This window comes from Lissotriton helveticus, chromosome 2_1, assembly GCF_964261635.1.
Source record: "Lissotriton helveticus chromosome 2_1, aLisHel1.1, whole genome shotgun sequence".
Taxonomy (NCBI): Eukaryota; Metazoa; Chordata; class Amphibia; order Caudata; family Salamandridae; genus Lissotriton; species Lissotriton helveticus.
The window spans coordinates 1847849119-1847921207 of record NC_136059.1 but is presented as its reverse complement, the minus strand read 5'-3'; the positions used below and the strand labels follow the sequence as shown (position 1 = coordinate 1847921207).

Here is a 72089-nt window from a genome sequence, read left to right as displayed (position 1 = left end):
GGTGGGGGCTGTATCGCTCCTCAGCGAGGCTTTCAGGAGACAGGAACTGAATCGGTGGTCCGGGCCCTTTTGAGGCCTGGAAACGGGGACTTTATAATTGAATAACGTGCACACTGAGAAACGTGGCAACATTACTTACATAGGCCTGATATTCGTAGTATTCACGAGGACTAGAAACTAACATACTAGAGGTGGACACAACTGTAATTGCGTCTTTAATCAGAAATGGGGAACAACATATGCATATTGATCATGCACACATAACATAGGATGGGTGGGGCGTAGGGACATAGAACATGGCAAAATTTACTTTTCCACATTCCCTCCTTGTCACTACGTTTCCATCAGGAAACATCAATATTCATGATACCGTCTATCATTTCATACAGTACCATTTGCTCGTCTCGAATTGTCTTGGAACGGGATTTAGAACGGGGCTTGGGACTGGGAATACAAGAGGTAGCACACATGCTGCAAATCGCAGGGCCACATTGTATACAGAGGCAGCAGCTAAATATGATCGCTACTGCAATACCTAGAAAGGACAGGACTTTCCATCCCCAGGCGGAAATTATATTCCAGAACCAACCGGACCATGTCCAGGTGCCTGGATCTTGGTGTAACAGATGGGCAATTTTATGGAGTCTGGTTATAGCTGAATAAACAGACGGCGCGTTATTTGGAATGAAAATGCAACAACTGGATCCGAGAATTCTACAGGCCCCGCCCCTATCGGCCAGTATGACGTCAAGGACGAGACGATTCTGTAAAACGACAATTCTCATAAAGGATTGCTCTTCAGTTAAGTTACCTAGAGCGGAGGCAGTCTCATCTACTACTGCTTCAAGGGTTCTTGTTAACCTACGGATTAGCTTACTATTCACAACTGTACCTAAATAAGGGAAAACACCTTTATCTATATCAATGAACTGCTCTGCGGCGGTTTCAGTATAATCGACAATCGGGAGATTTCTCTTGTGTCTAGTGTGTACTAAAAAAGAATTCCTATGATAGTCAGGTGGGGCTAGAAAAACAGGTGGCAGTAGGAAAGCAATGTAACAGGTTCCCTCCCAATCGAGGGGCAGACGGACATATGCAGTTTGACCACAAACAAAATAAGAATGACGTGAAGCTTTAAAAATAGATTTCCTACTGTCACTATACTGGATAACAGTAGTACATTCACTATGACCTATATGTACAGAACCATAACTACGGACACATAATTCGCCTTTGACTGGTAGTACTGAAATAGCAGGTGAGTCTGGAGTAGTATCAGACTGAACATTCAGAACCATGAAATTCGACGAATAATTTCCTAAACTATATACCTCATTTTCTAAATCTAAACCTATTCTGTGGGGGAAACCTTGCTTGTCAGGGAAACATGTACTGTTAAGAAAAGACATATCTGTTGAGGATGACGTTAGCGTGGACCATGCTCCACACGAACCATTGTGTGAGAATGGATAAGGAAAGAGTGGCAGAACTCCCTTCGATGTCTGGAAAGGGGGGAGTCGACCACACACCCAACAATTAGTGGCATTGCTGGTCTGGTGTGAATAATGTAACATACGGATAAATGTGTTATTACGCATGGCGAGGCGGTATGAATATTCGTGAGGAGGCAGATCACTAAACGTGTGTTCTACTGTAGCATGAGCAGACATATTTACATGAGGAACTGGGAAACACAGATAGAAAGCATAACTGGTGCAGGAAATCATTATGCTGATGAATAATACAAAACTCAGAAAAACGATACATCTAATTGAGCTTCGACTGACTCTCTCACTATGGGGGTCTATTTTATACATGTCAGAAACAGTCTAACCGTTTCACCTAGGGGAGGACTTATACAATCAAACTGGCTGACTTATTAGACCTGAGCTTTAACTTATACTCCTGTTGCGGAGTTTTCTCTAACAAGGGAGGGGTTGTAAGAATGTCTTGTGCGGGACTGTCCTTTAAAACAATGTTCCGGCAATCCTTCAAATCCTGGGAAATGTTCTTGGAAATGTCTTTGAAGACTGGTTTCGGTCCTTTGAAAAGTTTTACATGAGAAAGGTGAACCCACCCCTTCCTGCCTTCCAACTTGACGGCAGTTCGGGTGGTCAAGAGGACCTGACGTGGCTCCTTCCAACGTGGTTCCAGCGGACTTGATCTGTCAAAATTTCTGATCATCACCAAGGATCCTGGAACGATCTCGTGCGGTGCCACCTCGGTATTGTCTGGAAATGCGGCGGCAACCTGTGAACGACATGAGTTGAGGGCAGACATCAAGGAAGCTAGGTAATCTGTCAGCATATTACATGAAACATCGGTAATACTTCGGGGTCTAGGAGTACCCCACATATTAGGGGGGCGGCCGAAAACGACCTCATACGGGGACAGACCTGATCTGGAATGTGCGACCATACGCATGTAAAACAGAGCGACTGGCAAAGCTACTAACCAGTCCACACCCTTGTCTTTACAGATTTTTGCTATACGGATTTTCAGAGTCTGATTATGTCTTTCGACTAGTCCAGCTGCTTCTGGATGGCGTACACAATGGAACTTCCACTGGTACCCTAACAAAAGGGAAACGTGTCTCATGAGTTCTGATGAAAATGGCTGGCCGTTATCAGAATATACGACTCTAGGGAGTCCATATCTAGGGAAGAATTCACGAACCAACTGCTTGGCAGTGGTCGCGGCTGTGTAATCTGGGACTGGATATGCTTCTGTCCATCTGGACAAGGCACATACAACTACAAGGACATACTTGAAACCTCGACATCGCTCCATTTGAATATAATCCATCTGGAGGACCTCAAAAGGGTGGTCAGGGGGCTGGAAACCACCTTGTTCCACCGGGACACTTTTACCTGGATTAAACTGACAACATATCATACAGGTACGGACTTTCTGCTTAGCTGCAGCTCGTAAATGCTTGTTGAACCAAATGTTCTGGATACTGTCTAACATAGCTTTTTCTCCTAAATGCGCTGGACTATGTGCGGTATTGATGATGACTTGAACCATAGAATCGGGGAGAAACCATGTGGCTCTACCCTTCGTTAACCATCCTTGATCTGTCTGGACCCCTCCTTGTACAGACCATTTCTTGATTTCATCGGGAGTGGCATGTGACTGGATATCTATGACATCTTGTGTAGGGTCCTTAACTGTCATACATGTAGTCGGATCTGGAATATGTGTCTGATTAACTGGAATGTCTGGTGTCTGTGCTGTAAGCTTGGCTGTGCGGTCTGCTAAATCATTACCTTGGGAAATAATGTCAATAACTTTCGTATGTGCTTTGCACTTCATGATAGCAATAGATGTCGGTAAATGTATGGCATCTAACAGGGCTTGAATAAGGAGACCATGCTGAATCTTGGTTCCATGAGAAGTCATAAAACCTCTCTCCTGCCAGAGCACTCCGAAGTCGTGTACAACTCCGAATGCGTAACGTGAATCTGTGTAAACATTAACTTTCAGGTTCTTGGCATGTATACAGGCTTGTGTCAGAGCGACTAGCTCTGCTGCTTGAGCGGACAGAGTATCAATACGGTGTGTTTCAATAACTTCAGTGTCAGTAGTCACTGCATACGCGGCGACTAGTTCTCCTGTACTAGTTCTCATACATGAACCATCCACATAAAGTGTCAGGTCAGGATCTGGTAACGGAATATCTGTCAGGTCTTGTCTTGGCTTTGTTGTAATGTTAACTACTTCCACACAATCATGTGTGTCTGGATTTGAACTAACTGATGGTAACAGTGTAGCAGGATTCAGGACGTTGCAGCGTCTAATTTCTATGTGTGGCTGGAACAGTGTCAATTCATAACCTGTTAAACGTGCAATTGTCAAGTGCTGAGTTTGTGTTCGGTTTAAAAGAACTTCTACTGAATGTGGGACTTGTACTGTCAGGAAATGTCCTAAAACTATGGAATCACTTTGTCTAATAGCTAGTGCTGTGGCTGCAACTGACTTGAGGCATGCAGGCAACGCCTGGGCGACTGGATCTAATGTGCTCGAAAAATAAGCACAGGGCTTGTATTGACCTGCTTGATCTTGTGTAAGAACAGATAATGCTGTACCTTCGCGTTCTGTAACGAAAAGTGTAAAAGGCTTACTGTAGTTCGGTGTAGCTAGAACTGGAGCTTGACATAGGGCTTTCTTTAACTCGTTGAAACTAAGTGTATGTTCAGATGTCCAAGGGAGGACAGTCGATACGGCTGCCTCCTGTGTCGTTAACTGTATCAGTGGCTTGGCTAGGAATGCATACTGGGGAATCCATTGTCTACAATAAGAAGTAAGGCCGATAAAGGCACGTACCTCCTTCTGGGTTCTGGGCTGGGGAAGACTCGCTATTAACTGGATACGGTCGGGTGTCAACTGCCTACCCCTCTTGGACAGCAAGTGTCCTAAGTATACCACTTGCTGGACACAGAATTGAAGCTTCGAAGGTGACACCTTGTGCCCCATCTCGGCAAGAAAATACAGAACTGTAAGTGATGCACGCTCGCAGTCACGTTCAGAACGGGCTGTGATCAGTAGATCATCGACATACTGGAGCAGGGCAGTGTCAGTTGGCATGTGAATGTTGTCTAGTTGTCTCTTGAGTGCTTGACTGTAAATACTAGGGCTTTCTGTGAAACCTTGAGGAGCGCGTGTAAACATATAGCTCCTTCCATTTAAACAAAATCCGAAAAGAAACTGGCTGTCTGGATGAATTGGAACACTGAAAAATGCATTCTTGAGGTCAATAACAGTGAAAAACGTGGCTTCGGAATCAATGGCTGTTAACAGGGAAGAAATGTCTGGGACAACTGGATACTGAGGAATAATACATTTATTAAGCTCTCGTAAATCAATCACTAATCGATATACTGGGGGTGCATTTGGATCAGTACGTTTCATGACTGGAATGATCGGAGAATTACATATATTGGAGTCAGTTTCTACGACTACTCCTTGAGCCATGAGCTCGTCAATAATTTTGGATAGGGCTGCTACAGCCTCAGGTGGTAATCTGTACTGTCTGATTCGTGGTAACACTACACCTGGTTTGAGAGTCACACGATAGGGTGTGATTTGCATGTAACCTACATCAGTTGGACCTTGCGCCCATAAATGCTGCGGAACATTAGACAATCTGGAATCAAAATCTCGCAATACATAGTGACCCTTGAAGTCACGTAGGAACAGACGTATTCCCTCTGGGGAACAGCAAATAACTGCACCTAATTCTTTCAATGTCTTAATTCCTAATAGATTTTCTGGACATGACTTAGTAAGTAACAGATCAGTAGTACGGGACAATGGACCTACTTCTAGAGTAACCGGCTTTGAAATCTCATTAACTATGGGTTTTCCTGAAAATCCAAGGGAAACATTTCTTGAGCCTGAGAGCGGAGCCCCTGGAACTTCGGCATGACTAATTGTGGTCCTACTTGCCCCTGTATCGATCAAAAACTTTCTGTCTTTCCCTAATACTTGACTATGAACATAGGGACCTTCTTGGTCTACAGGTATCTCGATGAGAGGCAAGCCTACCTCCCTCTCTAGGCTGTTTCATGAATATGACTGGTACTCTGGATACTCGGACTGTGCATACTGGTACATCTGCGATGTAACGTGCTGTGTTGCAGCAATAGGCTGCGGTGCTGTAACTGTCTGTTGTGCATTCTGTGACTGAGGAGTCTGTGAAACTTGTTCTTGTCTTGGCGGACGTGGTCTTTCTTTAGTCTTACCAGTAGCTATATTGTGTTTCAGAACTGCACATTCGTTTATAAAATGACCTGGCTGTTTACAATAATTGCAGTTCCCTTTAACGGGAGCCGCAGGATGACTGGCTTGATTCGGACCCCTCTTCTGACTGTCTTGAGGAATAGATTGTGCAACTAGCACTTTCATTTTCGTGTCTTTCATACGTTTTCTTTCGTGTTCTTGCTCTTCTCTAATTCTATTCTGGTGATACTGAAGCATCTGGAGCATCTGGGACGGAGTATTTGCTTGCCAGGTGCTTTCGACTTTCAAAACTCGATTTTTAATTTGTGGACTCGAATTCTCGACTAATTTAGTAACAAAAAGGTGAGGGTATGACTCACTACTTGTCTTGAGACCACTGTTAATACTAAAACATTTTTCGAATCTAGAATAAAAATCACTAATATCCTCATCTTGTTTCTGTTTACAGGCTGAGATTGCATCCCAGTCTTCTTTTCTAGTTGTCAATAATCTGGGTAAAACTTGAATCAATAATTCTGGTAATTCTTTACATTTATCTCCAAGACCGGTACCTGGTACTCGTGCCTTGTCTTCAGCTTCTAGAGCTGCCCAATCGATCTTTTTCTCTCCCACCTCCCATTCTTTTTCCTTTAACTTTTCATACACCCCTGCGGGTAGCAGAACCTTTAACATTTTAATGACATCTGGGTAAGTGTATTCTCCCATACGGAGCATGTCTTTTAATTCTCTATGGAACCCCGCTGGATCTTTGTCATGACAGGGAATTAATTTCTTCATTTCAAGAAGTTCCATCTTTGATATCGGAGTGTATACAAACACTCGTTGCATTTCGCCACCCGCCCCTTGGACTGGGTGGACTTCTCGTAGCGGATTCTGTCTGTCTATGTAGAATGGTTTACTTTCTGGGGGTGAGACATGAACAAAATGCGGGTTCAAGAACGTTCTATACTTGTGGCGCTGTTCTAGAATGACACTAATTAAATCGGTACCTAGACCTCTCCATCTGTACTGGAGTAACTCATTCAGGATATCATGTAACGGGCCTGGATCAGAATGTTGCCCCTCATACAGGGTAATGAGGTGCTGGATCATATACATACCCACCAGTCGTTGCTCGGCTGGGGGCAGTTTCAGAAACATTTGTGCCACTATTTCGTCTGGAAAAGTGGTAGAATCAGTAATCCATCGGACTGCTGATCGGGCTAGTTCTTGTTCGTGCATGGTGCTTAATTCGCTATAACCGACTCGTGATTTCAGAATGTGATCGGTAGCTTGAAATACTTGTTCTAGAGAGCGAGGCTCTCGTTCTGGTGCTGGATGATGAAAAATAGACTTAGGTTCTGGACGTAAATGGCGATCTGGAAATCTGGATTTTCCTACATACGCTATTCTGACGGGATTCTCGTCTTCCTCTTCAGGATCAGAGATACTTTCTTTCTCGCTTACTTGTGCTGCTTTACGCTGTTCGTGTAACCTTATTATTTCTTTACGAATTTTCTTGTACATACTTTCCATGGCACTAATGGTCTTGTGCTTACCCTCGGCTATATTATCACTCCACCTTGTTAGGATTCTCATCTCGGCGGGATCTTTAGACGGGTAATCTTGTTCCCTTATTAGACAATTGATCAGGAACTTTAATATCATGAGCTGAATCTCGGCTTTCCTTTGAGACATAATCTCGCCAATACTTTCTGGATCATCCCCTGTACGGATGAAACGATATATTCTGTCTAGATCTTCTTTCATATTCGGTAAGGTGACTAGATACTCGGTCACCCTCCTTACGCGTACGGAATATAAAACCATGTTATACTCGCCTGGGACTGTGTCATAGACACATTCGGCAAGAGCTTGTCTGATTTCTGTAACAGACTTATTACTTTTAGGAGTACGCTGTGATGCTTGAGCATGTAATTCAAGTGCTGATAAACGCTTGTGTGGCGGCGGGGTTTGAGGAGGACCTCCTCCTGCGGCCCCTAGACTAGAATCGTCGACTGACATTCTTCGTGCTTGCAGGGTCGGTAATTGTAACGTGGGCTGAACTTGTATGGCAGGCTGACCCGGGGGTACCATAACAGGTACTCCGGTGTCTGGAGGAACGGGAAGTGCCTGATTTACAGGGACAGGCGGAGCGCGAACTGGATTTGCATATTCTGGGACTGTGTCGTCCAAATAGGACGAAATAAAAATATCAGCTGCGGTCGGTTTGTGACGTAGCTTGGTCGGAACTAATGGTGGCGGGAAATTACTGGGTGCCTCTAGGGTCGCTTTTGGCAAGCCTTCGGCAAGGAGAGGATACATACCCTTAATAAGGGCATGCCTCTGTCTGTCTGACTGTTCGGCTTTGACTTGTTCACCTATCTCGATTAATTCTCTTTCTTGAGCTCGTTCTTGGGATTCTCTACTTAACTCTGACTTTCTGACTTCCTTTTCCGTTCTTCTATGCGCTTCCTTACGCCATAACTCGATGGCATCTTTCTGTGACTGTCTGGCTTCCTTTTTCCATAATGCTTCTTCTACTCGCATGATACATTCGGCATCCCATGTACCCGAGACGGGCCATCTATACTTTTCTTCTAACTGTTTGGTATACTCTACCCATAAATCTAGATACAATATGGCGCTTATGCCATGTTTCTGATACATAAAGTGACCTGGACTGTCCCTAGGCGGAACAGGAACTGCTGCTTCTAGCAGACCCTTTCTAGTTTTTAACTGACGTAACTTGGAAAAGAGCGGCATTCTAAACTTGAATCGGAACACAATACAATACACGAAAAACAATAACAATTGGGAAAACAATTCAGGCATACTACGACATTGGAAATACATTAAACAACATTATGAATAACAGTTCGAACAGAATACTACCTGAAAATACTGAAAACAGAAACAGAACAGAATTCTCGAGAACGGAACAGACTAGAGTTACTGGATGCACTGCTATAACAGTACGGAACATACCGGTCCCATAAAGGAACACATCAAGACCCGTATCCACCTAGGTGAACACTTCGTTTGTGGGCTTGGGTACCACCAACCCACGGACCAGGAGTCAATTTAGACTGACCCTGTCTAGACACTACCCCAGCAATGGTACTCACCGGGCAGCACGGAACGGAAGGCCTCGGACGGGACTGGACTACGACGACGAACTTCGGACTTTGAACTTCAATTACGGGCGGACCTCCGGATACCTCGGACCTTGGACTCTCGGCTTGGGCTCTGGTCGGGACTCGCCGCGTTCCTCCACCGTCTCGTTCGGATGCTGGACCGCCTCCTCCGTCTCCTCCGTGGGCCTGAGGGATACTTGAGCAGAAATATCTGCCACTGCGCAGAAGAGTTCCGTCACGACTGCAGAGGGTCAGGGGGTCGGCGTGGCTTCACCGACGCGTGGGGAAAGGGCAAGTCCCTATTCGGGCGCCATTATGTGGTAAATAAATAAATAATACCCTATTTTTGGATGAATGAATGAATAACAGATAGCTCAATAAATAAGAGTCAAGATTCGAGGTAGTAGGAGTTTCTGCAGGTTTATTACAGCATAAGGACAGGATCAGGACAACCTGCATAGGAACAGGACAAAAGGGGCCCAGCAGGGAAAAAGAGGCCCAGCAGGGAAAAAGAGGCCCAGCAGGGAAAAAGAGGCCCAGCAGCTGCTGGGGCTAGGTCTGGGATGAGCGCGCTAACATTTAATAACATAACATTGACTTATATACATAGCGCAAACACATAGCATTACATTGCAGTAGGCGTAGCAGTGGGTGGAGTAGAAGGCGTGACGCGTAACAGTCGCGAGAGATAACAGTAAAAAGAGGTGTAACTGGGAGTTTACTAAGACATGTGATGCAAACGTAACAGAATATGTCATGAATGGGCGGACACATAGGAGGGGGCTACCTAAGGAGCCGGGACCTCTAACCTAATGGTGCGCGAAAACTGGCAATGACGTATTACTAAGAGAAGCTGGGGGCTACGAACTCTGTTCTAGGAGCAGAGACTAAAGTCTGGAGGGTCGGAGCGACATGTACCTAAACCCTATCTGGTATCTAATGTTTAGGGAACATGTTGATATAAACTAGAAGTCATGAGGGGAGAGGCTAACCTGATTTCTAAGACTGGACCATGCATTATTCTACGTGTAGTGCGTGATGAAGAATATTAAATGACCATTAAAATACAGTATTTCTCTAACATGGAGACGAGAAGGCTAGACAATGACGGAAACTATTGATGCAGTTCAGTAGCTTAGGAATGCAGAGGAGGAGGACTGAACTGATAGCAGGAACTATAACATACTTTTGGCAGACTCAGAGGCAGAGCCAGGCTGCACCGGGCACTGCGAGGCAGGAAGTAAGTGAAGGGTCGAGGATACAGGTGGGGGCTGTATCGCTCCTCAGCGAGGCTTTCAGGAGACAGGAACTGAATCGGTGGTCCGGGCCCTTTTGAGGCCTGGAAACGGGGACTTTATAATTGAATAACGTGCACACTGAGAAACGTGGCAACATTACTTACATAGGCCTGATATTCGTAGTATTCACGAGGACTAGAAACTAACATACTAGAGGTGGACACAACTGTAATTGCGTCTTTAATCAGAAATGGGGAACAACATATGCATATTGATCATGCACACATAACATAGGATGGGTGGGGCGTAGGGACATAGAACATGGCAAAATTTACTTTTCCACAAGACCCTGACTCGACCCTTGAAAAATTGAACCCCGGTTTGCTGGGCCTGGGAGAGTCAACAGAGTGCAGTTTGGTCACCCAGCAAAGAGGTTATCACCAGTTTAAGGAAACTGCTGCTTTCATTATAACCAGAGACCAGGGGACAAGGGCCAACTGGATTTTGGCACCATTTCCCTCAGATTTATAGGTACATGGACCCCTATGGTCAAATTCCCCCCTCTGTGTTCGGTGATCGATGGATAGCACCATGACAACTCATCACTGGATCAGCATCCTTTAACCTTTTATTAGTATCCAGTATCCCTTGCATCAAGATCACTTAATGTAATTGTCCAACCGGACCTCTTTGCTCCCTGTGGCTCACTCGCTGCTGGTGTTGTTCACCAAAAGTGGGTTGCTGTAGTAGTTTAGAACTGTATAAAAGTTTAACAAAGATTACCATTAGCGTGGCCCACTACAATGATGTATTGTTGTAGTGAAAAAGCAGTGAAATATTGTTGCTTTGAAAATTCATATCTCCTGAATCATTCGATGGATTTGTGTTCGTGAGATGTCTCTGTAAAAATACTATCTATTTTCATAAATTGGTGTTAGGCTTGAGTCTTGTTTCTTTCCTATTCATTGCTTTTGGTACTTCTTAATGCTTTGCCCTTGTTAATAAAGCCTGCCTGCTCAAGGCCGGAGGTATCCATGGTTGAGCTAAGGTTTTTCGAATGAATCTGACTAAACACCCCAGTACAGGTAGCAAGTTTATTACAAAGTGAGGTTGCACAACCACACTATGTAATAAACTGCTTTAATCACAGGCAACATATAGCTTTTGATACTAAGGTGGAACAATTGAATACTTCCACGTTATTGAGTCCATTGATAATTCTGTCACATTTGAAAACCCATCTACATTCTATTTTATTCAACAGAGTTTGATTATTTCACCCCTCATGGTTTTTTTACTGTTTCAATAACCTGCTAATGAAGGCCCCCCTTTGTGTGGCTGAGTTCTTCAATGCCTTTTTAGAAAGGCGTTAAAAACGTGGTATTTTATTAAGGCCTACCAGTAAGCTTGCTGCGGGGATATCACAAGCATTTGGATTAGGCGCCTTGACGCCCACTGGGCTAAGTAGCGCGATATAAATTGGGTTTCATTCATTCATTCATTCAGTGTGGCTTACAAGATGGGCCATGAGGTTTTCAATCTGGATGAGACTTCAATTTTGCACAATCTGAACTTTTGGAGTGGTCTGGCTGATATAAATCAGTTTGCAGGGACACCAGATAGTATAGATGACATTGTGTTTGCGACCTTTTAATGTATTCTTGTTTTGTACATTAATTGAGTGTGAAGCAGCACTCATCTGAGTTAGAATCCTTCGGTGTTTTCACAAATTAGTGACAGACTCACAATTGGATTATACCATTGATTGATGTATTGCGCTTTCCCAGTTATTTTCTGGATTTACATCACTGTACTGCTTCAGTAAGTAGCCCACTGGCATGCATACCTTTAAACGAGACATTCCTTTTTAGGGCTCGGCCTGATCCAGCGTATGCGCTGATCTCGGCCGAGATATTTATAAGCCGCTTTTGAAGTGCTTCCAAAAGCGGCGATCAGCTCACCCTCTCATGCACAAGCACGCGCGCAACGTGCACAGCACTTTTGTTCGTCACGCGCGTGAGTGCGCACAACTCACGTTGTTTTAATTTTTTTTTATTATTTCATTTTGCAGCCCGGCCGCGCTGCCAATGCTTGTTTTAAAAGCTATCCCCTCGTTGCTCCTTCCTGTCGGGTGGACATATGCCTCAGTTTCCACGCCACGTTATTCAGTAAGCTGTCACCTGTGCGCATTCCTCTCTGGCGATCAGTTGCGCATCACTGCGGGCATTTATTCCCCTTTTCGTTCACTACTCTCATGGGAATGCACGTTCCCGGCTAATCATTAGCCTTTTTCCTGTTCACGCTTATGGGCCCCCTCTCAGCATCCTCCCCCGCCCCTTGAGCTTACACAGCGCTATTCTGCCAGCCACACTGCCCGGCCAGACCTCTGCCTATCAGGTTCCCACTCTGGAGCCATTCCCCGGCCCTGCTCCAATTGCTAGTCACTCGGGACTCTTTATTGTCAACTACATGCCATCCCGGGCTATTGGGCAGGCATCAAGACAGCCCCCAAGAGGTTTTTTCACGTTCAGCCACTCTTCGGTCAATTCCCCCCCCCAGGACCGTTGTTCCCTGGGTCTCCCTGGGCACAGTTTCACATGGTCTCTCTGTTCCTGCCAGCTCCACCACTTACTGTGCAGGCCTAAGAGACTGTGTGATGTTTAACTTTCACCTTTATGGCAATTATTACATCCATAATTTCAGCCCCCGGGAGCGCTTATTTGGACCCCTTGCGATTGTGTTTGGCCTCATCCCTTCTCAATCCGACATACACTACCTGTCTTTTCTCTACATAACAGAACGTGTCAGGTTCACTTACCATCCATTACAAAAGTGCATTCCCTGAAAGAATTGCGCGTTAGTCCTCTGATTTACTAGACCTTACGATTGCTTGTTTGTTTTGATGTATTTGTGAAAACAGCTGTGCGGGCCGCAGAAAATGGTGCTTTTATGGTCTCAGATGGCGGCCCATCAACACTATGCTTCCCTGTTTTAACTCTTTCTAACTTTTCACTTTTGTTTGTAACACCCTTGCTCAGGTTTTCAGTCCGAGTTCATTGGTAAATGTAGAAACTGAACCCGCAACCTGCTGTATGAGGTGCTTTGTTCGGAACTCCAAAACAGGTTACACCCCAGCTGCAGTGCTGAATGTAGTGTGTTCACCATCTCAGTCCACTAATGGTTCTTAAAATCCACCTTCCCGTCCATTCTGTTAACTGTTGTTCTAATTTCAAGCCCCATGATCCATTCGGGTGGGTTTGATCACCAGAAGTGGCCTGTAGTGTGGCATGCTGAGCAGTATGGAGAGATGGCCGACTTTGTGCCAAGTTTTCTTCACAAAACAACACCTCATTAGTTATCCACCATATAAGCTAGCATCGAAAGTGAGAGCAGTTTGCTACTCGGAACTGCATTGTGGAACATCATGGGGAAGAACATCTGTGATGCCACAGTAACACTACAGAGAGGGTCAGTCTCTGGTGAAGAAACACTTATTTAGATCAGAGATCCCACCAGAGTGACTCCTTAAATACTAATAATAGCGGTGAATCTTATAATGAACAATCCCTTCCAAGATGTCTGATTTACACACAAAGTTTCTAACCAAATTATTATTCACTACCAGTTCTCATTTTATCAACCTCAGAAGGATGAAATGTTGAGTCAGGCTTAATGAGATTCTGACCTTTGGTCAACAGGTCAGACACAGAGTTTCCAACAGGTCCATTAACAAATTAAGCTATCTAACAGGTAGGGCCATACGTCCTGTCCAACCCTGAACTCAAAATAGGATATTCCGTCTGGCCATTCTACAGTCAGACAAACAAGGTATGGGTCTTTGCTTATGTCCAGTTTCTTTCAGGCATATGGATAGCCACCACCTGTCCTGTTAATAGACTCATAAAATGAGGTGGCTAGTTCATGCTGCCCATTTTATGCCCTAAACTGGTGTCTTGACAAAATTTTGAGAATGTCTTCTAGCATAGCCAGATTACTTGCTTTATATAAATCTTCAGTTATCTAGTGGTGGGAGGTTTAGCTTGATGTATTATATGAGCAGTAGATATCCATCCATACCCAGTTGGAGGGTGGAAATATCTGGCTGCAGATAGGGAGGCTTCCAGTGAAGCAGCAGTACTCACTGGAACTGTTGAAAGGGCACAGTGATTCCCAGTATGAGCTGTCCATCCAGATGTTATTTTGTATTTTTATAGTTAGAATATTTCTTACCCACACTATGAATGCTGAATACGATTACCAGAATCCAGGACTGGTCACACCAGATGTAGCACCTTGTGATACCTTTGACCGACTTTCCCTATTTTTAGTGTCTGGTATCCCCCCTGGCTTTCTTGTCTTCAGGGCCTGAATCAGTTGCTCCTTTTTAGGTCGAGCCTGGGCAGCTCATGCTCTGCTCTGTGAGGCATTCTGTATTGAGGTAGGGACTTAAAGCTACACCCACATTTTTCATTGGCTTGTGTCATAGCCCACTTTCAACTGTGGCTGTTTGTTGGTCAAAAGGCTTAGTAGTCCCTCCTTAGTACCGCCTTGTCTCATTTTGCAACCTCTCGTAGTGACACCCCCTGTTGCGTGTGTTGTTGCTCGGTAGGCTTTAATTACAGCCTCCGAGCACTATTTTCTCAAGTAGCTTTGTCCTGCCTGTTGTTGTAGGGAGGACACTCTCTCTCCTAACACTTTTTTTTATTTTTATAGCTTTATAGCGAACATTGGCAATGCAATAGGTCTTGCATTTGCGAGAGTTTAAGCTATTGCCATTGTAAATGACAATGCCTTTTATTTATCTGCTTTAAACACAGCACAATAATAAAAGGCATTGTCATTTACAATGCCAATAGCTCAAACTCTCATAAATGCGAGACACATTGCATTGCAAATGCTTGTTGCATTTTATTCCTGCCTACATGTACTTCTCATTTTTTGGTAGTACATGCCTTGCTGCTTTGCAAGAATCTCTGCAGTCCTGATGATGACCCATCATTACACGGTAGAAACATCAATTAAAATAAGTGTCAATGGAACCCTTGCAGATATGTTCATTGGTTGATACTGAGAGAGCGCCATTTACAGTGAAGTTTGTAGGGGTGCAGCATATGTACAAGTAGTTAGCACCCTTATATATAGAGAGGACTTTTAATCATGTTTAGATGCAATGTATGACAAGTACTCAAGTAAATTGGTATCAGAGAATGTGCAGAGCCAACGTTACAAGGTGCAAATTCATATTTGCTGCAATATAGAGCTGCTTTGAAATGAAATCTTTTACTATTGAGAAGAGTGTTTAAATTGATTTACTAATGTGCCTTCAGATTGATTTACTGAAATGTGATCATGCTTTATGTATTCAATAATTAGTCGAATATAGAGAAAATGCATTTGTCGTTAAGGTTGAAGGCCTAGAGAACACAGAGAATTGTTCACGTAAACTTGAGGCCTAAAACTCTAGCAGAGGCCTAGTTTATGGAAATGGCGCAGGCCTGTGTGAAAATGTTTGCTTAACATATAAACGGTAGAAATGCTTATGAAAGAGGCTTTAGAAAAATGTTGCAACATTATTAGAATGTGAGCCTATTTGCGTATATTCTTTTGCAGGTGCATCACCCAGTAGATTGTAGAGTAGAAGGGCCCATTGTGTACGAGAGCTAGAAATGCTAGACCCAGACATGGAGGAGTAGACCAGGAATTTGAAGATACAACTGGAAGCGACAGAGAGTCTGAGACCCAAGGACGTTTAACGGACAAGGATGGAAGAAGGCCAAGGTGGAAAAATTCATGTAATCGACACCTTGGAGAGGGCGTACCTGAAGGCGTGTCGTTCACATTTTGGGGTTTCGTATTAGGGACAGCACCCCGAGGGTGGAGGCAGAGCAGATGGGCTGAGGAGTCAGAGAGAGTGGTTGGTCTTGGTAAATAGCTTAGCTATGACTGAGGATTCTCTAGTCTTGGAGAGAAGTGAGTGAACTTCTTTGAAGTCACCACTGCTGACACCTTTGGTTAGGTTGGGCTATTGCTGAGTAGGGATGTAACTTAGAGTAGTGTAGGGACAGATTAACCTGGATATATGTCTTTTATTCCGATGAGTACTAGAACCCAGGTTATAGCTATTTTGTTTAGTCTGATGGTCCTGGAATTGATCTTGGTGTTGTTCATCAGTCGCCTGAGACTTTTCCGTAGGATTATGTTTGTATTAGTGCCTGTTTACCTTTTGAACCTATTGCTGAGGTGCTTGTACCTGCAGTTATTTTTGGTTATGTAATAAACTTTTCAAACTTAGTTTGGTCAGTGGTTCTTGGGGGAAGCAATTGGGATTTCTAAATTGTTTATTCTCGTATGACGGAATGCCTAATTCACTCTATGACAGGTAAAAAGGTCTAGTCGACCTGTGACGGGATTCTGGAGAATGACAAGCAGACTCTAGAGGTAAAATCCCGCTTTTCTAGTTGGTAGCAGAGTAGGATGATTTACCTTCTAGAGCGAGGGTAATCCAGAAGTAGGTTGAGATTTCCCCGAGGCCCATAGAACCAAGGATGAGTGTCCAGAGAATCGCGGATGGAGGACGGCGTTCCACGAAAACTGACGGAGAGTGACAGTGCGGCAGAAAGCAGCAGGTCGAAGGAGAGTGAGTATGAAAAGGGTCATGCGTTGCTAGATTGCGGTGTTATGTTGTATTGTGTGTTATATTGTCTTGCGGAGTTGAATGCCTGTAGTGTGAAAGAGGAACAGGTTGTGAGCGCGCGCAACCAGTGAAAATCTTGGGCACAAAGAGAGTCCAAGTGGTTCGGGTGTATCGAACACCCAAAGTAATTGTCGACCATTGTTAAGGGGGTCATGAGGTACCATTGATCGCCCGCAGGACCGAGATAGGGGGAACGAATGTGTGAGTGCGTGGGTAACAGACGCTGGTCGGAAGTTGCCGTGAGTTTGTAACCTATCAGTGAGGCGATTGTCCGGTCATTCGCGGACAGACATTTGCCAGTTCAGGTGACAATTACAGTTAGACTGTGGCCGTACAGTCAGGGAAGTGGTTGCTTGGTCGGAAGTAATAATTTTCAGTGTATGATTGGGACGCATGCGAGACCGCGAGAAGTACGGAGAAAGGAGGGGAACTGCTGCGAAACGGAGGCGAGTGACGTCAGAAAGAGCCGCGCTGAGATTGGTCAGTTGGTGTGGAGCCGCGCTGAGATAGGGCGGTTAGTGAGAAGCCGCGCTGAGATTGGTGGATTGTCATCAGGAAGTAAACAAGCGCTGTGGAACAAGGAAACGTTTTGGGCTTTCATCATGAAATGTTTTAAGGTGTTGCGGAAATGTTTTAAAGGCGAAAACAAGATAGAACCTCGGGGTGGGGAAGAGGCTCCACCCGAGGATACTCCAGCTCATTACATGGCTACGAATGTTGGGTTGCATACCATATTGTGGCTTGATACCTGGTGTAAGATGACAGATGGAAATGAAGAATTGACCTTCCCTAAATACGGGACGTTTAGACTAGAAGTGTTATATCAGCTGAAAGCGATTATGGCTGCGTTGCGACCTTTGCCCAGACCCACACAATTTGAAGCGCTAAATGCATGGATCAGGGCAGCCCATGACAGGGGCAGAGATAGGCGACAAGAAAGAGTGAAACGATCAGTTAAGGCGGTCCAAGATGCGAGATGGGATGCCATGGAAAAGAGATGGAGGGTACAAACTATAGAAGGGGATAGATTGTACCCGTTGCTAGATGCACAGAGGTGAAATACAGAAGACGAGGATGAGGACAGCGAGACAGACGATGGCCTGATAGAGAGGATGTTGGCAGAGAGACCACCTCCATACAATCCCGAGTTGGGGGGAACGCCAATGTCAGCCCAGATTGGGGAACATTCTGATGGGGATGGTGGGGTCAAAATGGTGAGTGATAAGAACACCTCAGAGGATATATTTTATCCAGTGAAGGGAGAAAAAGCACCTCCACCCTCCCCAGTGACGAGAGTAGTGGGGCGATTTACAGTGCAGAAGGTTCGGGTGGAAGAGGGTGTCCACTCACAGAAATTGCCAGATGCGCTTACGGTGCCTGTTACCATAGGTCCCATAGTATCAGTGTACAACCCAGAGCAGAAACAAGTTGAGAATCCGTTGCAAAGGGGGAGTGAGAGTTGCACCAGTGAAGACAGGAGTAACGGGACAGAAGAAGGGTGGAGGCAGTTGCCAATGCCAGTAGACAGAAGCACTCCTTTGGTGGCATCGGCAGACTCCTCGGAAAGACAGATGGGTTGGAGGGGACCAATGGATCTAAGGGGACCAAGGCCGAGGTCGATGAGAGAATTAAGGCCAGACTTGAGAACGTGGGAAACGGTTGTGGACACTCAGAGTGATAGATCCAGGAATGTTTTTGGGTCTGACAACCAGGAAGATAGGATGGAGTCCCACTGTGCGCCTAGTGAAAGCAGGCAGGAGTGGGAACGAGAAGGGGTGGGGAATAGGGGGGCGTCCCATCACACCTCTAGCGGTAGTAGGCAGGAGTGGGTTCGAGAAGGCTGGGAGAACAGAAGGGTTCCCTCTAACACACCTGAGGAAAACAGACGAGAAATTCAGGACAGTGGCGGGAGGGGCTCTAATGGAAATACTAGCCAAGGTACATTGAGGGCTGCGATAAAGGCAAGAAGAATAGATGTGCTGAGGCTGAAAACAGAAGTGGAGGAAATAGTGGAAGGTACATTGCCACTAGAGAGAATTGAACTATACGAACCAGATGAGCTACTGTTTGTAGCGAAGGATGTTACACGAAGGGCTAGGGCTGCTCATGAGAAACTCTCGGAATTGGCAAATAAATACAGCGTAGACTTGACAAAAACAAAAGCTTTGCAGAGTGGCCACCGGTTACAGTATTCAGATCAAGATCTAGAGGAAAAGAGGGTGATCGGATTAAAAACTCACATCAGGGAGCTATAAATCATGTGCCTACACAGGAAGCGCAGCGGACGAGCGCAGCGGGCGCGACGAATGCGCGCCGAAGGCGCGCATAAGGCAAGCTCGTCTGCGCTCGTCCGCGAGCGTCCGGGACCAGGGGCCAGGGACCCTGCGAGCCACTACATCTATACTTCTGCTGAATTACAGGTATTGCGCCCAACCGCTATTACGTGCCCACCTGTCCCCCATCACGCCGCCAAACGCATTTCTCTTTTGGGCATTGGCAACCCTGCCTCCCTCATGAACGCCCCTGCTCCCGAGTACTCTATGCGCACGACCTCACCCTGCTCCACCTACACGTTCAGGTGTATCTATCTCAACACCCGCTCCATGATTAAGCACCAATCTGATATATTTCTGCTACTCATGGACAAACAACCTGACATGTTGCTACTGACGGAGACCTGGCTTACTCCGGATTCACTACCAGATATTTTAGCTGCCCTTCCTGCAGACTACTATATTCTATCAGCTCTCCGCCCAGGCGGAAAAACTGGGGGAGGAGCAGCAATAATCGTCAATAAAAAATTCCAACTCAGACAGCTCCCCTCTCTGCCTTTACCTAATACTGAAAACATAGTCGCCAAAATTGACACCCCCAATGGCTCACTTATATTGGTCCTATTATATCGCCCTCCTCAAACCATGGCTACATTCCCCTCTGCTCTAGCTCAACTACTGGCACCATTGGCCACTAACCATCCTAAACTACTCCTGGTTGGAGATCTAAACTTCTGGTTCGACAACCTATCGTTGGACCCCCAAGCGGCAGAGATGAGCGAACTTTTCTGCGATCTTAACCTGACGCAACACATACACACCGAGACCCACCAGAAGGGCCACAGCCTCGACCAAATCTGGTCTCTGAACCTACCCCTATCTGTACTAGACATAAAACCCTGCTGTTGGTCTGATCACCACAGCATTACTTTCTCTTTCCAGCTAGATAAGACAACCCATTTTAAACTACAAACCAGCAACACCATTAGGAAATGGTCCTCCATAGACATGCCAGCCTTCCTAAATTTCTTGGGTAACTCCCCCCCTCTCGATAGCAACAATGTGGACGAGGCCGACAGCCGGCTCAACGATTGGCTCACCGAAGCGATTAACATCTATGCTCCCCTTACGCATCTTAGCTGCTCAAGGAGCCCGGACGCACACAAATGGTTTACACCCGAACTAAAAACACTGAAACTTGAAGTGAGGCAAAAGGAAAGAACCTGGCGTTCCCAGTACTGCCCACTGGCCAAAGCCGCATATTGCTCAGCCAGGAAGACATATCAAAAAACCCTACAGAACCTGAAAACAACCTACTATTCATCTAAAGTCCTTAACTCCACCAACAAATCTAAAGAAATCTTCAGGATTGTGAACGACCTTTGCAACGACGACAGAACTTCCCCCCCGGTAGTTCCCTCACAAGCACTATGCAATTCCCTGAATGACTTCTTCCGTGACAAAATCTTAACGATCAAGCAAAACATCTTCACATCTCCATCACCCGCCCCAGTGGACGACATCTATTTCAATCCCTCAACTCTACATTCCTACCCCCTTATCGACTCGAAAACCTTCTTAACCTTATTGTCTAGAGTCAAATCAGGATCCCCTATGGACATCTGCCCGCCCCATATCATGAAAGAAATTGGTCGAGCTATGCCCGACAGCATGCTATCCTTACTCAACGACTCTCTTATGTCAGGGACAGTACCTAGCAGCTTCAAACAGGCCTTACTGATTCCCCTTACCAAGAAGCCCGGCATCGACCCGCTCGACCTTGCGAACTACCGGCCCATATCACTGCTGCCTTTTCTGTCGAAAATGCTGGAGGCACATGTCACCAACTGCCTCTCTAACTTCGTGGAGGAAACAGAATACCTCCAACCCAACCAGGCGGGCTTCCGACCTGGTCACTCCACTGAAGCGGTAATATTAGCAGTCCAAAACACCCTGAGGTCCAACGCCGATAACAACCTTCATCAAGCCTTAGTACTCCTCGACTTATCCGCGGCATTCGACACGGTTGACTATTCCATTCTGGTCAACCGTGTCGAACAGGCGGGCCTCAGAGACTCTGCCTTAGCCTGGTTAAAATCGTTCATCTCCGAACGTACCCAATCGGTTCGCTTAGGCTCCTTTTCTGCCGCCAAGGTCAAGTCTTTCTGTGGGGTGCCCCAGGGCTCCTCACTATCCCCCTTGTTGTTCAACCTATACATGCGGCCCCTCCTCTTTGCCCTAAGTAAGCATAAAGTCACTGCATACAACTATGCAGATGACTTACAGCTTGTCTTTGTCCTCAACTCTCCTGACGCGGTGGAGGACTTCCAGGCCACCATGACCCTAATTCAGAGCTGGATGTCCTCAAACCACCTCAGACTAAACCCAGGGAAAACTGAGTTGATCCTGCCCGGCAAGAGCGAAATTAGTTGGAGCCCTAACTTCTGGCCATCGGACATGGGCCTCCCCCCTAAAAAATCTTCCACTGTGAAAAGCCTAGGGATAACCATCAACGAGGACCTCTCGCTAAAATCCCAAATTGGCACCGTGGTCTCCTCTGGATTTTTCCAATTAAGGAAAATCAGGAAAATCGCCCATTTCCTTACTCCCTCCGCCTTAATCCAGGTGGTCATGGCCCTGGTACTCTCCCATATTGACTTTTCCAACAGTTTATACCTAGGCCTACCCGCAGGACAACTCAAGAGACTTCAGTACCTGCAGAATCAGGCCGCCAGGCTGATCTGCAAAGTACCCAAATGGGAACCTATCAAACCAGGCCTCGAGAGTTTGCACTGGCTCCCCGTGGCTCAAAGAACCGAATTTAAAGCCGGATGCATTATCTTTAAGGCTCTGCAAGGCAAAGGACCTCTATTTATCAGACAGCTGATCGGTAGATACGTCCCCCCACGGAACCTAAGATCTGCCCACAAAGATCTTCTAGAAGTTCCTCGTTTCAAGAAAAAACGACAAGGCGGCAGCTGTTTTCACTTCCTTGCAGCCACCCTATGGAACTCCTTACCTCTTGCCCTCAGACAGAGTAGAGACCTTCTTGCCTTCAGAAAGGCTTTTAAAACACATCTTTTCATACAAGCTTACCCGAAATAACTCCTCCGCCAGACTCTCCTCCTGTTATGTTTTTTATCTTACCAGCGCCAAGAAGCCCTCGGGCGTACGCGCGCTTTATAAATTGCCAATAACATAACATAACATAACATTGTGGGAATACGAACGTGGTCCCCTCTGGAGAAATGGGAGGAAAGGTGGTCAAAGAGGAAGAGTGTTAGAAGGAGCGTTTTGGAGACATCTCCGGGAGGAGGGTTGATGCATGCAGAGGCATACCCCTTGCGGGAGGTGGCTCATGGAGGCTATGTACACGTACCCTGGAGTAGGGGAGATCTGGCTGCCTTTACGAACACATTCCCAAAGTTGAGAGAGAGTCCAGTGGAATGGTACAAACAGGTGGAGAGGTTTGTTAAAATCTCGAAGGTGCTGTGGATCGATTTGAACACACTGTTTGACATTGTGGTCCCAAGTGACTTGTGGATAGCGTGCAAGGTTAGTGTTGAATGGCCCACCGCGGAGCCAGAACGAGATTCTGCCACGAACGGGCCGTCACCCAGGGTGATGGCAAAGTATGAGCAGGCGATCACGTGGCTGAAGACTAAGGTACCACCACAGGACATAGACTGGGTAAAAATAGATCGGACTAGACAGGAACCAAAAGAGACAGTGCATGAATACTACAAGAGGTTATTGCTGATCTTTAAGCAGTACAGTGGGTTAGATGTGATGGACCCAAAGGATATGGGACAGTTTGTATCCAAATTTGTCCTAGGACTAAGGCCTGATATTTGCCTTATGATACAGCAACATCTGATCTGTTGGCAAAATAAACCCCTAGATGAGATTTTGAGGTATGCGAGGTACTGCAGTGACGAGATAGATTCGAAGACAAAGAAGCTTAAGGACAAACTGATGTTAGTACAGATGCAAGCGGGAGGACAGGGTCAGTCAGGCAATGGCACCATGGGGAGGAGATCAGGGGGGCAAAAGAGGGACGGAGAGGAAGGTCGGAGACCTAGGATAGATATAGAGGCCCTGAAAAAGACGACCAGGTGCCATCAATGTCACGAGGTGGGGCATTGGAGACGTGAGTGTCCCCATAACCCTGACAATCAGGTACAGGAGGAGGAGGAGGAGGAGGAAGTACAAGCCCCTCCGGTACGGAAGGTGACAGTGACCAAATCCCAGACGACGAAAGGGGGGACGTCAGCCCCTAGGGCTCCAGTTCCCCAGGCACCGAAGATTTCAACAGGTAGCAAGGTATATAAGCAGATGCCTTTCATAGTGGAAGGGGACGAGTGTTACCAATTTGATCCAGTGACAGGATGGTATGTGGATGGGGAGGAGGGCTGTACTCTAGGAGCTGTACTGGAGGTAGATCAGAGAGGACCTTTTGTAGAGGCAGATGTAGATGGTCATCCCACCACATTTTTGGTTGACACTGGTGCCTCTCGGTCCACTGTGCGGTCTGCGGTGGTCCCCAACTTACCCCTTTCAGGACAGACCATCCAAGTTGTAGGAGTTGCAAACAGAAGAATGACAAACCCCCTGACTGAGCCAGTCCCTGTTAAGATTGGAAGTTTTAGTGACCGACACCAGTTCGTGGTGTGTGATTCCAGTCCTGTGTGCCTGTTAGGAAGAGATCTTTTGTGCAAACTTAATTGCACCATCTATTGTACCCCAAAGGCAGTGGAATTACAGACTAACGATGATGACGCTGATTTTAAGGTTGCAAATATGCATACGTGCATTGAGTTGTACCCTGCTATAACTGTGGAGGAACTCCCTTGGGACTTGAGAGACTCGGTCTCCCTAGAAGTCTGGGACTTCACAGGAGAAGAGATTGGACTGATCAAGGGGGTAGAGCCCGTTAGAATTCAGGTGAGACAGAATGTTGAATTCCCTCGAACTCCCCAGTACAAGCTGACCCCAGAAACTCTTGAAGGTATAAAACCTGTGATTGAGTCCATGATCAGGCAGGGAATTCTGAAGGAGGTTATGGGAAGTCCCTGTAACTCTCCGATAATGGGGTTGCAGAAGCCAAGTGGGAAGTTCAGGATTGTGCAGGATTTACGAAAAATTAACAACATAGTTGTTCTATGCTGTCCAGTGGTACCGAATCCATCAGTGATACTGTTTCAGATACCGTTCCAAGCTGAATGGTTTTCTGTGATTGATTTGTGTCAGGCTTTCTTTTCTATCCCATTGCACGAAGAAAGCCAATTTCTTTTCGCATTTAAAATAGAGAGTTGCGTTTTAACATGGTGCCGTATCCCACAAGGGTATACAGAGAGCCCATCGATCTTTAATCAATTGCTGAAAAGGAATCTTGAGAGTCTAGTACTACCGCAGAACTCCGTTCTTGTGCAGTACATAGACGACCTCCTTGTTGCGTCAGACACCGAAGATGCTTGTAGGATTGATACCATTGCCTTGTTGAACCATCTGGGGAAGAATGGACACAAGGTATCTCCCGGTAAATTACAGTACTGCCTGCAAGAAGTGCAGTATCTGGGTTACAGAATAGAGAAGGGAAAGAGAAAGGTGTCACCGGACAGGATTGAGACTATCATGAGAATGAGCGTGCCCTCGACTCAAAGAGAGGTCAGGATGTTCTTAGGCATGGTTGGCTACTGCCGACAGTGGATTGTTAACTTTTCCCTGAAAGCGAAACCACTGCAGAAACTGACGCACAAGGACGTGAGTGATCCGGTACCATGGGACACAGATTGTATGATGGCCTTTCTCGAGCTGCGAGAGGACCTGTGTCGCGCTCCAGCTCTGGGAATGCCCGATTACACCAAATCATTTGCATTGTTCTGCTGCGAGAGGGAGGGGTGTGCATTGGCAGTCTTAGTGCAAGATCATGGAGGAGTCTGTAGACCAGTTGCATACTTCTCGGCTACCTTAGATCCAGTAGCCGCAGCATTGCCCAGATGTCTCAAATCCGTTGCTGCAACGGGTGTCAGCATTGAAAGGTGTGAAAGTATTGTGATGGGATATCCACTGACAGTGCATGTACCTCATTCTGTGGAATTGTTGAGGACCAGGACCAACACGCAGCACTTGACCAACAACAGGCTCACACGCTATGAGCAGGTTATACTTGCTGCGGAGAATGTGACCCTCAGGAGGTGCTCTGTCTTGAATCCTGCTACTTTGTTACCATTACCGAATGATATAGAAGATGATTGGGAAGATCATGATTGTCTTGATGTAACTGAACTATGCACCAAGCCTAGACCGGATATTGTTGATGTGCCATTAACAGACCCTGATGAAATTTATTTTGTGGATGGCTCATGTGTAAGAGACAATACTGGCCAGTTGAGAGCAGCCTTTGCTGTCTGCACTATTTCTGGAGTAATTGAAGCAGCCTGCCTGGAAGGAGTACACTCTGCACAGGTGGCTGAGATAATTGCATTGACACGCGCCTGTTTAGCAGCCAACGGCATTAAGATCACTATATTCACGGACAGCCAGTACGGATTTGGGGTGGTTTATGACTTTGGCCAGTTGTGGTCCCAGAGGGGTTACATGACATCATCGGGCTCCCCAATCAGAAATGGTGAATTTATCAGGTTATTGCTGGAGGCCTTGCAAAGACCTGCAGAAATAGCTGTGGTAAAATGCACAGCACACACAAAGGGAACGGATTTTGTGACACAAGGGAACCGTTATGCTGATAAAGTTGCACGCTATTGTGCAGAGCAGGGATACTCCTTTACGGAACAAACAATTGAGGGACCAAGGGAAAGAACCGAACTAAGCATGATGCTTGAGGTGGCAGACACATGGGAAGAGCTGAGAGACATGCAAGGACAGACATCTGATTATGAAAAAAGAGTGTGGGAATCGGCTGGCTGTGTGAAAGGAGATTTGGACATGTGGGTTTCAGCTGATGGAAGAGCTGTGTTACCGAATGAGTTGGTGAGTGCAATGGCACGACAGATACATGGTCCTGTGCATCTGGGAAGGGATGCAATGGTGCGTGTGTTCAGACAAACGTGGTACAACCCAAAATTTAGACAGGCCGCAGAAGCAGTATGTCAGAGATGTGTGACATGTCAACAGTTGAATGTTGGGAAAAGAACACCTGTTACATTGAGTCACATTGGGAGGTCCGGCGGACCTTTCTATAGGATACAGATAGATTTCATCGAGATGCCGAGGTGCAATCGCCTCAGGTACGTCTTGGTGATCGTGTGTGTGTTTTCTAGATGGGTTGAGGCATATCCCACTCGTAGGTGCGATACACTCACAGTAGCAAAACTGTTGTTGAGGGAGCTAGTGCCACGATTCGGGGTTCCGACCTCTTTGGAATCTGACAGAGGAAAACACTTTAATAGCGAAGTTGTGAAGATGCTTTGCTCTGCCCTGAACATTGACCAGAGACTGCATTGTAGCTATAGACCAGAGGCTTCTGGCATAGTGGAGCAAATCAATGGGACCTTGAAACCTCGAATGGCAAAAGTGTGCTCATCCACGTCCCTGAAGTGGCCCGATGCCTTGCCATTGGTACTAATGAGCATGCGTAGTACCCCAGACAGAAGGACAGGGCTCTCGCCCCATGAAGTGCTGATGGGGATGGCTATGAGACTGCCATCTATTCCTACAACTGCCTTGATGAATATCACAGATGATGTGATTCTTGACTATTGCAGAGGACTTTCTGATGTCATGCGTTCTGTGTCTCTTCAGGTGCAGGCTGCTGAAATTCCGGCTTCTAGCGACCTTTGTCACGACCTGTGCCCTGGTGACTGGGTCCTGGTGCGGAAGCACGTCAGGAAGAGCTGCCTGGACGTACGTTGGAGAGGACCTTTCCAAGTGATCCTAGTCACTACTACTGCTGTGAAGTGCGGTGGATTTCCAAATTGGGTCCATGCTTCTCACACCCGACGAGTCCCTGCACCCAAGGAGAGGACAGCTCCGCTCGTAGATGAAAATAATAACGAAGAAGAAGATTCATCAGAGGGAGCAAGTCAAGCTGTGGGGGTGCCTGTAGAACTTGGGGACTCCCCTGATCAAGCAGGAAACGGCCAAGACGAAAGTGACACGGAATCTGCCTCAGAGGGAGGAAGTGGCGGAGAAGGCGATCTGAGCGCAGAAGAGGTCGACAGTGGAGACGAACAGGGGGTGCGAACGAGAACAAGAAGGGCAAGAAGTGCAGGGGATCATTGGCCCAAGAGACGGAGGCGAATGAATGTGAGATTGGCTTCCGAAAAAGATCTTGCTCCTGTGTCCGAAGAATCAGATCCGGAAGAAGGAGAACAAGGAGCCGAGCAAGGGGGTCCGAGGAGGTCAAGGAGGGTGAGAGTACCTTCCCAAAGATACGCCACTCCAGAGTGGACCTACCCTTTTACAAATGCCAGGAGTACTGAGGTCCGGGAGGGTGAGGTCAGTAGCAGTGACCAGTACGATCCCAAATGTTAATCTGGAAGTGATACTGTTGGTTCCTGGACTTGAAATCGAAGGTAAACTGACACTCACCATTCCCAATCCCCTCTCCTAAGCAAGATATGTGATTTACTCCTGGATAGACTGATTTTTCCTACTTTTGTACCCGACATGCCAGCATATGATGAAGTTGTGCTCCGCATGGAACTTTTAGATTATGTGTTGCAAGCAATTGGATCAAGTATAATCATAGACTATTGAGAACTTTGAACTTTGAATTTGCTTTGAAAAACTTTCTGAAAAGACTTTGTGAATAACTGTTGAACTTAACCTAGAGCCGAGTGAAAGAAGAACAAATTTAGGGACTTTCCATAGAGGACGGAGAAGGGTTAAGGTTGTCTGTCGTTGAAACAAAGAAGAACTAAAACTGGACTTTCCGCTTTTCAAGGTGGTTCGAGAGACTCAAATAGCACAGGAAGAGACTTTTGGGTGCTTTCCGAGAACAAACTACTTTGTACTGAGACCATGGCGTCTGGAAACCCGAATCGTAGAGCCAAATTCATAGTAGGCACTCTTTTAGGAGGAGTGATACTCCTTATAGCTATAGTAGTTTTAGTTTCTTATTTTGCACCACACGAACAGGTAGAGAAGGCAGTGGGGACATCGACACCTACCACTCCTAGCCAGAAGGAAGAGAGAGAGCGAAGAGAGAAAGCCATACTAGCCGCAGAAAGCCGTAGGCTACACACTGATCTGTCTAAAGGAAATTTTGGGCAGAATGCTTATGCAAAGCTGTTGTATGAATACATTGAGGCGATGGATGCGAAGGACTGTTATGTGTGCATGCAATTACCAGCTTCAGTAGATGAGGGTAGTAGATACCATCACCTTCCATTGACATATGGAATATCCTGTAGTTTGCTGATTAGTATCCTATATGGACGAAATCACTTTGAATATTTCTTTTCGAATTATGATGCTGTGTTACCAGAAGTCCCGAATTACAAGCATTTGAACAAGTGGGGCTGTTATAAGTCCGAGGACAGACTTGGGTATTTTTTCATTCCCACTCGAGAGCTAGACACCCCGTATGCACATCGACACAACTTGACATGTTTGTTATCAGATACAGAAAAGAAGTTCATTGAACAGGTAGAAGATAGGTACACGAAACAGAAAAAGTTGCGAGATTCAGGGCAAGGAAAGGTAGATTGGACCGAAGAAGAGAAGCAGCATAAGTCAAGAGGGAGTTATGGACCAATAGCTCTAGATGAAATACAGAAATTGAAGTTGTGTCTACACAGACCACAGACGTATTATGAGAATGTGTATGTGGGTCAGACTACGTGCGACCACACCTTCACCTTAGAATACTATACAAAGGACTTCTTGAAGAGCGTGGTTCAGGTGATTCCTACTGTGTATTTTGTCTGCGGAAAGAATGCGTATGTGAGATTGCCAGAGAAGTGGTATGGAACTTGTTACCTAGCAATCATCTTTCCCAAGATTTATCATACGGAAGATTTTGCACTCTTAGAGGGAGGACCTCAAAGGAGGGTTAAGCGAGGGGAAAGTGCGGGAGCAATTGTGGGAGATGTGTTTGGAGCAGCGATACCTACGTTGGGTGTCATTTTGAATGACATAAAGATACGGCGGCTGGCAACTGTTGTGGATGAATTGCCAATGAATACTGCCAAGTCATTGGTGTTGGTTGAGGGTGAGATGTTGTCGATCAGGACAATGGTTTTACAGAACCGTCTTGCTCTTGACGTCATACTAGCAAAAGAGGGCGGGGTCTGTAAACGTTTGAAGGTCCAAGAATGTTGCACTTATATACCAGACAACTCTAAGGATCTGGAGAAATATATAAGCAACATTACTGCAATCCATTATGAAATAGAGGACTTGACGCAAGAGAATGCGTGGGAGACGGTTGGCAAGGGATTTGGGAAGGTTGGAAGCTGGTTTGCCAACTTGGGAAAGAGCTTTCTTGGATTTGTACTGAAGCCCCTTATCATAGCAGTGGCATGTGTGATTGGATTGTGGGGTTTGGTAAGATTGTATAAGTGGTACAGGTCCAATAGGTTGGCGAGATCAATGAGAGCGCAAGAAATGCGAATGGAAAGGCTGCAGGATAGTCAATACCGCAGCCTGAGAGCATTGGAATCGTTCAAACGAGGGAAAATGGCCACAAGCTCAGTTTAGTTGATTCTTACCCTAAGGAAGATGTGTAGGTGGTGATGACACGGGTCATCAAAGGGGGGAACTGAGAGAGCGCCATTTACAGTGAAGTTTGTAGGGGTGCAGCATATGTACAAGTAGTTAGCACGCGTATATATAGAGGACTTTTAATCATGTTTAGATGCAATGTATGACAAGTACTCAAGTAAATTGGTATCAGAGAATGTGCAGAGCCAACGTTACAAGGTGCAAATTCATATTTGCTGCAATATAGAGCTGCTTTGAAATGAAATCTTTTACTATTGAGAAGAGTGTTTAAATTGATTTACTAATGTGCCTTCAGATTGATTTACTGAAATGTGATCATGCTTTATGTATTCAATAATTAGTCGAATATAGAGAAAATGCATTTGTCGTTAAGGTTGAAGGCCTAGAGAACACAGAGAATTGTTCATGTAAACTTGAGGCCTAAAACTCTAGCAGAGGCCTAGTTTATGGAAATGGCGCAGGCCTGTGTGAAAATGTTTGCTTAACATATAAACGGTAGAAATGCTTATGAAAGAGGCTTTAGAAAAATGTTGCAACATTATTAAAATGTGAGCCTATTTGCGTATATTCTTTTGCAGGCGCATCACCCAGTAGATTGTAGAGTAGAAGGGCCCATTGTGTACGAGAGCTAGAAATGCTAGACCCAGACATGGAGGAGTAGACCAGGAATTTGAAGATACAACTGGAAGCGACTGAGAGTCTGAGACCCAAGGACGTTTAACGGACAAGGATGGAAGAAGGCCAAGGTGGAAAAATTCATGTAATCGACACCTTGGAGAGGGCGTACCTGAAGGCGTGTCGTTCACATTTTGGGGTTTCGTATTAGGGACAGCACCCCGAGGGTGGAGGCAGAGCAGATGGGCTGAGGAGTCAGAGAGAGTGGTTGGTCTTGGTAAATAGCTTAGCTATGACTGAGGATTCTCTAGTCTTGGAGAGAAGTGAGTGAACTTCTTTGAAGTCACCACTGCTGACACCTTTGGTTAGGTTGGGCTATTGCTGAGTAGGGATGTCACTTAGAGTAGTGTAGGGACAGATTAACCTGGATTTATGTCTTTTATTCCGATGAGTACTAGAACCCAGGTTATAGCTATTTTGTTTAGTCTGATGGTCCTGGAATTGATCTTGGTGTTGTTCATCAGTCGCCTGAGACTTTTCCGTAGGATTATGTTTGTATTAGTGCCTGTTTACCTTTTGAACCTATTGCTGAGGTGCTTGTACCTGCAGTTATTTTTGGTTATGTAATAAACTTTTCAAACTTAGTTTGGTCAGTGGTTCTTGGGGGAAGCAATTGGGATTTCTAAATTGTTTATTCTCGTATGACGGAATGCCTAATTCACTCTATGGCAGGTAAAAAGGTCTAGTCGACCTGTGACGGGATTCTGGAGAATGACAAGCAGACTCTAGAGGTAAAATCCCGCTTTTCCAATACATGGAGTATCATCAATTGCCTTCTCAGTCTTTTAGTTCCTTTGTGGGACCGTTTTTTAGTACACGCAACATTTTCTTATCTGTCATTTATGAATACCCGTGAGCAGCAAGCACCTTTTAAGCAGCAGTAAAATGAAGGACACTCACAAAATGTGCATCTCTTTTCATTATTTGAATATTTTGATTGTATAATAAATTGTTTAATGTTTCATCACGTGGAGCTCTTGTTTCAGGTTTGTTGATTGACCCTGGTTCCAGGTGTCTTCATACTGTGGGCAGCCGTGTTACCTAAATACACAACTATGAAGTAAAGAAGAGTGTTTTAGAAGAGATAGATTTGCAACCCTCTTCTTTGTGGTTGTGTATGCCTGCTAGGTGTAGGTGTTTGTCTCGGCCTAGATGAAAAGTATTAACTATCACGTGGGAGGTTCAGACAAATGCACCAATGGCGTTAGAAATTTTTTGAAGGTGCGCTTCCTTTTGAAGTGTAGCAGAAAAGTGTTTGTTGGATGTAGTCAAACTTGTGAATACATACAATTCTCTAAGCTGACCTATGTATGATGATCTTTGCAGGAAAAACACAGCTAATCCCTCAAATAGTTACTGGTGCTACCCCATAATCCCTAATGTAGTAATACAACTGAGAACTCTCAACATGGAAAATTGGCACTATCTGACCAAGAATATGCTCACTCTGACTAGAGCACTATATAGACCTGAAAAGAATGTGATGGATGGCAAAGTAACTTAATCCTAAACCAATTTCATAACTTGCTTATCTCGCATTGGGTAACTCAGCTGCTCTCCTAGTTTCTAGTTACTTTCCCCTTATTATGGCAGTCAGTATTAGGTAATAATCACTGAAAATACTTTCTAAAAAATGGTTGGAACTGTAATTACTGCTCTCAAATTATTAGCCTGTTTAGTCAGCATATTCGAATTGAATTCTTGTGGGACAACTTTGGAAATATCCAAATAATTGATGGCCATTAATATATTCAGCTAATTCAGCTCTCAAATAAATAATATTTAAATGTTAAAAAATACTTTAAAAATATTTATCTTTCATTGTAATTATTAATACAGTACATTGGACATAGACAGCTTATAGAATTATAAGTTTATAGAATTATAAGCAAACATATTTATATTAAAATGCCATCATTTAAATTTGGTAGGCATTTTATATTGGTCCAATGTCTGAGAGAAACCTCTTGTGGAACAAGAGATCAGAACACAAGATTCAATGAACAGGCAACATAACATAAGATATTGTCCATCCCCATGTTTATGTTAGTAAAAAGAAAGTAAGTTCTTAAATTGCACAGGAAAATTAAATATTGCACAGCTCAAATTGGTATATAGTTACTGGGTAGTAATCTTATCTACATATATCAGCAAAGCACTACAGTCCCTTCAGCCTCCTCTTGCTGTTCATAGAGTTCTTCCAATATGTAAGGTCCCTGATATGAAGAATGAGCATAGTTATTAATTGACTGGCGAATGCCTAGATGAGCAGTTCAACAGTTTGTTATGCTGTGAGTACACACAGACAAAATCAATAGTCCTGAATGGCAAATTTACGTCTGCATGTTGTCTCTCGGCCTTTTCATGGCTAGCCCCATTTTATCAGCTCTGCAAAGATGCGACATTTGTGGTGATGGAGGGTGGAATCTGCCAACCCACTCCTGCAACAGAGACTTTGATGATGCCGGACCATGAAGGCAGGTTCGCTCTTCACATGGCTGAAAGGTGGGGATTATCGAAGCAGATCTGCATGACAGGGGCTCATCTTTGGCAGGTGTTGTCTTCTAAATTGGATGTAGACGAGTGCTTGGCTTGAGCAGTTGCCGCACTCAGGCTGGAACTCTAGTGGCTGTTGATCTTCAGCAGTTACAGCCTCCCAGGATGGAACAGGGCTTCCCCATCAGTAGAAACAATGGATCATCCTGCATGGCAGACCCAATGCCAGACTGTTAGCACCTGACATGGATTCTGCACAACATGATGTTGCTCTATAGTTGAATGTCCTGGTGTAGTTCACCACAGGAAGTACTCAGTGACACAGGGAGAGCTTTCTTGGATCACGGTTGACTAGTCCTTCGCTTCCTCTGGCAGTCAGCTTTTTCAGCGTCTTTCTCACACCGGGAACGTTCTGGGCTTCAACTTCTTGACATTATATCCTCCTAGGTTGTTGAGATTGACTTCCGCGTGCAGAACAGCAGTGTCAGAAGGTTGAACAGGGAGGCAAACCTAATTCAAGTCCAGGCTATGCAAGGGATGCCATGGAGTACCCCAGAACCATTCAAGTAAACCGTCTTTCTCTGAAGGCCTTTGCCAGTAATGGCAGGACTGTAAAAGAGAAGGTTGAATGTCAATTATAAAGGGGAAGGGGGGTGTTAGGAGTAGCACTTATGGTAAGTCACCCAATCATTATCATGCGGATGTTAGGGCCATTCTCCCTATCTGGAATTCCACAGTAGGGAATAGGAAGGGTTGGGCTACCCCTGAATCTCGTAGATCTTCACCCTAATATGTAGGATGATGAAGATTCAGGTTTCATCTGAGCAATGCCCACTGCCTCTTTTTTTGCCTCGGTAGGAAATCCCGATGAAATAAAATGAGGTTATTCTTAAAGGAGTGAGTTTTGAGACTGATTAACAGGGAAGATTACTTTTTCCCAGGACAGGAAGAATTTCATGAGGAGGCTAAAGAAGGGAAGGATCTGGATGTGTTATTCAATCTCCACCATATGTTAAACTCATGAAAAATGTCTTCTCTACTTGTGAAGAAATGGGACTATAACTAATTGAACTAAATGTCATTGAAATATAAGGAATACTCACAGTAAATGAGTGAAAGACATATATGTATAAAAGACATAAAACAAAGACAACTTTGACAAATATGTTATTCGGTGACTTAATGCAATTGTTGGAGGAAATAAGACCTGTGAATAAAAAAATACTTTTTGTTAACTCAATTTTTTGTAACCTACAGATCAATAATTTTACAGTCCCACCATCATACTCATTTTTCAGACAGGCAATGTGGATCCACTGTCTAAGGTTTCAGAAATGGTCTGAGGTGGTTCTCCTTCAACTAGTCCTACCATCTACGGAATGTCATTGCTTAGGAAGAACTAATATTCAGCTCTTGGCTAAACCAGACCTCAATTAATTTCTAGGGCTTGCCCTTTCTCCATCCTCACTCACTTTATTCTCTGGGTCTCCACTCTCCAGCCACAGGAATACAGTCAAAAACTAATATTTTCAGTAAAAAATATTTATCTCGGGGCGTGGCAACCATCATGGCCTCGTGGACGTGATCCACTGAGACTCCACTGTATTTTTCAACAGAACCAAGGTAACTGATACCAATTAGCCATGAACAGCCCCATTTTGGCATGTTTGGGCAGTGAGGAGAGACAGGGACACTCCAGGGTCCACCTCCAAATCATAGAAGTGGTCGAATGAGCGGGAGTACTGTAACCCACTGGGAGAGGCAGTGATCTGTGTGACTGCCTGAACCAAGAGCCTTTGGACCACATTATGACTGCACTGTATTGAGCTGCTATCAAGCCTGCCACTGCAGCCACACAAGCCAATCACCTAGGTGCAGAGGTGATGTCCCTTTAAGGTAGGGGTTGTGCTCCGGCGGCTCCGAGACAGAGCTCGAGCCTGACTTTAAAATGGCAGCCATCTGCTAAGGTGGGCCTGCTGCAGGGAGTACCGGGCCCTTCACTACACCACACCTGCAGAGGAGAGATGTGTGGTATGGTAGAATGCGTTGGCTAAAATTCTGATCACCATCACGCGGAGATGGTGCATTGACAGGACTCCAGACTATCAAGTGAGAGTTTTCCAGCAATTATATGTAGGCTCCATGTCCCAGGCCCTGCTGCATCTTATGGTGCTGTGAGTGTGCTGAAATGCAGGGGGACCTCCTCCCCTAAGCTGGGCTCTCTACCCCATGTCGGATCCTTACATCTTAGGCTTGCTTCCTGGAAGACAGCAACACAAGATGTGGGGGCTGGCTTGCTTCCAGAACTGAGGGTTTTTCAATGAACATCTGAAGAGGACCAATATCTGGATTCGGAGTCTGGAGGAAGTGGTTGAGGGTCCAGACCTAGAGGCCTTCATGGCAGGATATTTTCCAAGCTTCTGGGAGAGAACCACACTGAAGTCAAACTGGATCGAATAAATAGAGTTGGCCTATTGGTGCCTGGAGGGGGGAGACGTCCCTGCAATATATTGCCAAAACTTTATTTCTTTAAAGTGAAGGACTGAATTCCACAAGCTGCCTGGAAAGCAGATACAGTCTCAATCCGGGGTGCGACTCGCTCATTATTTCAGGACATTGCCCCAGCCACAATGGCATGCTGATTACAATTTAAGCCCATCACAGATAAACTCCGCCTAAGCCGCATCAAGTACAGATGAGCCTACCCCTTTGAACTCGCTTTTGACTTCCAGAACAAGTCTCCCCATTTTGTTGATCTGGATGAAGTTGCAGACCTATTGGGGTTATCGGTTCCCGAATGCCCAGGGCCTGATGGTGTACTCGGCCAATGGCAATTGCAGCACTATATGAGGCAACAGGGGAAACGTAGGGCCTAGGCATGGTATACAAATGCTAGATTTCAATTCCTTGCCGGGAGAACTTTGTGAGGACAGAACATCTTGGATGGCTCCCCCCCTTTTTCTCCAAAGCTCTTCTTGCTTTTATTTCCCAACCTCTTCTCCTCTTGAATTCCCATAGAAGACCAGGTTAACACCAGAACCTGGACTTCTATGCGAATTCACAAGGGCATATTATCAAGCCCATTATCGCCACTTTAGTGGTTGTTTCCTGCTGATAAAAGCGGCGATAATGTATCGCCCTTTCTTGATAATATGGCCCTCAATGACTTGACCCTACCCTAGGTGAGAGCCAACTAAAACAAGGTCTTGGAGAGTCCCATTAGTAAGGATGATTTTCAATCAGCAATTGACGCTGTTAAGCTCCATAAACCACCTGGTCCAGATAGGTATACAGCTCAATTTGATAGGACTTTTAACTCAGATGTGTTTTTTTAAATTTGTCTACCCTATTTAACTACATAACTAATATCTTCTGAGTGACACGCACGATGGGCGAAGACCTGATCTTGATCATCTTGAAACCGGGGAAAGATCCTCATTATAGTGCCTCCTACAACCCATCACATTACCGAATCTTGATACCAAACTATACACAAATGTATTGACTACTAGATTAGAAGACATCAAACCAAACCTTTTCCATCCAGACCAGTCCAGTTTCATCAAAGGCCGCCAAACATCTGACACCCAAAAAACTTTTGATCAGGTGGACTGGTCCATCCTCTTCCACACGTATGTATGAGGTTACAACGCATACTTTTACAACACATACCTTTACAACACATTTTTTACAACACAACATCCATTACAACGCATTCCATTACAACGCATGCCATTACAACACATTTTTAAAAACTACCTTTACAACGCATTCCATTACAACGCATACTACCTTTACAATGCATATCATTACAACGCATAACATTACATTGCATGTATGGTAAGTATTGGATAGTGTAGGGGTAAAAATTACGATTCTAACTCCAGGGGGGTGCAACAGTAGGGTAAGTGTTGGATAGTGTAGGGGTAAAAATTACTATTCTAACTCCAGGGGGGTGCAACAGTAGGGCAAGTGTTGGATAGTATAAGGGTACTATGCGTTGTAATGTTAAGCGTTGTAATGGTATGCGTTGTAATGACATGCGTTGTAGTGGTATGCGTTGTAGTGTCATGCGTTGTAATGGTTGCGTTGTAATGGCATGCGATATAATGGATGTTGCGCTGTAAATGTTTCGTTGTAATGGTAGTGCGTTGTAAAAGTTGCGTTGTAAAGGTTGTTTCCCCTTCCACACACTTCAAGGATTTGGCTTCAGAGAAAAATGTATAGCCATGATTCAGAACTGCTACACTATCTCACAATTGCAGCTATTGGTAAATGGGGCTGGCTCTGACTGATTTTGCTTGGATTGAAGCACGAGGCAAGGGTGCCCACTATCCCCACTTTTATTTTCCCTTAGTATGAAACCCTGGCAGCTAGAGTGAGAGCTATAGAATCGATCTGAAGCCTTACATTTGGTTCTATGGAGCAAAACATTTCCATGTTCGCAGATGACGATCTGCTATTCATTATATCTCGTCAATCGTCCCTGAGTGCCCTACAAGCTGAACTACAAAAATTTGAAAAGGTGGCAGGCTTTCGGATTAATGTACACACATTTTTCCTCCTGAACTTGACTCTCTCTGCAAGTGAGATGGAGGCAATCGCTGGATCCACTTCTTCTCACTGGGTAAAAAAGATCTCACTTACCTGGCAATCAAGACCACCCCAAGAGTGCTGATCATTGTCAGGCAAACTATTCAATAGTATTGTGTCAATTAAAGCAGACTTTAAATGCTGGCCATCCTTATACTTATCATGGTTCAGTCGCATTAATGTGATAAATCACTGTCTTATCGTAAACAAAGAGATACACAATACACAATTAAAACATTGGGTACTCCAACCAGAGATGAAGCTAGCAGTCTTAGGGAACTCCAAACAATAGAAAAGTTTGTAAGAAAGGCAGGTGGACCACAGGGCTGTGCTTAATTTCTATACTCACTACTGATGACTACTACCCACACAACCATGGCTCGCCATATGACCGTCTGGGAATGACTCCTTGGAAATACGATTACCGATGAGTAATGACATAAGATATGGAGTGATATCCCTAGATTCAACCACTTTATGGGAATGAAGGATGCACACAACAAATTGCTTCAAATGACACCAATACCCTACCAAACTCGAAAAGATCTACCAGTCCTTATCGGATTTGTGTTGGAGGGGATGTGGGCTACGTGGGGACTTTATACACATTTGTTGGGATTGTCCTGTCATTCAGCCCTTCTGGTCCCAAATGTTAAATCAGTTTAAGGACATTCTAGGATATCCAATACTGATAATTCCTGGCTTTGCCCTACTGGGGCTACAGGATGAGACCCTCTGATATCAGACCTCTGGAGATCGTTTGATCTTGTGGTTACGCATTGGAGCAGCAAAGACAGCATTGACTGCATCCTGGAAGAGGACTGAAGCTCCCTTGATGTCCCAGTGGCATGCATGGCTTTGGCAAGTCATAACCATAGACTTGATGGCAGATGTACTTTCCAAAAACAAATAGAATTTGAAATGTACGTGGGGCCCCTTAGCGAAGTTTCTCTGGACTGGCCTTCCACTACATGTCCCACCCAGTACTAGAGGTCTCCACCTTTTCCAGACCTCAAGCCTGGAGGGGACATCGACCTCCTTATACAGACTTAGTCCTCTGCTCCAATGACCTTCCCACTCTTAGAGGACTATGGGGCATATTATCAAGAATGACATTACAAATTATTGCCTGTTTATCGGCAGAAAACTGTTGCTAAAGTGGCGATAATGGGCTTGATAATATGCCCTTGAGAATTCCAATAGAAGTCCATGTTCTGGTGTGAACATGGCCTTCTATTGGAATTCTCCAAGCATTTTATCAAGCCCATTATCGCCGATTTAGCTGCGATTTTCTGCCGCTAAACCTGCGATATTTTAACGGCGTTCTTGATATTATGCCCCTATATTCCTCTCACGTCACCCAGTGCTCCAGCACACACACTTATGTTAGTTCTTGTTGGGTTATTTGGAGGGAGGGGGAAGTAAGTTGGGCAATGAATCTAATAGACTCAACTGCAGACTATGACAGTTTTGGTTCACCTATGACGCTTTTTTTTATTAGTGAGAGACTACAATCTTGATGAAACTGTGTGTTATACTAGCATTCTCGAATTATTATTTAGGTGTCCACCAATTGAATTGCTGTTAGTGTACTGGTACAAGCCTTGTTAAAGCTCAATAAAGAAAGGTTGAGGATAAGAATGTATTGGGTATCCATCATCTACCATTCTAAACCAGGGGCCATCTAAAATACACATCCCACTGCATCCCCCTGGCCCAAGTACACAAACTTTCACCACACTCACAGGGCCAGATGTAGCAACTTTCTATTTTGTAAGTCTGCAATAGCGATTTTATGCAACTTGCAATTAGAGAGTCGCAAAATAAAATGTACCAATGTGTCAGACGCATTAGTGATTCCAAAATGGGTCGCATGGGACCTGCTCCGTCAATATTCATGAGGCAGGTTGCAATTTGCGACCCATTGGAAATAGGCAAAAATACAGGGATGGTCGCCTGCGGGGGACAGCAGACCACCTTGTCTGTGTTTGATTTTTAAATAAAGCAACTTTTTTTTTCAAATGCATCCTGTTTTCCTTAAAGGAAAAAGGGAAAAGTTTAACAGATGTTTTCTTTACATTTTTTAAGGGCAGGCAGTGGTCCATTGGACCACTGCCTGCTCTGAAAAATGTTTGGCACCCCCATTTACCAAGGGGAAGGGGTGCCTGGAGGACCCCTTCCCATTTGCAAATGGCTTATCACCAACTGCGGATGTTTTGCAAACGCATTCCCAGTTTGCAAAACATTCCTATATACCACTGCGACTGGCTATTAGGAAGGGACACCCTTAGCACATGTCTTCCTAATCGCGACTCGCAAACCCTCTTTTGCGAGTCGGTAGTAGGTTACTGACTCACAAAGTAGGGTTGGTACATGCCAAAAAGCATTTTAAAGATCGCAAATGAGCCGATGGGCCTTTTGCGACCAGTAAAAGGCTTCCGAAATCTGGCCCAACATCCGTAGCTGTATACATTTTTTACTACGTGGCAATCAGCGTGTAAAGCAAGCCTTAGTCTCTAGTGTATTTAGCATGTCTTTGAAAAATGCACTGGGGGTAGCACGGCCAATAAAAAGACATTCTCGGCTGCTGGTGATTGATGTCAGTTTACAGCTGCACTGATCTGCCATTGTTAAGTGATATAGATAAGCTGTGCTAATGATTACCCAGGCAGACGAGGAATAGATTGCCAATGCTCTGTTATTGGAATCATTAGGTCTGTAGATGGAGCTGGCCTTTGTTTTCCAGTGCGCACACAAAGCGAGAGGTGCTTAGCTTCCCCCTACGTTTGAACTGCTGTCAGAATCCACAGAAAAGCGTACTGATTTCTCTTTGAACAGCCTGGCTTTTAAAACATCTGTTTTAAGTGTCTCAGGCAGATGAAACCCGAAAGAACACATAGCAAAGATTCACATCTATGATAGCAAGACCTTTGACAGAGCTGCACCACCAAACATGCAACGCTGTTATACAGTATAAGCAATACATGTTCTTTGTAATGGAAATGTTGTATTCTTCCAAAAGGTTCTTCTCATCACACAGAAAAGCACAATCTGCCTGTCATCTTCCTTGAATTCTGTGACCGGTGCAACACTTGTAGGTTGTTATTACCTCGTGCGGGCGAAAGGTGGCGCTGCAGCACTTTCTAATGAGCCATGCTAAACAGACGAAAAATGACAGTAATGGAAACTTTGGATTATATGCATAAAATCACGTCCGCATTTGAATATTGCTAATAAATAAATGCATTTATAATAATATTAATAAATAAATGTCGTCATGCCTTGTTACGCACCAGTATGCCAAGTGTGCAATACGGTATTCAATTTGAGGCACTGGATAATAGCATGCTTGCCAAATACCCCCACTTACCGTCTTACCAGTTAATACTTGTCACAGAGTGATGCTAATTATTGAGTTTAAGGTTATGATTGCATGTGCGGTGCGCATAGTTGATTGTTGTAGTTTTTATTGCAATGGTGTTGGTCGACTGCAAGGACTGTCATTTACGCTCGTCATTATCCGAGAAACGTCACATTTGTACAGTTATTTCATTCAGTGACGACTTCAGAATGTTCTTAATAAAGTGATTCACAACTGGCAGCGTCTAGCTGTAGTATTTTGAATTCATAGGTCGAGGTATGTGGTGGTTCCTACTGCTCAAAGTTTGCATGACAGAAAGGTACTCCCTAGGTACAAAGGGGGTGTTTTTGTCACTTGGGCATTTTTACATTTCCTAACGTGGTCAGTGTTGCCAGATTTTTAGACCTGGCCCAAATATAAGCCCAAAATAAGCCCAATCAGACCAGTTCCAGCCCAGATTAGCAAGTCTGAAATGATGCACAAATTATCATCAGAAACAATTTTAAGGACAAATATACATTGTATTCAATATACAGATGGTGGGAAGGTGTTAACTGGGCACCTGCCTTAAAGCTACTCAATTTTAAGACCAGTCCTTACTGTGACTTTGTCAAGTGAAACAGGCACCGCTCACAATACAATAGTGGAAAACAAAGAATAAGAAAGGCAAAAATAGTGTTCTGTGCAATTTACTGCTCCCTCTAAATTGTATTTTAATAAAGTCTGTAAAACTCAGTGTCTTCATTATTCATTACATTACAGATTAAAAATCTACATTGAAAAATGGTCACTCACTTCTCTTGATGAGCAGCAATTCTGTAAATCTTGCAGACGCTCGTTTCAAGGGTGAGGCAAGTCCCTGTAAACACTACTGCTGCAGCTAATACTGCTATTAATAACGTCTGATTATATCTGATGTGCACCTTTCCATCAGGCATAGGTGACAGTAAGGACATTGACGCCCACAGCACCCCCAGGGACACCCCTGCTGGCATGTGATGCAGACATGGGGAGTGATGTGTGCCTCTTGACTGGGTCATGCAGACCATGTGAGTGAAGCGTGTTTGTCCACAGGGTCGTGCAACTCTGGCGAGGGTTGTGTGTTTCTCCACTGAGTTATGCAGTTCAGGTGAGCGATGCATGTATATTCACTGTGTCACGCCTGATGAGCATGCACTCGTGAGTTGGAGCTTGCATCCCGTGTCCACAGCTCATCTGCGTGGTCCCTTCTAGATAGCTTTGGGTGCAGCTATCTGTAATCCAACATACGGACGTTACCCCTGTATTATAATTAAGCCTGGGGTTTGCAGCGCACGCACTAAGAACCCGCTGACCTTTACCCGCACTCCTGATCCTTTGAAAGCTCTTTATTTTAGTGTCTTTCGTGGGTGTTCAGGGAAGATCTTTTGTTTCCGTTTGGTGTTTGAAGAATACACACACATATGTTGGTATCACTTGAACCCCAGCAGCGAGGCACATGAACAGCACGTGAGGGATGCAGGGCGCCGCCCTACGGGGGCACACTCAGAGGGGCGATACGCATAGGCCGCTGACATCCATTGTCATGATGTGTTCCCCTCTCTCGCTGAATGTACCAGATGCTTTAATCTGTGCTCACTTGGAGCCACTTTGAGTTCAATATAAGTTTATTAGTCATAATATATAAGGTATCAATACAAAATACAGCAAAAGAATGATGTGGGAAACGGGGAGGGAAGGGGAAGCATAGGAAGAAAAATCAGAATAAACTTTATAATTGAGGAAACAACAACAAAATTATCATGGGCATTAATGAGTAAAAAGAAAAGGGCCTAATGGGTAAATAAAAAGCAAATGCAAACGAGGATATGCAGAAAAAGAAAAAAAATGACAAGGGCATCAAGGGGGATTGGAGACTTCCTGCTGAATAGGTCGTGGACAGAATGAACGAGTTGTACAGTTATCAAAATACATCGTAACAGGAAGCCAAAGATCTGCACGTTTGGCTGCCAACTGGGCAGGAAAAACAAAAGCAGTGTCAAGCCTGTGATTATGACAAACATTATACCACCATGCTTTGAAAGAGATGGTAGAGGAAGTCTTCCAATTAATAGTAATCTGTTGGAACGCAACAGCAAGTAGCAAATCAACAATATGAGCATGGAGATCAGTCCCACCCCAACAAGGGGAAAGACTTCCCAAAAAGAGATGGGTAGGAGACAGGGGAATACAAATATGGAAAATTACATTAATTTGAGCCCAGTCCTGTAACCAAAAATCATGTACATGCTTGCAAAGAAATAACATATGAAACAGAGTAGCATTAGGTAAGGAGCAAGACCAACAAACATCTGGAGTGGTAGAGAAGCGCTTGATACGGGCAAAAGGAGTGTGGAGCAGTCGATTGTAGATGAAAAACATGGATTGCGTCAAGGACGCCGCTCTTGATGTTTTACGAACCTTTGTCCAAATCTTATCCCAAAAGGAAACTGGCCATGATGTGGAAAGATCATGTTCCCACTGTTCCTCCGCCTTAGACTTAGTCCTGGCAAGTGTGTGTGCATGAAGGTGTCTGTAAAGAATAGAAGCTTTAGGAAAAGCTCGTAGGGTGGAATGAAGTTGGAGAGTAAGGTTAGGAGAGATAGGAGAAGGTGACGCCTGCAGGAGTCTTGTGTAAACCTCCATAACCGCTGTTTTGAGTAGGATGTATTTGGGAGCAAGGGAGGAAGGCAAATCAAAGATGGAACATAGGGTATGGAAAGGCAGAAAGGGAGAGTGTGAGAAGAGTTGCGAAATCCAGAGCAGTTCTTTGGATCTCCAAGATCTCCAGTAAAAGGGTTTACGACGGATTAAAAGATATTTGTTATGCCAAATAGTATAGGAGAGAAAATCAGCAACAGTCGTAGGGGGGAAGGATTAGAGGATAGGAGGAGTTTGACAGTAAATTTATGAATGGGAGTGGGAATCATGGAGGGTTTGCTGGAAAAAGAGATATATTCAGCGAATGAAAAAGGGGAGAGAAAGAGGCGCTCAACCTTAGTCCACAGAGGGCATGGGGAAACAGGGTCTTGTAACCAAAAGGAGGCTTGACGTAACAAGAAGGCCTTCTGATAGGCAGGGAAGTCAGGAAAATTAACTCCACCTTCAGAAGTGGGGCGAATGAGTATGGTAAGGGACATTCTGGGCTTTTTGTTATGCCATAAGAAGGAGGATAATACTGAGTTGATTTTTTTTAAAAAATTTGGCTGGGATAGGGACAGGGATATTAGAGATTGTGTATAAAATAATGGGGGATAACATCATCTTGATGGTGTCCAAACGACCCCACCAAGACAGGTAAAGAGGGTGCCACCTAGCTGTAAGATCAGATATTTTCTGAATGCATTTAGTCAGGCATAGGGAGACGGTGTCAAGGATGGAAGGGGTGATGTGCAGACCTAAATACTTAATATGGGAGGGACTCCAGGCAAAATTAGAGGCACTGAAATCAGGTTTAAAAGTGAATTTTGTCAGGGGTAAAATCTCACACTTATCGTTGTTGAGCTTATAACCAGAAATTGAGGAATAGTTCTGCAGTTCCTCTAGGAATGCAGGGATGGAGACGGTGGGATTCGAGATGAAAAGTAAAATATCATCGGCGTATGCAGAAAGTTTAATGGAAGACTCCGCGGTCTGAAAGCCGTGAATATTGGGGTTCTGGCGAAGCTTGGACAGGAAAGGTTCCAAAGCGAGATTGAAAAGGAAAGGTGAAAGGGGGCAACCTTGTCGAACTCCTCTACCAAGGTCAAAGTAGGGAGAGATTTGACCATTTGCATAAACTGCTGCCCGTGGGTGAGAATATAACAGGAAAACTAGGGAAATAAATTTAGGGCCAAAGCCAAACCATCCAAGAGTATGAAAAAGATAGGGCCACTCAACCCTATCGAACGCCTTCTCGGCATCCAGGGCTATCGCTGCATGGCGATGTTGGAGATGGGAAGATTTTGATAATATGTTAAATAAAAGTCTGGTGTTGTCGGTGATATAACGATCTTTAACAAAACCTGATTACTCTTCGCCTAAGAGATCAGGAAGTAGATGATCTAACCTGATCGCCAATGACTTTGCGAAGAGTTTATAGTCAATATTGACAAGGGAAATGGGCCTGTAATTCTTGCAATACTGCACATCTTTTCCGGGCTTGGGTATTAAACAAATGTGTGCGTTGGAAAAGGACTCTGAGGAGGCACCTAATTCAACAAAGGTATTGAACTTGGAGCCACTTTCATGTGGCACCTGGCCAGCATCACACGGGGCACACACACAACGGCGCTAATAGGAGGCAGATATAACATGTCTGTCTGTAGTGCAGAAGGCACAGAGCCAACGCTGGTGTCAGCAGCGACGGGTGTGTGGCATATACCAGAGAGGGTAGGAGTGCACTGGGCATTACCGTCACGGAACATAGCATGTGGCCACGAGCTGAAGGCATGGTGCCAACGGTGTCAGCACTGTGCTTCAGTGTATGACTTCTGCTAAACTGATTCATAGGCCTAGATCTTCACATGAGGGCGTGCAGGAGCAGCGCCAGGCAGGTGCAGGTTCCAGCAGTGTTGTGGTGTCTGGCCTGTGCCATCCATAGCATCAACACACTCCATGCTAAGTGGAGAGCATGTGAATCTACACGCTCAGTGGCTGTGAGACTTTTGTGGCAGCAGTGTTGGGGCGAAGGGCCTGTTCAAAGCACAGCATCCGTGTGTGAGACACTCTCTGTGCGTGCCCAATTTGTATGGGGGACGTTGTAGGTGTCGGCGGCACAACGGAGCTCGTGAAAGTCAGACCCCAGATGGTAAATGCTGATGTTTACAGACACAGACATCAGAACCGCCATTACCAAGACAGGTGTCATCAACGCGTAGTGCAAGGTGCGCATCAAATGACACAGTTGTGCACATGCTTGTTGCTCACTGCGTTGAGAAGTTAAAGTTTGTCAATTGTCACAAGAACCGAGAGAGGAATAGAGAGGCTAGGAAGAAATCTGGCTGAACTTTAGAGTCTTAGAAGATGGCCCTCAGAGTGATCAATCGCGCTATGAAATATCACAATTTAAATAACCAGAGAAGGAAAAAAAAATGTCATTATCTGTGCAAATGTGAATAGAAAAAAATGGCCATTATTTATGTAGGCAACTCAAAACTACAAAGCGGCTTTGCTCTGTGTGAACATTTCTAGGAGAAGTTTTCAAGGGGTGGGCAAGGGGTTAGTTTCTAGTTCCTCCTGTAATGCACTGTTTGCTACTTCATGTATTTTGTTTGCTCACAATTGTCACTTTTACCTCATGTAACTTAATGTCTGCTTTTGTAATTTATTCACTTGTAATTTTCTCCTCATGTATCATTATTGTTCCTATTGTGAAGCGCTCTGACGCCTTCGGGTAAAGTCTGCGCTATATAAAAACGCATAAATAAAATACAATAAAATAAATAAGTATGGGCCTGCTGGGGGCTGGGCCGCTGGGCCTGGCGTGGCCCGGGGCCGAGGCTGGTGTCGGCTTCAGTTCGCCTACCTTTGCTGAGTCAGTGCGTCACCGTGTCTTCAGTCTTGTGCTCTTCAAGGGCTGGGGCTGGGCCTGGGCGCTGCCGCAAGTTGACTGTGGTGTGTGGCCTGGGTGGGCGGCAGCGGCAGGCAGCAGCAGTGTGACACACGAGTGTCACGAATCACGAGTCCTCTCCTCCTCCTGACCTCCGCTCCTCTCCAGCAAGCAGCCCGGGCCATCACGTCAGTCACACAGTCCGCCGCGGCAAAAGAGAGCGTGCTCACGCAGCCCCCGCATATATTGGAAGTGCGCAGGGGCTGACCAACAACTGCTGCCCAGGGCCGTCATTGGTAGCGTTTTCACGTGCTGCACGAATGACAGCCCTGGGGCACCCCCACATTGGCAGGCCACAATCACTGATGGTTGCCAGACCTCTATGGCTGCCCAGTGCCTTCTGCTCTAGGGGTGGGTGGGCGGGGTCATCATGTGCCTGCGCAGAGGCAGGCCCATCAATCATCGGACCTCCAGCCCCCAGGCTCCTCCAATCAGACAGTGTAGTGAGTTAGTGACTGTGCTCGCTCGAACTTGAAGCGCTCAGATTTGAGAGGTGTGATTGTGGACGCCCGCCCCAGCCAGGAAAATCCGCACACAGGCTAAAAACCAGCCCAAAAAGTAGCCCCCCGCCAGGCATGGGTTTTTCCCGCACAATTGGGAAAAATGTCGCCCAATTGTGAGGAAAATAGCACAATCTGGCAACATTGAACGTGGTGCAAGCTAGGGAAACGGTTTTAGGGAAATGTGGGCTGTCGTCATAACTCCTGAGGCCACATTCTCGCGATAAGCAGCATCCATTAGATGCAGCGTGCTTTCGAAGCCGGAACAACAAGCACATTATAAACGGTGCTGCAGAGCATGTGTAGAGAAGATTTAATTTTTGGGTGTTGCTTTTATCTGTATATGCATCCATATGCCGAGCAGCTGGCCCTCTTAAAGAATGTTTAATGTTGTGTGCACATCAGGGCACAAGTCCTAAAAAAAGAAGTGGGGGAACGCTGTCACCGGAAGTGACATCACGTCAGGAAGTGACGTCACGAAAGGTAGCTCCGATCTCGTCCCAGAGAAGCCAAAGAGTGAAGTCCAGCTGTTTGGCAGGGGGGATGGCGTCCACCCGGTAAAATAAGTGGGGCAACGCCGCCGTCCACCCGCGTGGTACCCCAACTCGAGCCCTGGTGCACATATATCAACATACATCAACCATCGTGTGAATTTCCACCTGCCCATAAGACGCCTGCGCCAGTACCGGTCGGTCGTGGGAGTGCTGCTGGGCGGTGATGTGGGGAGGAGGAGGGGCAGGGTGGGGCATAGTAAACTATGGTTTACGGCCGATTACAGATAAGTAAACATAAAAATAAATAAAGCAAATTTTGTTGCGCGCGCTGTATCCCGATATAGTGTGCGCAACTAAATTCGTTTTATTTGTTTTTATGTTTACTTACCTGTAATCGGCCGTAAACCATAGTTTACTACCCCCCACCCTGCCCCTCACCCCTCCCCACGTCACCGCCCAGCAGCACTCCCAGAACCGACCGTTACTGGCCTGCGCTCCACCTCACTCGCCCTAGCACATACCCTCCACATCTATGGCAGCCGCAGCGGGGGTCGCCAAGACCCAGAACAACCTCCACATCCTTACTGCACCCTTCCTGGCAGAATTCAGAAAGAGACTCAAGACCTGACTTTTCAACGCAGACGTGGCAATCTCAGCACCCAGATACCCTTACAGGGTGAAAGTGTTGCGCTATATAAATATTGATTGATTGACTGGTTGATTGGTACATCCAAATGCGTGCAGCCACGATCCCTAGTCGTTTGCAGACAGGCCTCTGTGAATATGAGGATGAGTTGCATGGGCGTCATTGCATCAAAGAGACATCACAGAACTCCCCTTTGCTACAAAGATTTCACAGGAAGTGACATTATATGATCTGACTCTGAATCCTCCCAGGAAGTGATGTCACATTACCTTAATCCCGAAGACATCACAATAACTGATATTACTGAAAAAAGAGATTCCTAAATGCAGAGGTTTATAACACAATTTACTACCACAGATACATGTACATTTTTTATACTATTTACATTTTAAATAGGGTACTGACATTTTAGGGACACTAAATATTTTAAAAAAATGTATTGGACGAAAATTATGCTTGTTCATTTAGCACCATAGTTAAAGAAAACAAAGTCAAGTACATTGATCTCCAGTGATCAGCGCCACCTTGGTCTACTTATTTCAATTAATATTTTTGGGGCTGAAAAGCAAAAGCTGAAATAAATGAAGTTGAATAGCAAAGGTCACTATAGGGTCAGGGTAAAACTGTCAGCAGTTGTCAACCTTAGCGAGTTCTCATTTATAATACAGGGGCATATTATCAACACAGGCGATAAAATTATCGCTTGCTTTATCGGCAGAAAACTGCCGCTAAAGCCGCTTTTGCGGCAGTTTTCTGCCGCAAAAGCGGCTTTAGCGGCAGTTTTCTGCCGATAAAGCAAGCGATAATTTTATCGCCTGTGTTGATAATATGCCCCACAGTTCTCACTGTCAGTTCATATCAAACTGGAGCAGTCCAGACGTTGTATCTTTGTACCCCATGTTTTGATACAGGCATAAATAAATGTATGGTGCATTTAGGAGTCTGGCTCTGCTGGATCGCGTACAGTTAAAGGTGTAGCAGATCTGAAGGGTTTAGCCGGCATTCAAAGTGTCATTTAAAAAGGCTGTGACCTTTCTTTAATGTGCACACTTCCACGTGTAAGCCTTGGACTGCTCTGCCTAGCTTCCCTGCGAGTCAAGTGCTAAAAGGGGTATTCAGGAGACCAGAAGTGGAAGAAAACAGTGTCAAAATTGGGGCCCAGTAATTCTGATTGATCTGGGATCCTCTGACTTAGTCCTTTTTTTACGATTTCATGCAGACTTAGTCCAGTTGAAATATGAACTTATTCTTACAAGTGCTGAAGGTAGGGCTTCAAACCACTTAAAACACATTTCCACTCAAATTGTGGCTTGTCTTTACTTTGGGATACCATTTCGCTGTTCAGCTTTCCCTGATGACTCTGGGTGATAATCATTGGAATCACTAAAGTGAGAGGCATGTTTGAAGAGAGAGGGGCTCGCCAGGACTGAGAAACAAGTTTGGAGACAGCAAATGTGCCTCTTGCATCAAGATAAATTGTAACGTTTTAAGGATGGAAGATTAGTGGCCTCTAAGACACTATTGCATAACCTGCTTCACTTAAATGATGATGTGGGACATATTAGCTGTTAAGCAGGCACCACTGGGGAAGGAGGGAAGGCCATTTTGACTGCCGGTACTAAATTATGGGGGCCATTTGTGTGAATGTTCAAATAGAATTTATTCAACAATAGGTAACTCATCTGGTGCCACATCCTATGACCTGGGGAGGATTTAAAGGGACCCAGCTATGTACATTGTTCATACCTAAGCTGGAAACTTCTTCTGTGCAATGCTTTCCAGCTGACCATGCAATTGTGTCTCTTCGCTATGTGGCCGTGTTATTAGGTATACGACCCTGTGGTAAGCAGTAGCACTGAGTGAGTTGAAAGCCCTGTGAATGTCGGTGTGGATGGGTGTCGGCTTGGTAAGAGTTCAGTCTGTGGGAGTGTAACGGTGCTGGGGATTCATTGTTCTGGTATCATTGGCTTCATTGCACTGTGTTGGTGTATTTGCAATTATGCATTGCAGACCTTTGTGAGTTCAGTGCTCTAAATGGGGTGCCGTTTCCTGCGTGTCATGTCTCAGTAACCACTGGAACTTTGTTTTATTTTACAGATCTCCATGTGTACGTCAGAAGGACTTTGTCATCTGGTTCCTTGCTGGATTGCCACACGCCATCTTGTGATTCCTATTTGACCAAATTGTTTTTGTGACTACTGTATGTCTCTCAATCAGGCCCCGGGGTTCATTTTTCATGAACACCTATCTTAAAAGCAACTACCTTCATTGTAAAATAAAGCAAGTATTAGGTATATATCCTCAAGATAGGCCTACCACTCACTCACAGCAAAGGAAAGGTGACAATTATCAATCGATATCGGTAGACTTCAGCAGTTCATTGAATCCCCCCACTCTCAAGTTTCAAGTTCAAGTTTCAAAACTTTATTCGATTAAAAAAGATCAATCATAAAAGCAAGCAGTGTATATACATCATAATAATACAGTCTAATATGAATACCCCATAAAAACAAATTTGGTGCAGCTCAATACAGTAAACCGGAATGATTAAAAAACCATACTTTTCCTTGCGGCCACAGATTTAAAAATAAACGTAGCGGTATGAAAACAAATGTAAGGAACATCAATAGAGAACAACATCCTCATTGCCGAATTTACTGTTGTAGTTGCCCGTTTTATAAATAGTGGTTTTAAATAGGCAACGCGAAGATGTTTATAGAGGTCACACAGGAATAAAAAATGTACAGTACTCTGTTTGGTGACCCCATCGCATGGGCATGGAATAGTGGAATAATTTTTCATGGCTGGGAACACAACCAGATGGTGGACAATTCCGAGTCTCAGTCTAATAAGGACAAATCGGTGGGATGGTCTGGTGACAACCTTTAAGTATTCAGAAAAACCAGATGAGTCCCTATTGGAGTGATAATACTGAGGGGCAGTTAACTGCATAGTAGAGTCTCTACGCACTTGAGCTTTCTTATGTAAATAGGAAAACTTAAGCTATTTCTTTGAGGTATCAGAGAAGCTCTCCTGATCAGCCAGGAGATTAAGGTTGAATAAATCCTTGGCTGTTGTCACAACATAGTTGTCACAACAAGCTTACCTTTAGTTCCCTGGTTTTGCCTTTTATGATTCTTTTATAGGCGCCTTGACGCCTCCGGGCAAAGTTGCGCGTTATAAGTATTATTTCATTTCATTTCATTTCATTTCATTTCATAGTTGATCCATGGGATCAGTGAGCTTTTGTCTAGGTGGAGACAATCAGTAATAATGCTCCTAGTAAAGCTAGTTTCTTTCTTATGCCAAATTCCTCTCCACACCAACAATGGTCTTAGACAAATTAAATCTGATAAAAACTCCAGGCCCAGTTCCTGGTGTATTATCAGATTGGAGGCAGACGTAGGCAAGCATAACAATCTTTTTAGGAAACTATTTTCTTCTATTTGCAAATCCCCATGGCGACAATGCCCCCAAACTCCAGATCCGTAGAGCGTGATTGCAACGCATCTACAGCGGTATATATGGAGCATATCAAATATGCGGCGGTCACCAAGCTTATTTGCGAATTTGAAGACTCCGTGGGCACTTTTAGACATCTTTGCTTGTACATTAGATATCTCCCGTGACCACATACCATTACTACTAAAAGTAATGCCCAAATAGCAAAACTTGTTTACAGTTTCTATTTGTTGTCCCTCTATATAGAAAGATCTCATTTTCTTGCCACATGGCATAATAAACGTTTTAGTATTATTAATTTTAAATTTTTTATCCTTGATAAAACCCGCAAACTTGTCCATCGGTTTCTGCAGACCACGGGGAGTTCTAGATAAGAGCACTGAATCATCAGCATAAAGCAGGATGGGAACAGACTGGCCATCAACTAACGGTGCATCAGAGTTAACCTGCTTAAGCTCGGAATCTATAGCATTAATGAAGAGGGAGAAGAGAAGGGGCGCAAGGACACAGCCTTGTCTAATGCCTAACTTCACGCTGATACAGTCGGTACATTCCCCCCCTTGACCATATCTAATGCGGGCTGAGAGTTTACTGGTGCTCTACAAGACTCTAAAAATTCCAAACTCGTGAGAATGTCTATCCTAAACAAAAGAATCTTAGCCACTTGCTCCCAGTTTTTGCGTGTGAGCTTGTCATGCAACCACAGGTCCAACCTGTTTCTGCTAGTGAAGATCTAAATGTAATTAGCTGAAGTACCTCTTTTTCTGCTTCATCAGAATAATTATAGCTGAATGCAATAATAGATAAAACAATATTATTATTATTACTTTTATTAGGAATTAAATAAAAAAAATAACAGTGGAAAACCCTCCAATATATAACTTGTGGTGTGCTACTGCACACTTTACACAGTGGTCTATTGCCCTACCCATATCTTCAGTTGTGCCTCCATGACATACGAAAGGGTGTACCTAGTAAGGATATGCACATATCTCACTGCACAGACTCCCAGTATGCTTAAAAGAATGTTATTGATAATATATATATGATAAAGTATCTACAATTATATATTTTAAATATATTACAGATCACTGAGGAGCTCCTTTGTCATACTCTTGCATGAGTCTGCCAGATGAGTGCCTTTACAAGGTCCTGTGACTTATCCTTCTGGACCCTTGGGAATATAATAGTTCTCATATTACAACATACTTGGCATTCACCTTACCTTAGTGATGGCAGATAAATTAAGTTATGTTTCTTGCATACCACGTCACTGTAAATTGAATAACTTCTGGGAGTTCACATATTTGCTAATACTGATATAAGGGAGGTGAGGCACAAGAATTTGCACGCCGCTGTTTTGCCACTGCAAAGCGGCAAAAATTTTACAGCTGAAGTACGACACTTCCTAACGCCATGTTAGCATCGTATTTACAATACGGTGCTACATAGCGTTAGGAAGATTTAACAGCTGGAAAAATTGAGACTGAAGTGAGTGTCATGTCGATTAAAAAATAAGGCAATGGTACAAAAGTGACATTTTGCCAATCAGCAGTGAATTGAGTTCTTTATCCCCCTCGCACCCCAGTTCAGACTGAGCCATATGCAATCAGTCTTGACCCTGTGCCTCATGGGAACAATCCAGTCCAAACTGCAAAGGCAGGTCTTTCCTAGACCGTAAACAAGCATCCTGGGATTCATTTTGGGTTAACACTCCTCATCAGCCAGGCTAGCTTGAATACAGTGGCAAAGTGAGCAAGGGACCCATGTCTGGGCATACTCTGCCAACTGATAATTTGCATATGGCTGGGTCTAAACTGGGGTGGCGAAGTGAGCTAAAGAATGATGACGGATTCAACCCGGATCAGTGACTGGGGGTGAGTGTCTGAAAAGTTTCTGCACTCCTTTCATCATCTCCTTGGGTTTACTTTGTTTGCCCTAATTTGGTAGGTTTTGCCCAGATGTGGGTCCCTTGCTCAGTTTGCCACTGGATTCAAGCTAGCCTGGCTGATGAGGGGTGTTACCCCGAAACCGGTCCCAGAATGCGTGTTTCCGGTCCAAGGAGGACCTGGCTTGGCAGTTAGGGTTGGACTGTTCCCATGAGGCACAGGGTCAATACTGATTTGCATATGGCTGGTTCTGAACTGGCGTGGTGAAGTGAGCTCAACAGTGATGATGAGTTCAACCCAGATCAGTGACTGGGGGTGAGCGTATGAAAAGTTTTGGCGGTCCGTCCCTCATCTCCTTGTGTTTGCTTTGTTCTCCCTAAGTTGGCAAGGAATGCTCAGATGTGGGTCCCATGCTCACTTTGCCATTGGATTCAAACTAGCCTGGCTGATGAGGGGTCGTACCCCGAAACTGGCCCCAGGATGCTTGTTTCCGGTCCACAGAGGACCTGGCTTTGCAGTTCGGATTGGACTGTTCCCATGAGGCACAGGGTCAATACTGATTTGCATATGGCTGGGTCTGAACTAGGGTGGCGAATTGAGCTAAAGAATGATGATGGATTCAACCCAGATCTGTGAATGGAGGTGAGTGTCTGAAAAGTTTTGGCACTCCGTCCATCATCTCCTTGTGTTTGCTTTGTTCACTCTAAGTTGGCAGGGTATGCCCAGATGTGGTTCCAATGCTCACTTTGCCACTGGATTCAAGCTAGCCTGGCTGATGAGGGGTGTTACCCTGAAACGAGTCCCAGGATGCTTGTTACCAGTCCACGGAGGACCTGGCTTTGCAGTTTGGTCTGGACTGTTCACATGAGGCACAGGGTCAATAGTGATTTGCAAATGGCTGGGTCTGTTCTGGGGTGGCAAAGTGAGCTAAAGAACCATGATGGATTCAACCCAGATCTGGGACTGGGGTGTCTAAAAGATTTCAGCGCTCCGGCCATCATCTCCTTGTGTTTACTCAGTGCTACTCCATACCAGGAGTGGAGTGGGGTTGGAGCTGGGTAACATCTTAGGTTCCTCCCGTCTGACCAGTTTCAGTAATCTCCAGTGAGAGGCAGGTGGGCCATGGCTTTTTTCTGGGAGGCTCAGTGCTTGCAGGCCAGGGCTTCAGTCACTGGGCAGAGCTGCCTAGCCTGCCCTGGGCAGAGTGAAGCTGTACTGTGGAGGAGTGTGGGGCTTCTCTGGGCTGAAAAATTCCAGCAATCCCCGTAGAAGGAGGTTCAAGCCATTACTTTTGTCTGGGAGAACCAGTCCCCGTAGGGCAGGGTGTCATCCACCGGGCAGAGCCACCTAGCCTCTTTGGGATCTGGTGGTGCCCAACCCACAAGGGTTTGCCAAGTATCAAGACATCCACGTTGCTTGTCAGCTTTGAAATCATGTTGTGGCTATAATGGCACCATTGACTTTCATTCTTAGGGCGGATCCAAAATATGGGCAAGTATTGTGCCAAATCAGAGTATCATGTATTAACCACGTCACCAGCCAAGAAGGTCTAATTACATTATTCACCGCCCTTGCGGGCCAAATGCTGGTAACTTAGGGAATATGCAGGTTTTTAAAGAGAAAGCACCAACATCCACATTTTATGTCCCATTTTTTAGGACAATGCTTAACTTAAAAAATAGCCGCTGCTTACTGAGTAAATTACATTCTTAACTTCGGCATATTAGATTTTTATGGTTGGGATAACTAAATTCTAACACTCTGGGGAACTGGTTAAAAGTTCAACGAACATAACTAAGGGCATTTGTATGTTCCTAAATCACATTGCGTCACTATCTTTGTTTCTTTTTGCTTTTGCCAATGCATTCCACATTCATACGTCCTTAAACCATTGTCAAAATTATAAGCCCATATCATTTTTCTCTTTCAAGAACATTCTAGCTAGTTTGACTAACTTGGATCCATATCAAATAGCTAACCTTTCAGCCCCTTTTAAATAGATTACGTTAATTATTATAGAATAAAAATTACAACATCAAAACTGACTTGCTGTCAGTGAAACATAAACAGAAGGGAAGCATTACAAGGAGACTTTCCCATTCAGGGATTCAAAACAAGAAGCGTTATGGTATTACCATTTGAACCATATTCTCTTATGATGGGGACTTACCATATTCGTGCCTCTAAAAATGTCAGAATTGACAAGCCTGCAGTTACAATGTGTAATGTAAAGAAAAAGGTTGTGAACTTGTGGCACTCCTTTCCTGGGCCTGTATTATGTAACCGGCTCACTGTCCCCATTAGTGTGCATCTTTAACCATGTGTGCTGAACACTGCACCCTATTGCAATAACTCTGCTACCCCATAGCAGGTGCAAACTCGAGACTTCCCTGGGGACATCGCATTAGTGAAAACCACAGTGGATGCTTGAAGAAACCACTCCATCTTTCTCTGTCCTGGCTGCACCTGCCTACATACCAAAGAGGGAAAGATATCACCCTACTGGCGTGAGCAGTGAGTGACTTCAAACACCTGCATGGGGATTAATGGGGATGCCACTTCCCACTCCAGAAGGGTGCCCTGATTGTGTGGCCACTTTTTTGTAACACGCTTCCTGATGCCAAATGAGTCAATAACAAACCGACAGTGAGATAGTCAATGGAAATGGTTTCTTCTTGCTGTATTTCAACACAGTGTGATGTGTGCTGCCTGGAGAGCTGCTCAGTGGGTTCCATGGCTGTTTCTATTCCCTCAACTTGTGACACTAATTTGAACTCCAGAGCTCTAATCACTTCATTGAACGACAAATCATGCTCCTCCATCATTGTTCTAACGTCCTTTTTATTTAATCTGGAGACATTTCCTTCAACCATTGTAAACTTACTGCCTTACTCTTTTTGTCAAAAATCCTCTCAAATTGTTTTAGCAGGTTATCAGGAGCATTAGAAGGGTGAGGAGGTGTCTGGACACACTGTTGTGGAAACCTCACATGATAAGTTTCTGGAGGGTGCGGAAGGGGGCAGGTGTCGCACCAATGGCCAGGCTGCTTGCAGCTGAAGCAAGTGATCCATGGGGGGAGCTGGGGTGCTATTAATTTGCCTCCATATCTACCTCTGCCCATGCCTCTGTCCCAGGCCCATGCTCTTTTACCCTGCTGCCTTTAGTTTGTTCATTGTTAGGCCACGTATTATCTGATCCAGTCTTGGCCAGCACTCTCCCCAGCAGCCCCGTATCACCGCAGTGCAGAGTCCTCCCCTGAGAAGGGTTCACACCGGCAGCCTGATTCCCGCCTCAGAGGTGCTCCCATCCTAGCCTGCCTGGTGTCCCCCTCGCCCGCTACATTTTACTTCTGCTTATTCCTTGTTGCGATATTCCTCCTTATTTATCTACTTATCAGTCAACCATTTATTTATTGTATTTAGTCATTCGGCTCCCCACCGGTCTCCTGCCGCTGCTGCCCCTGCTGCCCCTACCCCCGACACAGCTCCCGCTCCCACCTCCCGACCTCTAGTCCCGCCCCCTCCCCTACTTAATGGCGGCCGCTGCCAGTCGCTCAGCGGACGTGCCGCTGGTATGTCGGAGGCGCGCCTAAGGCAAGCCCGTCTGTGCCCGTCCGTGACCCGACCGCGTCCAGCGCTAGGAACCCTGGATTTACACCCACCCATTGCTACACCGCTGTCGCCCTCCTCGCACTCAACCCCGGGAGAAATAACCACTGCCAGAGATCGACACCAAACACCACCACGGCCAGTTCTCCTGCCTACACTGCTGATTATCCTTCACCACCAACAGCCCCCCCATGACCACTGAACCCACGATGGACACCCGCACCCTCAAAGCCCTGACGTGCATCCTCCTCAACGTGTGCTCCCTCCACATACACACCACAGTGTGAAGTGTGGCTCACTGGTTAGAGGAGGCAGACCTCGAAGCAGAGGTCAGCCCGGGACCAGGGTTCAATTCCCGGCTCGGCGGGGTCTTGAGTCCTAAAATGTCCATGGACTCGACAATTCTCACTCCGGTGCCTACTCGATTCACGGGTTCACACTCTGTGACTCTGGGCAATAGCTTGCTTAATCTCCACAATGGCCCCTCGCGGCGGGATGCCTGGCTTTCACCTTGCGGATACCCTGCCGGGGTTATCTCACAGGGGAATACCAGGACGGGTTCCCTAAGCAAGCGCTTAGAAACCGCTTGGTGATTTGCGCTATATAAATTCCTGTACGTTTTTACGTTTACGTTTACGTGTACGTTTACCACAGAGATCTGGGACCTGCTTAACACCCTCTCGCCAGTCGTCGCCCTCTTCACGGAAATATGGACCAACACCACCTCCGCCCCCAACATCGCCACCGCCATCCTCAACAGATACAAGATCCAAAGAAAGCACTGCCCCCACCGCCCGGGAGGAGGACTCGCTATCATGCATAAGAGCACCCTCTGGCTCTCCACCTCCAGCACAAGCGACCCCCTCTCCAACACAGAGCACCTCCACTTCCAGATCCAGGCCTGCCCCAGAACCACGCTGCGCGAGACCCTCATCTACAGACCCCCTGGACCCCGCGCCTCTTCCACCATCACCATTGCTGACCTCGTCGCACCCCACGCCATCGCCTCCATGGACTACAGTCTCATCGGCGAACTGAACTTCCACCTCGACAACCGCAGCGACCCCAACTACACCACCCTCCTTGACAACCTCACCAACCTTGGAATGAAACAGCTGGTCACCACCCCCTGCCACAAAGCTGGACACACCCCAGACCCCATCTTCGCAGGAGGGACAAACATCCACTACATCCACGCCATGCAGCCACTCTAGACAGACCATCACTGTGTACGCTTCACCTTCAACACCGCCTCTACGCCTAAACCCGCGCCCGCCACGAAGAACTGGAGCAAGATCACAGAGGAACTCATCAACACCACCCTCCTCCACCATCCCCCTCCGCCACGAACAACGCCAACTCCGCAGGCAAGGAACTACACCACTGGAATGCCGGTTGCGCCGACAAGCTCGCACCCCTCCGTCACCCCGCCAAACAAAGACCGCCGAAGGCCGCCTGGTTCACCACTGACCTCGAAGAAGACAGGTGCTCCTGCAGGCACCTCGAGAAACTCTGGTGGAACAGAAAAAACACAGAGGATCAGAACAACTACAGGAACACCATGGCTGAATACCACCAGCACATAAGAGCCACCAAGCGGACCTTTATCAAGAACAAAATCCACACCAATGCCAGCAACACAAAAGAACTCTTCAACGTCATCCAGCAGTTCACCAGAACCCCCAGCGAAGCCACGGACATCACACCCTCTCAGGACCTTTGCAAAAAGCTCAGCTCCTATTTTCACCAGAAAATCAAGGCCCTCTACAACAACTTCAGCGAACATATGCCTCACCACCACCGACAGCCAGCCAACCATCACCACCTGGAAACCTGCCACCACTGAAGACACCACCACGACCATGAATAACACCCACTCTGGAGCCCCCACGGACCCCTGCCCACCGCATATCTACCACGGAGCAGCCGCTGCCATAGCACATCAACTAGGCCAGACCATCAACGCCTCCCTCGAATAAGGCATCTTCCCTGATAACTGGAAGCAGGCCGAGGACAAGCCCCACCTCAAGAAACCCTCGGCCGACCCGATGGACCTGAAAAACTACCAGTCCATCTCTCTCCTTCCCTTCGCAGCCAAAGTCACAGAGAGATTCATCAACGCCCAACTGACCACCTTCATTGAAGAGAACGCCATCCTCGACCCCTCCCAGTCTGGATTTCCGAGCAACCACAGCACTGAGACTGCTCTCCTCACCCCCACCGATGACATCCGAAAGCTACTTGACCAGGGCCACACTGCGGCCCTCATCCTACTAGACCACTCCGCAGCCTTCAACACCGTCTCCCAGTGCACTCTTGCAGCCAGACTCCACGATGCCAGCATACGGGGAACCACCCTCGACTGGATCCGCTCCTTTCTCTCCCGCAGAACCCAAAGGACCAGACTCCCTCCATTCCTCTCCGAACACACTGAGATCAACTTCAGAGTACCCCAAGGATCCTCGCTCAGCCCCATGTTCGTCAACATCTACATGCGCCCCCTTGCAGCCATCGTCAGACAGCATGGGCTCAGCATAGCATCTTACACCGACGACACCCAGCTCATTCTCTCTCTCATAAAGAACCCCAAAGTCACCAGACTCAGCTTCCAAGAAGGAATGAAAGACGTCGCAGCTTGGATGAGGGACAGCTGCCTAAAACTGAACTCAGAGAAGACAGATGTCCTCGTCCTTGGACCCTCCCCCACTGTGTAGGGCTGCTTCTGGTGGCCCTCTGCAATCAAAAACCCACCCACCCAGACGGAACGTGCCCAGAACCTAGGCATCATTCTCGACTCTCCCTCACCCTAACCTGCCAGATCAATGCCGTCGCCTCCACCTGCTTCAACTCCCACCGCATACTCCACAAGACCTTCAAATGTATGCCCCCGAATGCAGAAAGACAGTCACCCATGCACTCATAACAAGCAGATTGGACTACGGCAATGCACTCTACACCGGAATCAACAAGAACCTGCTACACAAGCTCTAGAGCATCCAGAACACCGCAACCACACTTATCGTAGGAACCCCACGACACAAGCACATGACCCAGCACCTATGAAACCACCACTGGCTCCCCATCGAGAAGAGAGTAACCTTCAAGCTACTCACCCACCCTTACAAATCCCTCCTCAACATCAGACCCAAATACCTCAATGAGAGAGTCTCCTTCCACGTACCAAAGAGGAGCCTCCACTCTGCCGACCTTGCCGTGGCAGAGACCCCACGCATCTGTAGAACAAGGGCAGGCAGAAGAGCCTTCTCCTACATTGCAGCAAAGACCTGGAACGGGCTCCCAGTCAGCATCAGACGCTCCCCTACCCTGGGCACCTTAGAAAGAGCCTCAAGACCTGGCTTTTCGATTGATCCTAGCTGCCCCCCCCCACCCCACAGCACTGTGAGATCATCACGGGTGAGTAGCGCACTTTATAAACCCCCTGACTGATTGATTGAATTCTTGTTATACTGTTCCAATTCTATGTTCTTATTGTTCTGTAAATACTCCTGCCATTGTGTGAGCAGCTTTGTGCCATGCGTATAAAGGCCTTGAGAAAAATGTATGGTGTCCTGTAAAAGGGATGGTACTGCATTCAGCCCTCTGCAATATTATTAGTAGCAAGCAAAGAAGTGCTCAATCAAACGAACAGTCTGGAGTCAAGACCTTGCAATACTAGTTCATCAGAAGGCATACATGATTACCACAAGTGTAAAGGTGTCAACAAAACCAAGAAATACGACTGTAGAAGCCACTGTCGACACGAAATTTGGATGGAGTAATTTACTGTGCAATATATGATCACTGCCTAAACACCACATTGAGGTCTGGGATCTCATTTCTACTCCCCAACCCGATCTCTGTTTCCTCACTGAGACCTGGCTTAAACCCCAGTCGGTCCCTGTTATTACCCTTGGGATTCCAGAAGGATACAAGATAGTCAGGCTAGATCGGCCCATTAAAGGAGGAGGTTGCATAGCTATAGTTCATAAATGCAGCATAGCCATTTCCATTTTAGATCAGTGCTGTAACTCTGATTTAGAAATTATGATCTTTAAAATTGGTACCTCAGCTAAGAACAGCTGGAAGGGGGCGTTAGTATATCGTCCTCCGGGCCCTAGTTTAAAAGTTTCCAGCCTTTTGGTGGAAGCATTGGCTCCGTGTGTTAATATGGATAAAGACTTTTTACTGCTCGGAGACTTCAATATCCATAGCGAGCTTAAGGATAACATGGAGGCTCAGTCCTTGCTGAATGATCTCTCTTTACTAGGTCTAAAACAGTGTAATGTTGGGCCCACCCACCAGGCGGGACATACCTTAGACCTAATTCTTTCTAACTCTCCCGCTATTAGGTGTCATTCGCCAAAACAGGTCAATTGGACAGATCACTTTATTTTAGAATTCTCCATGCCTAAAATGGATGTACCCCCTAGTCATTCTCTGCAGCTCCCAGTAAAGCGGAGACAATGGCACAAAATATCCCAGGAAGCTTTTAAGGAGATATATGTAGCACCACATTTTCTACCTATTGAAAATATTGAAACAGCTCTATCTAAATATGAACAGGCTATAAATACAGCTAGAGAATTTATCGGCCCGCTCAAACTATTGAAAAATAGGCCAGCCCAAAAACAGGAAGTCTGTTTTTCTGAAGAGTTGCGGGTTCTTAAACGAACCGTCAGGAAACTTGAGAAAGCCTGGAGAACGTCGTATCTGGAGGCAGATAAATCCAGTTACAAGACGGCACTGAGTAGTTACCATAAAGCCATTAGAGTTGCCCGTAAGAATCACATTACTCTGCAACTTGAAGCGGCAGGAAAGGCTCCTAAACCATTATATCAGATTCTAAACACCTTCTTAAAACCTGTGGCATGTGAAAGTACGGATATGCCATCACAACAACCATGTGACGACATCTCAGGTTTCTTCACTGAAAAGATTGATAACATCTACGAAAAAATCAAGGCGTCCAATCCACCCACAGGCTTATCCACAATTCATATGCAGGCGAGAGAAGGAGCTAATCCGGATACTTTCCCCAAATTCCCAGATATCACCTTGATGGAAGTGGAGGGTCTGATTGACCATATTAAAAGCGGGTGTCCGTCAGACCAGATTCCAGCCTTGTCAACCTCTCGCTTGGCACGGGCTGTGTCCCAAGGGAGTGGAAAAAGGCTTTGGTAAGACCTATCCGGAAAAACATCTCTGTCCCGTGGACGGAGCTGTCCAATCTTAGACCGATCTCCCTGTTGTTGTGACCGTCCTGTCGCTTTCAGAAGCGGTCGCTCCCTTCGCCCACAGCCATCACCTGGTATCGTTACTCACGCTCTGAACCTGAGCAGCTGCTTATTATCTGCCGGTTCCTAGATTGATTATCGCTATAGCGCGATAACCATTGTTGAACTCAGAATCATTTGTAGCGCTTTTGGGGGTTTGTAGCACTGTGCTCGGAATCGCGCATTTACAGCTGTAGCGCTATTTGTGCAGCGTTGTTTAAAAGAGCATTGCCTGTATTTTAAAGCGATAGTGGTCGCACTCGCCAGACACATTGTCCCAGCCATTGTTTGACTCTGTGCCCCAGCCTATCTCCACTTTTGATTCTCGCAGCCATTTTACTTGTTGTTGTGCCGGGGAGCCCGTCCTCCACAGCCCGCCCCGCCTCCCAGCTGACCCTCCCTCGCCCCTCCCCTCCCACTATCCATATATGACAGATGCTCTTGCGCGCAGCGTTCACGCCCCATGCGCGCCGAAGGTGTGCCAAAGGTAAGCCCGTCTACGCCCGTCCGCGCCTGGACCTCGCCCAGCGCCAGACCCCCTGTCCCCCGCATACCGCACTCCTCCCGCATAACGTATAACGCCGCCACCCTCTTAGCCCTTAACCCCGGACGCACACCACAATGCTACGAAGCTGCCCCAGGACGTACCCACGGTCCCTTCGCCTGCCACTCCTGCAAATTTGCCTGCATCAAGACCCACACCAAATCCACGACCTCCAAAAACAGCTCCGACTCTAACCACCTAAAATGCATCCTGCTAAACACCCGCTCGATCCACAAACACGCCACAGAACTCTGGGACCTACTCGACACTGCATCACCGGACATCGCCTTCCTTACAGAAACCTGGATGAACGCATCATCAGCACCGACATCGCCATAGCCATCCCGGACGGCTACAAGATCATCCGAAAGGACCGCACCAACCAAACAGGAGGAGGCATCGCCATCGTCCATAAGAACACCATCCGAATCACGACCATCTCCGACGATAACCTCGCGACCGCCGAACACCTTCACTTCCAGATCCACACCGACCCCAGGACCACACTTAGAGGCACCCTCATCTACAGACCACCAGGAACCCGTAAACAATTCAGCGAAGACATCACTGACTTCATCAGCCCACATGCCCTCCCCTCCGAGAACTACATTCTACTAGGAGACTTCAATTTCCACCTAGAAAAGAAAAACGACTGCAACACCACCACCCTTCTGGACAACCTGGACAATCTCGGATTCAAACAACTTGTTGACACCCCCACCCACTTAGCCGGACACACGCTCGACCCTATCTTCACCTCCAGCAAACACATCTCCTTCAATCATACCACAGCTCTCCATTGGACGGACCACAGCTGTGTTCACTTCAACTACAAAACTACCAAGACTCACAACCCCCCACAACCTATTCCTCGAAGAAACTGGAACAAAATCACCACCGACCAACTCATCACATCGCTCAACCAAAACCCTCCAGCCCTCTCATCGGACCCAAACGAAGCTGCCACCAAACTCAAACAATGGATCACTCACAGCGCTGACGAATTAGCACCCCTAAAAAACCACCAGATCAAACAAAGTAGCAAAAAAGCCCCCTGGTTCAACGTTGACCTTAAGAATTCCAAGAAACTATGCCTTACTCTCGAAAAAACATGGAGAAAAAACCCAACCACTGACAACCTGACCACCCTCAAGGCAGCCACCCGCAAACACCACCAATTGATCCGATCCACCAAGAAATCAGCTTTCAAGGATCGACTCGACAACAACGCCCACAACAGCCAGGAACTATTCAACATCGTCAAAGAATTTACCAACCCCACCGCAGCCTCAAACGACATTACTCCCTCCCAAGACCTCTGCGACTCGTTATCCTCTTTCTTCTACAACAAAATCACCGACATACATAACAGCTTTAAGAACATTTCGAAAGAACAGCCCACCTCACCCACCTCCAAACACAAACCGCTCCCTAACAACCTTAACGCCTGTAACCCAATCACCACTGAAGACACCGTCCGCCTAATTAACTCCATCCATTCAGGTTCGCCAACCGACCCCTGTCTCCACCACATCTTCAACAAAGCAGACTCCATCATCGCACCCCATCTCCGTGATGTCATCAACTGCTCCTTCAACTCCGCTACCTTCCCAGAAAGCTGGAAACACGCCGAACTCACTGCCCTCCTGAAGAAACCCACAGCTGACCCATCTGAACTTAAGAACTACCGCCCCATTTCCCTCCTCCCTTTCCCTGCCAAAGTCATTGAGAAAGCCGTCAATAGCCAGCTCGCCGCCTTCCTTGAATCCAACAACTCCCTCGACCCCTCACAGTCCGGCTTTCGAGCCAAACACAGCACCGAAACCGCCCTCGTTGCAGCTACAGATGACATCCGAAGGCTACTGGACAACGGAGAAACAGCTGCCCTCATCCTACTTGACCTCTCCGCCGCCTTCGACACAGTCTGTCATAGCACCCTCATACAACGCCTCAGAAACGTTGGAATACAAGGAAAAGCCTTGGACTGGATCATCTCGTTCCTCGCCGGGAGAACCCAGAGAGTCCGACTCCCCCCATTCAAATCAGAAGCCACCGAAGTCATCTGCGGAGTCCCACAAGGATCATCACTCAGTCCCACCCTCTTCAACGTTTACATGAGTCCCCTCGCATCCATCGCGCGACAACACAACCTCAACATCATCTCCTACGACACCCAGCTGATCATTTCCCTCACCAAAGACCCTAACACCGCCAAAACCAATCTTCATGAAGGCATGAAAGAAATAGCCGAATGGATGAAAAACAGCCGCCTAAAACTTAACTCAGACAAAACGGAAGTTCTCATCTTAGGATCTTCACCCTCTGCCTGGGACGACTCTTGGTGGCCATCGGCCCTGGGCACAGCACCCATTCCCACAGACCACGCACGCAACCTGGGCTTCATCCTAGACTCCTCCCTATCGATGACCAGACAAGTTAACGCAGTTTCATCCTCTTGCTTCAACGTACTCCGTATGCTCAAAAAAACCTTCCGTTGGATCCCCACCGAAACAAGAAAGACGGTCACCCACGCACTGGTCACTAGCCGACTGGACTATGGAAACACCCTCTATGCCGGAACCACAGCCAAATTACAGAAAAAACTCCAACGCATCCAAAATGCATCGGCCAGACTCATATTGGACATCCCCCGCCAAGCTCACATTACCGGCCACCTGAAAGACCTCCACTGGCTTCCCGTCAACAAGAGAATAACGTTCCGCCTCCTCACCCACGCTCACAAGGCCCTCTACAAACTAGGACCCGAATGCCTCAACACACGACTGTCCTTTTACACACCCACCCGTCAACTAAGATCCTCCAACCAAGCGCTTGCCGAAGTTCCGCGCATCCACAGATCCACCATGGGAGGAAGATCCTTCTCCTACCTGGCGGCCAAGACCTGGAACTCTCTCCCCACTCACCTCCGCCTCACACAGAACCACATTTCCTTCAGAAAGGAACTTAACACCTGGCTATTCGATAAATAATGCACCCCCTCCCACAAGCGCCTTGAGACCCTATGGGTGAGTAGTGCGCTATACAAATTTCTGAACTTGAACTTGAACTTGTTACCATTCTTGGGCAAACTCATCGAGAAGCATGTAAATAAACATCTTTCAAACTTCTTAGAACAATCTGGAAGTTTGGATTCCTCTCAGTCCGGTTTTAGGCCGAAATATAGTACAGAATCGGCCCTGCTGTCGGTAACAGACGATCTCCGTATGTACCAGGACAGGGGCACCTCAGTAGTCCTGGTGCTGCTGGATCTATCGGCAGCGTTCGATACGATATCACACAACATCTTGATCGAACGACTGGCTGAGAGTGGACTGGAGGGTGTGGCACTGGCCTGGCTAAAGAGCTTTCTTTCGGAACGCACACAATGTGTTAGCATGGGTGCGTTCCGGTCAGCTGAGGTTAAGATCACCAAGGGGGTGCCACAGGGCTCATGTTTGAGCCCGACTCTTTTTAACATCTATGTGGCCCCCCTGGCAAAAATTATGAGAGCCTTTGGATTCAGTCCAGTGTCATATGCTGATGACACCCAGCTGCGCTTCCCATTTAAATCTCAGACCTCGGAGGTTAAACGATCTTTCTCCGAGGGGATGAAGGCGGTTTCCCAGTGGATGTCTTCTAACTTTCTTCAGTGTAATGTTAGTAAGACAGACGTTATGCTGTTCGGTGAGGCTAAGATTCTATGGGCACCTGATTGGTGGCCACTGGACTTGGGGCCAGTTCCTGAACAAAAACAAGTGGTCAAGAACCTTGGGGTCCGCCTTGAACAGGAGCTATCCTTAAAACAACATGGAAATAACACAGTGGAGTCCTGTTTTTACATTATAGGGCTCCTTCGAAAGGTATTTCCGCTTCTCCCTGACTTCAGTAGAAGGACCCTGGTGCAGGCTCTAGTGCTCAGCCGGCTTGATTATTGTAATGGACTACTAGCATCCGCAAATGAAGAGGTATTGGACAGACTTCAAGTGGTGCAGAATACCGCGGCCAGACTGGTCCTTAATGCTCCGCCCAGATCCCCTTCTAAACCTCTGCTGGAAAAACTCCACTGGTTGTCTGTCCACCAGAGAGTTAAGTTTAAGATATGCTGTATAGTACATAAAGGACTATATGGATTAGGACCCTCCTACCTGGCAGAGAAATGTGTTCCGTATGTCCCCACGCGCTCTCTTAGGTCAAGTAATCAGATGCTCTTGAGGGTGCCCAAGATCAGAAGGGCTAGGCAGTGAGGTTAAGCACGGTCAGTGGTCGGCCCGACACAATGGAACAAACTACCTCTTCTGCTGAAACAATGTCAGGATCATTTTAATTTTAGGAAAAAATTGAAAACTCTCATGTTTCAGGCCTAACCGGTTCTCCTAGATTTATTCAAACCTGAATCACTGTATAGGAATAACTACCCCCTTTGCCACTGGCGTTTTTGGAGCGTGGAGATACTCCTCCGGGAGTCGATTCAAGTGCGTTATAAACCCGCAAATAAATAAATAAATAAGGTAGTGCTGAAGGCGCTGATTTACCAGCGTACGTGCAAACTGAAATAAAGGAAACTGGAAAGTCAGAATTAGTTGTGTGCATTAACTCACTTGCTCTCACCCAGAGGCTAAGATTGAGGCAGACGGGTGTGGCAGAATTCATACAGGAAAACCTCTGAGATTCATCGTCGGTAGAATACACAGAGGGAAACACTTGCAAAAAGTGGTGTACCCTCTTTCAGTTAAATACACCAGGAATCAGGGACTCTGATCCTAGTGGCCTGGGTGTGTCCTAACCACACTGTAGAATCTAGGGATGGGTGACGAATTCTGTTCCGCTAGTGCAGTTCATGACGTTTTCCACAAAACTCTGCAAAGCAACGCTGACCGGAGTTTTTTCTCTTGTGTGGTATGCCAATGTTAAGTTGGCGAGCGAGAAAAATCATACACCAGACAACCTCCCAATGGGATTTCCCAACGTGGTGTTCATGGCAGATCACTACCGCTCGCACTGAGAAACATTCTGCTTGCATTGAGGAAGCTGTTGCTGTGGTAGAACATCGTTTTGAGTGGCATAAAGAAGCACTCTGTCTTGCGCTACATGTGGTGCTGTTTGTGCTGATTTTTACAGCGTGATCAAACTCCTGGACCTTAGAATCAGGCAAGCGGTGCAACTGTAATCGGGGTCCCCCAGGCACCAGGTGTTTGAAAGCTAGTGAAAGACACTCAACTGCCAGGCGCACCCTTGGCACAAGTGAATTACAAGGTCGACGGAAGAGACAATTCAAAGCAGCAGAGCACTCACTGCTCCGGGCAATTCCAGAAGGACAGCCACTTTCCTTTATTGGCAAATATAACTCCATAAACTTCTACCAAAATCCTAAAAATCATGCATAACCATCCATATGCATGCCTGTGCCAGGAATAGGCCAGCGCATACTCTCAGTCAATCGCCTGGGATAGGCCAACATGAAATTGAAATATTCTTAGTCAATTACTTGGGATAGACCAGCATGAAATCGAAAACACCTTCCTCTGAGGGCCAGGGGCTCACCCTTAAACAAATCATACGTAGTAACCTTCCATGCACCCAAGTGAATGACCTTCTCAGGACGAGGTGTGTCACATCGTTATTGCACCAAATGAGGGACACATAGCTGTATGGCACTGTCTCAGTACGAATTGCTGCACATGGTACATATCTGTTAGTGCATTAGGGAGTTATCTCTTTGTCGATGAAATTCTGTTTTTTTTCTTCCTTCTCCTCTCCTCCATTTATGTTTTCCTCTCTCTTGCTCTGGTTTAAAGTCTGATGAGGAAAAGTAAATGCTAGCCTAAAAATTAAGCTTGATGGTATGCTTCTGGAGGCAGGTGAGAGCGAGAGCAGCTGAGAACGAGAGCAGCTGAGAGCGAGAGCACCTGAGCGCGCCGCCGAGTGAACGGCCTAACGCCAAGTGCCGCCGATTGCCAAGGCCACTGGCCCGCAGGAGGCCGGATCCTGGGGGCTACTGGCTTCCGGACAATATCGACATGGCGGGAACCGCTAGGAAGCCTTGGGTCCGGTTGAAACCACTGTGTCCCTTTCGGGCCGGCAGGGTTTCGTTGTCATCTCGTCGGCGCCCCTCCATGCGGCCGGAGCTGCTCGGCCAAATTGACCACGGCTGGGACGTTAACTATTCAGAGGAGCGGCGAGAGAGCTGCGGGGTGTTTCCTCAGTGCCTGTACACGTTGAGGGCAAATTTCGAGGCTGGAGCCACGCACCAAACCCCGGAGTGGCTAGGGGACCGTCGGTCACCCCTGGGCAAGGCGGGGGACCGGCAAGGCCGTTCCCTCTGCTGGCCAACATTGGCGAGCACACCCTTTTGCGGCAGGAGCCGCCAGGTGGAGCAGGGTGCAACTGGAGCAACGCCGGAGCTGTCAGAATTGTGGTGGAGCACCGAGGATCCTTATCCAGTAAGCCACACTCTGCGGCTGGAGCTGCCAAACACTATTTGGAGAGAGCTGCAGATCTTCCTCTGTGGCGGCGAGGAGCCGTTGGGCATCCCCTCACTGTGGCCAGCTCTGTAGAGCATTTACCACACCATCAGACCCGCTAGCAGTGTTGGGAGTGGCAGGCAGTGCCAGATACATCCAGGGGCAGCGGTGGGTCCTTACCATTACCCACAGAAATGTTATCTATCCGTAACTGGAGGCGGTGAGAGGTCTAAGGCTAGGAGTGAGAGCTTTGTGAAAGTCGTCCGAAGCCCTTCCCTTTTCAATCGGCAACTAAACCTATTGCCAAGTGAAAAGGATAACTTCAGTCCGTCCATTGCAGTATGGCATACAAAAAGTTGAGATCACGCACAATATTTTTGAAAAAATTAGGAACTGACCAAGCAATAAGAAGGAGTGTTGGAAAAATGCCCCGCCCTCTCAATTCCGAACCTCTCATCGGAATTGCCAAATACTTTTCAAAGCAGATTATAAAGGACCCGGAGCAAATTCAAACTAACCAAATAAAAGAAGAAGAAAAGAAGGTAAACCTGGAGGTCATCATTAGCAGCATAGTACATGAAGTACCAGAGCAAACTCAAATTATTCAAATAAAAGAAGAAGAAAGAAAAGAAAAATCGGAGGTTATTAACAGTACAGGGCAAGAAGAATCATCAAACAACCAAAACTCGGGCAATCAAATACCAAAACCTCAACAACTAAACCAGAAAAAGCTGTCGATCAACAAAACCAGGATCATTTGAAATTTAATATCACTTGCCCCGACATAAGTTTTAAAGATCTGGTTTTTAATATGGTACATCAAAAGGAAAAATCTAAAGTCTAGAATAGCACTCCCTTAAAACAATTTAATCTAGAAGACTCTCTATCGCAAACCCTGGATTTCCTAAGGATAAAATCTATTGATCCCACCAGCGAACAAACCTCAGTATCCAAAGCCCTGGTTAAACAGGAAAGAATCTTAGAATCAGTTCTCTCTCATTTAGGGAACATCTTGGAAAATACAGACCAGATGTTAGACACCCAAATAGGAATGTTAAAACATCTTGTTGAGAAAAAAGGAACAAACAACAAGCAAAATTACCACAAGATGGTGAAGGTGATATACGATCAACAGGGGTCAAATTGGCCACTTCACAAGCCCTAACACTAACAACAACAAACTTTTCATCAAAGGTCGACATGGCTTCTCAAACAGGTCGATGTAAACAAAAAGAAAAAAATGAAAAGAATAAATATAACCAAATCTATTCATTACGAAATCTTTTTAAGGATCCAAAAGAGTCCAAAACAATAGCACAGACCATAGTATACTATCCAATCTTTAACAAAATAAAGACAAAACACCCATCAAAAGGGATAAATACTACAAAACAAAAAAACAATAGAAACCTCAATAAATATGTCACCAGTTCCCTCTCCGCATCAAGTACCAGTAAAAACAAGGAGAACAAACATCAATTGTCGCAAGCGGGCAAAGAAAAGAAAAAATAGAAGGTTTGCAAAACAGAAGGCCCGAAAAACAAGATTCCCAGAACCGCCTTCACCTAACCAAACGATCTTAGAAAAAAAAAAGGAAGATCAAGCATGCAACAACATGGCGGAACAAAGTTACCAGCTCTCGACCTCTAAGACACAAGTGGCAATTTCTTTACCTTTAAATCCCATCATCCCAAGTTTTGTCCCTAGGAATGTAGATAGAGAATTAAGGACACAAAAGGAAAGCCAACAGCAAACTCCATTGAAGAGGAAGTTGTCTATCCAACCACAGATAAACCTCACTTGCATAGTGGAAATCACAGATCTTTTTCCCTCAGGCGAAGACCCCTTAAATCGAGAAAGGATAACAAATCTGCTACAAAGGATACAACCACTACAGGCGCTAGCTAGAAATGACATCAAACTAGTGTCCTTCCCAGATAAAAATAAAACGACATTAGCTGTTGCAGAACTCTGGTCGCTAGTCATTCCAGCAATTATAGAAAAGAAAAAGAGATCCTTCATAGATGCGGATTTGACGTGGCCCCAGTAAAAGGGGTAACAGGTCCGATACCAGAATTCCAAATAACTAAACAACTCCATCCAGTAGTAACCCAGAGCAGCAATAACAACCGGTCAAATCCTTATAAAGAAGACATCTCAGTCTCAATTACCAACGGAATAAGGCGAAGCTGGACCAAGAATAATTTGACTCACGAAAAAATACCTACTGATAACTCTTGGGCATGGATTGCAGAAAACCTTAATAACAAAACACTGGGACCAGAAATCAAGCGCCCTTTCCAGCCACGGTCTAACCATCTATTCCTGGAATATCGCAGGGAAAACTCAAGAAAAACTAGCAACAATCACCAAAGATCGTCCAGTGATAGTGGCTTTACAAGAAACCTGGGCAACCACAAATTTTGACTTCCCCGATTATTTCGTGTATGATACTCCAGCAGAACCAGTCACACATGGGCACGCAAAAGGAGGGATTGCAATTCTTCTATCCGAAGATTATTACTGGGAACAGGAAATTATGCCTACACATTCCAAGAATTTCCAATGACTAAAGATCAAAAAAGGGACCGACCGGACCAGAAGCTTGAACAAAATGCTTATCTTTAACGTGTACTTCCCCCCGGGAACAAAAATGGACGCACTTTCCCTAAATGTATTTGAGGACATTGAAAAGGTGGTGGAACAACAGAATGTCCCGCTAACGTT

The 72089-nt window shown here is 45.9% G+C and overlaps 1 protein-coding gene across 1 annotated transcript; it reads left to right on the top strand.

Moving 5' to 3' along the window:
- Positions 1-25551: 25551 nt before the first annotated feature.
- Positions 25552-53848, top strand: LOC144819955 (uncharacterized). Its single transcript, XM_078677641.1, has 2 exons — positions 25552-28436; positions 53348-53848. Exon 1 carries the CDS (start codon positions 25664-25666, stop codon positions 27557-27559), a length of 1896 nt encoding a protein of 631 aa, XP_078533767.1. The 5' UTR covers positions 25552-25663; the 3' UTR covers positions 27560-28436; positions 53348-53848.
- Positions 53849-72089: the final 18241 nt, after the last annotated feature.

What these genes read in the sequence shown, in the direction of transcription:
- LOC144819955 (XM_078677641.1), top strand. Translation starts at nt 25,664, where the DNA reads ATGACATCATCGGGCTCCCCAATCAGAAATGGTGAATTTATCAGGTTA.